The sequence below is a fragment of the Bombina bombina genome, chromosome 4, assembly GCF_027579735.1.
Source record: "Bombina bombina isolate aBomBom1 chromosome 4, aBomBom1.pri, whole genome shotgun sequence".
Classification (NCBI taxonomy): Eukaryota; Metazoa; Chordata; class Amphibia; order Anura; family Bombinatoridae; genus Bombina; species Bombina bombina.
Genome location: NC_069502.1, coordinates 100,682,467 through 100,754,555, shown reverse-complemented (window position 1 = coordinate 100,754,555; position 72,089 = coordinate 100,682,467).

The window sequence follows — 72,089 nt, the reverse complement described above, 5'->3', positions numbered from 1 at the left end:
TCACGAAATCATGAATCATCTTTTCGGACTTGACTGTCCCTTGAACTATAGCTATGGTGTATATCTTTAACATTTAAAAGATACACATGAGAAATACATATGACATTGATGTTTTAAGATATGTTTTGATTTTTTGGGAATAACAATAATTATACATGGATTGATTAAACGTGTCATTTATTCAAGTTTAAAAATGGTCAGCCTACCTATAGCCATATATGGGAGAAGTATTTTGTTAACAAATATTCATCATCTAAAATATGCGCATTACACAGAGATTGATTTGGTTACTTTTACAATAAGATAGAATTGAAAATGAAATACATGTGCTGTCAACATTACAATAAGATTGTTTATTAATAAGATTATATGTCCTTGTTCATGTAAAAAGGACAAAAACGCTTAAGAAATGGAAATACATTCATTAACAATTGTGTTCACCATCACTTAAAGGGACATGATTATTATTTTTAAAAAGAGGATACACATAGACAATACTTTTTAAATAAAATGAAAACTTTACAGGGATTATATCATTGTATCAATCCTCAGATCATTTGTTAAAGGTGCATCAATTCATGCAGAGTTTCGAAATACACACATGGATGTGAAAATTTAAATATACATATATACACAAATAACTATCTATATATACATATATAAAACAATTACTATGCTAATCATAATCATGCAATGATAAAGCTAATAGAAAAATACATAAAGACAAATAATAAGATTACATTGGAGATGTTAATCTTAAAGTCATTTACAATTGTCTTACATATATAATTTTTGATAAAAATTATTTTTGGTAGGTCCCTTTAAGGATCAACAAGATAAACTAGAGCTTTCAAAAAATAACAGGAAGAATGAGGACAAATAATCGTGCAATGACATGTCTTTTATTAATATGTAAGAAAACATCAACAACGTTTAGAAATAATATTGTAAAAATAAGGAATATTTGAGCCATATGACAAGGTAACAGAGTGCATCACAGTCCATGAAGAGAGTTGCCAAGGGCCAGCATAGCCCCATTTGAGCCATATGACAAGGTAACAGAGTGCATCACAGTCCATGAAGAGAGTTGCCAAGGGCCAGCATAGCCCCATTTGAGCCATATGACAAGGTAACAGAGTGCATCACAGTCCATGAAGAGAGTTGCCAAGGGCCAGCATAGCCCCATTTGAGCCATATGACAAGGTAACAGAGTGCATCACAGTCCATGAAGAGAGTTGCCAAGGGCCAGCATAGCCCCATTTGAGCCATATGACAAGGTAACAGAGTGCATCACAGTCCATGAAGAGAGTTGCCAAGGGCCAGCATAGCCCCATTTGAGCCATATGACAAGGTAACAGAGTGCATCACAGTCCATGAAGAGAGTTGCCAAGGGCCAGCATAGCCCCATTGGAGACATATGACAAGGTAACAGAGTGCATCACAGTCCATGAAGAGAGTTGCCAAGGGCCAGCATAGCCCCATTTGAGCCATATGACAAGGTAACAGAGTGCATCACAGTCCATGAAGAGAGTTGCCAAGGGCCAGCATAGCCCTATTTGAGCCATATGACAAGGTAACAGAGTGCATCACAGTCCATGAAGAGAGTAGCCAAGGGCCAGCATAGCCCCATTTGAGCCATATGACAAGGTAACAGAGTGCATCACAGTCCATGAAGAGAGTTGCCAAGGGCCAGCATAGCCCCATTTGAGCCATATGACAAGGTAACAGAGTGCGTCACAGTCCATGAAGAGAGTTGCCAAGGGCCAGCATAGCCCCATTTGAGCCATATGACAAGGTAACAGAGTGCATCACAGTCCATGAAGAGAGTTGCCAAGGGCCAGCATAGCCCCATTTGAGCCATATGACAAGGTAACAGAGTGCATCACAGTCCATGAAGAGAGTTGCCAAGGGCCAGCATAGCCCCATTTGAGCCATATGACAAGGTAACAGAGTGCATCACAGTCCATGAAGAGAGTTGCCAAGGGCCAGCATAGCCCCATTTGAGCCATATGACAAGGTAACAGAGTGCATCACAGTCCATGAAGAGGGTTGCCAAGGGCCAGCATAGCCCCATTTGAGCCATATGACAAGGTAACAGAGTGCATCACAGTCCATGAAGAGAGTTGCCAAGGGCCAGCATAGCCCCATTTGAGCCATATGACAAGGTAACAGAGTGCATCACAGTCCATGAAGAGAGTTGCCAAGGGCCAGCATAGCCCCATTTGAGCCATATGACAAGGTAACAGAGTGCATCACAGTCCATGAAGAGAGTTGCCAAGGGCCAGCATAGCCCCATTTGAGCCATATGACAAGGTAACAGAGTGCATCACAGTCCATGAAGAGAGTTGCCAAGGGCCAGCATAGCCCCATTTGAGCCATATGACAAGGTAACAGAGTGCATCACAGTCCATGAAGAGAGTTGCCAAGGGCCAGCATAGCCCCATTTGAGCCATATGACAAGGTAACAGAGTGCATCACAGTCCATGAAGAGAGTTGCCAAGGGCCAGCATAGCCCCATTGGAGACATATGACAAGGTAACAGAGTGCATCACAGTCCATGAAGAGAGTTGCCAAGGGCCAGCATAGCCCCATTTGAGCCATATGACAAGGTAACAGAGTGCATCACAGTCCATGAAGAGAGTTGCCAAGGGCCAGCATAGCCCTATTTGAGCCATATGACAAGGTAACAGAGTGCATCACAGTCCATGAAGAGAGTTGTCAAGGGCCAGCATAGCCCCATTTGAGCCATATGACAAGGTAACAGAGTGCATCACAGTCCATGAAGAGAGTTGCCAAGGGCCAGCATAGCCCCATTTGAGCCATATGACAAGGTAACAGAGTGCGTCACAGTCCATGAAGAGAGTTGCCAAGGGCCAGCATAGCCCCATTTGAGCCATATGACAAGGTAACAGAGTGCATCACAGTCCATGAAGAGAGTTGCCAAGGGCCAGCATAGCCCCATTTGAGCCATATGACAAGGTAACAGAGTGCATCACAGTCCATGAAGAGAGTTGCCAAGGGCCAGCATAGCCCCATTTGAGCCATATGACAAGGTAACAGAGTGCATCACAGTCCATGAAGAGAGTTGCCAAGGGCCAGCATAGCCCCATTTGAGCCATATGACAAGGTAACAGAGTGCATCACAGTCCATGAAGAGAGTTGCCAAGGGCCAGCATAGCCCCATTTGAGCCATATGACAAGGTAACAGAGTGCATCACAGTCCATGAAGAGAGTTGCCAAGGGCCAGCATAGCCCCATTTGAGCCATATGACAAGGTAACAGAGTGCATCACAGTCCATGAAGAGAGTTGCCAAGGGCCAGCATAGCCCCATTGGAGACATATGACAAGGTAACAGAGTGCATCACAGTCCATGAAGAGAGTTGCCAAGGGCCAGCATAGCCCCATTTGAGCCATATGACAAGGTAACAGAGTGCATCACAGTCCATGAAGAGAGTTGCCAAGGGCCAGCATAGCCCTATTTGAGCCATATGACAAGGTAACAGAGTGCATCACAGTCCATGAAGAGAGTTGTCAAGGGCCAGCATAGCCCCATTTGAGCCATATGACAAGGTAACAGAGTGCATCACAGTCCATGAAGAGAGTTGCCAAGGGCCAGCATAGCCCCATTTGAGCCATATGACAAGGTAACAGAGTGCGTCACAGTCCATGAAGAGAGTTGCCAAGGGCCAGCATAGCCCCATTTGAGCCATATGACAAGGTAACAGAGTGCATCACAGTCCATGAAGAGAGTTGCCAAGGGCCAGCATAGCCCCATTTGAGCCATATGACAAGGTAACAGAGTGCATCACAGTCCATGAAGAGAGTTGCCAAGGGCCAGCATAGCCCCATTTGAGCCATATGACAAGGTAACAGAGTGCATCACAGTCCATGAAGAGAGTTGCCAAGGGCCAGCATAGCCCCATTTGAGCCATATGACAAGGTAACAGAGTGCATCACAGTCCATGAAGAGAGTTGCCAAGGGCCAGCATAGCCCCATTTGAGCCATATGACAAGGTAACAGAGTGCATCACAGTCCATGAAGAGAGTTGCCAAGGGCCAGCATAGCCCCATTTGAGCCATATGACAAGGTAACAGAGTGCATCACAGTCCATGAAGAGAGTTGCCAAGGGCCAGCATAGCCCCATTTGAGCCATATGACAAGGTAACAGAGTGCATCACAGTCCATGAAGAGAGTTGCCAAGGGCCAGCATAGCCCCATTTGAGCCATATGACAAGGTAACAGAGTGCATCACAGTCCATGAAGAGAGTTGCCAAGGGCCAGCATAGCCCCATTTGAGCCATATGACAAGGTAACAGAGTGCATCACAGTCCATGAAGAGAGTTGCCAAGGGCCAGCATAGCCCCATTTGAGCCATATGACAAGGTAACAGAGTGCATCACAGTCCATGAAGAGAGTTGCCAAGGGCCAGCATAGCCCCATTGGAGACATATGACAAGGTAACAGAGTGCATCACAGTCCATGAAGAGAGTTGCCAAGGGCCAGCATAGCCCCATTTGAGCCATATGACAAGGTAACAGAGTGCATCACAGTCCATGAAGAGAGTTGCCAAGGGCCAGCATAGCCCCATTGGAGACATATGACAAGGTAACAGAGTGCATCACAGTCCATGAAGAGAGTTGCCAAGGGCCAGCATAGCCCCGTTTGAGCCATATGACAAGGTAACAGAGTGCATCACAGTCCATGAAGAGAGTTGCCAAGGGCCAGCATAGCCCCATTTGAGCCATATGACAAGGTAACAGAGTGCATCACAGTCCATGAAGAGAGTTGCCAAGGGCCAGCATAGCCCCATTTGAGCCATATGACAAGGTAACAGAGTGCATCACAGTCCATGAAGAGAGTTGCCAAGGGCCAGCATAGCCCCATTTGAGCCATATGACAAGGTAACAGAGTGCATCACAGTCCATGAAGAGAGTTGCCAAGGGCCAGCATAGCCCCATTTGAGCCATATGACAAGGTAAAAGAGTGCAACAGGCACAACAATAAACTTTGAAAAAGGCCAAATGGCAACAATAAAACAAAACATCAACATGTGGACAGAGGATTCTCATCTGCGACCTTGGAGCATCTCCAGATCCTCCACTTACTGGTCATCCTCTTCATTGTCCTGTGCATGTCCAGCTCCAGATTCAGGCCTTGACGTTAATCGCATTATTTCACGCAGAGTCAAGTCCTGAATCCGGAGCAGGGCCTGCATGGTGTCGTTCATCCCTCTCAGGCCAGCTGCGTTCCTCAGCACGGCCTGCTCTACTCGTGCTAGACCTTCTAGCATGAGCCATGCTGAGTCACAGCCTAAAATAAAGAATAAATTAAATATTAAGGATAATTACACAACAGACGAAAAAATAAGCAAAGATACATTGTCATCATAAAGACAAATCATTCTTTACATCAATTAGTTTTAATTGATTCTTTACACATGAAATATGTTATTCAGACAGACTGAAATCATTAAAGGGACAGTTTACTCAAACATGTTGTCCCCTTTAATTGGTTTTAGATGATCCACTTATACAGCTTGAGTGTATAAAATCTTGTTAAAGGATTTACATTGTACTTACATTAGCAATTTAAATATTTTAATTATACTGTGGTAGGCACACCTATCCTTAAACATTTTGGCGTTGAGGACAAGCTGTGTAAACATAGCAACCTGAAGAAATTACATTCCCACTGGGTTAGACAAGAGATAATGTATCAACATTTGTACATAAATTGTTGGATCCAAGTAGTGGTGATTGGTATATGTAGTGATATCAAATTAAAGGGACACTGAACATAAATATTTAATTGACTGATTCAGATAGAGCATGACATTACAAATATTTAAAAATTACACATATTCTTTAAATGTTAGAATTCTCGAGCTAGATTTTGAATGCAAGAATTTCGGTTTGTAGGGCAGGCCATATTTGTTTATCAACTTTGTTTGTCCCTGCTGGTTGATGGATACATTCATCCAACAATAAAGAAATGATGTCCACAATTATTTTCTATTTAAAAATAATTCTAGGCATTTCTTTGTTTCAATAAAGATAGCAAGAGAATGAAGAATAATTCATAAGAGTATTAAATTATAAATTTGATTAACATTGCATGCTCTATTTGAATCACAATATAAAATATTTACCTTCAGTGTACCTTTAAGTATCTTATAATGTTGATTTTGAATGATACTTACAGCTGTGCCTGGGAAGGACAATCCGACACCCAGGACAATGAAGGTTGAGACAGGGGGGAGGGATGGGATTGGCGTGGGGAGGGATGGGATTGGCGTGGGGAGGGATGGGATTGGCTTGGGGAGGGATGAGCTGCTGCTCCGGGGTAGGCCGTACAGCTGGGGAGTGTTGAGTTTGGGTCTGGGCAGCTGTACGGCCCATAATACGGGGAGAGCGGCGAAGGGGGGTGTAGGGGCGTGTTTTGGGAGGGACAGGAAATGACGAATGGGAAGGGCCGGCAGGGGTCTGGGCAGGGGCAGGGGTCTGGGCAGGGGCAGGGGTCTGGGCAGGGGCAGGGGTCTGGGCATGGTCAGGGGACTGGGCAGGGGCGGAAAACAGATGACCAGAAGTGGCGGATCCATCTTGAAAAAATAAAAAAATAGATTAACATCTCATACATCATGAAATCAAATCAACGCATTTCAAATTGATTATGTTTTCAATATACTTCGAAGTGTGTTTGAATTTGTAAACAATTATGAAATGAGGATATGGTATGCATATAGGCACTCAGATGAATATCAATTACTGTCTGTACAATTATAACATTATTATTGTGTTTTGGCCTGGAATATGCATGTGATATAATGATGGCATGAATTATAAATTTGTTAAAAAAAAAATAATTTTCATGCTGCCTGATATAGAAAGGGGGCAGTAGTGTATTTGAACAGACAAATAATATTCCTTTTTAAAGTGCAAAAGCTGTAGACTTTGAACGTCTTCAATAAAATGATTTCCAATAAAGCAACATGTTGGAAACATGATAGATATATTTCACATACCATCAGACTCCAAGGCAGCCTCTTCCTCCTCTGTCACACATGTTAAATCAATCTCTGTAAAACATAACATGTTGTGTACACGTTAAGATCAGATATTATAACATATGTTACTGTTGTTCAAAGACACACATCAATGTTGCATTAAAGATATACACACCCAAAGTTATGATTTACATCATTTTGATGGAGCATACAAATTACATTAGATTTGTTATTCTCAATGATTCAGATTTTCAATGTATTGTTTGTATTAATTTCTAAATCAGAAAAGCATAGTACATAGAACATTTAAGATTTCTCATGTGTGTATCACTTGATGACTGTTGTCAAAAATGAGCATGGAAACAAACATATGCTATACATATTCTGAATAACAAAGGTGTAGACTAATAAAGTTGTAATTATTAATCTTTCAATATTCAAAGAAAATTAATATATAATCAGAAGAGAAAATTATATGTTTGTTTCAAATGTTATGCTTCATCAGAATCATGCTCATAATATTGATTACCAATACACCTTCAATGACATATAAATGAGTCAATGGACTTACCAGGGGACCGCAAAGGCGGCTCTGTGTCACTGCTGGATTCCTGTGGGCTCCCCACACCAACTCTCTCTATGAATGATATAGATATATATTAATAAACACATTTGGGATATCACTAAAATCACATCTGTATCGAATTTTATGATTAATCAACTTTAAAATGTGAAGAATAGAGCAGTCATTAAACAAAAAAATGCTTGATTGAATCAAGGGGATTCTGTTAAAAATGATGTATTGAACATATGTTTAATTTCTGACTATATTAGACATCAAACTCATCTCATACGATGCTATTGCATATCTAAATATACCCATTGATCAATGTTCTTCAAAGAATACACACAAACCACATTTTGAATAACAGCTGTTGACAAATATAAACAAAGACATGTGGCACATCGAGCCATTTGTGCAATGTACAGTAATCTTGTTTAGGACACAACACATATTGATCACAATACAAAACCAAATTGATTAGTACAAATATGTAATCATGGTGCTGTTAGAGTATGCTGATATCTATAAAGTAACTCCAACAGTGAATATGTGAATTATATATCAATATTGTTTAATCCAAAGAATGTAAAGATGAATGAATCTATTGTTTATTAAAGGGACACTGACATGATTTATTTCAGTCATTGATTTTACAGTTCAAACTGTTCAAAATGATTTAACATTGACTCCTATTATAATTTTAATGTTGCTACATTTTAATATTAAAGGCAGATAAGCAATATTGGATTCCATAAATATTGTTTGTTGAAGGTATCCACCAATCATCAATAAAAACCACGGTTGGTCAACCAAAATTGAGCTGCAGATAAACGTACATTCTTGATTTTAAAATCCATTTAGCAATAGAATATTTCACATATGATGATAGTATTATATTTAAATGTTTATTAATATTGCATACTCTATCTGAATGACAACATTAATAATTTTAGCTCAGTATCCCTTTAATATAAAATTTTATTGATTTGACAATGTTGGTGTTAATGAATTCTCTACTCCATATGTTGATGTAATGAATGGGATTGAGCATGCAATTCAAATCTAATATGTTATTTAAGGATATCCGAAGAATTATTTAATTTTCATCTATTAAAGGGACATTACATATAAATATTGAACAATGTGGATTTAGTATGTAATGTTCTGTCCATGTTTCTAAGACAAATGTCAATTAAAATGAGACATACCATACTGTGACAAGCCCTGCCTTAAGGATCCAGCAGCAACATCCATATCTGTAATATATTAAATGAGGATTGCATATCATTAATACAAATCATGCCATGTTTAAAATCTTTACATTATTAGCAAATCAATTTAAAACTATTAATCCTTTGGTAGTCCCATGAGTTAATTGTTTCCTCAATTAAATTCATGATAAATATATCCTGTACTCTTATTTTCAATCACTTGTGTTGTTTACTGTAGCTTTAATTATTTTTTGTTGTTATTTCATTATCATCAATTGATGGGCATATGTTATAATTTATTTGTATTCTTCTTATTTTATTATGTATAATATTGAAAATAAGAATACTGTATTCTTCACATATATAATAATTCACATTTCATTTTGACCAACATGTATAAAGCAATGCCACTTACAGCAAAGCCATGTTAACGTGGATGCGCAATTCCATTTTCGCGATCATTGCGCAATGATTCCAAGCGGAATAACGCATCCGTCATTTGACCAACATGTATAAAGCAATGCCACTTACAGCAAAGCCATGTTAACGTGGATGCGCAATTCCATTTTCGCGATCATTGCGCAATGATTCCAAGCGGAATAACGCATCCGTCATTTGACCAACATGTATAAAGCAATGCCACTTACAGCTAACCCATGTTAACGTGGATGCGAAATTCCATTTTCGCTCTGTGACGCATATTCTGTAGAGCGCAAGACACATCATTCCTATTTCATGTATCACTAATCTAAAATCAGATATCTAAACATCATATGCAGTGTATGTTGTGAGATCTGTATAGGTTTAGTATCTGACTATATACACATTTTTTGATAAAAATAACAAATATTAAGATATTATATGAAGTTGGATAATTACCTGGTTCAGATTCTCCATCTCCTCCCAGGCCACCGGACGGAGAAGCAGCTGCCCTGGCCCCCGCGTCAGGACTTTCAGATCCCGCAGCTGGGAGGGAAGAAGAGGAGGCCGAGGATGGCGAGGATCTAAATCTTTTGGGGACCCGGAGATTGAGGAGCTCGCATAAAGTCACCTCATAAGGGAGTAGGTACAGTTTCCGCGGGGCCTCTCTTTTGCCACCTCTTTTACGGGCTTGTACCCAGTCCCTTATGAGGTTGACTTTTTTGGATAACCGCAACCTCATATCTCCGAATCTCCTCATGATCTGATCCTGGGTCCTCTGGACGTCACACACCAATCTAACCGCATTGGTGATAGACTCCCAGAGGGCCTTCTTAACATGCGCATCTGTCAACCTCCTCTTGTTCCCAAACAGCTGGGGATAAAAGTCCTTGACGGCGTGGACCAGTGCAGCGCTCTCCTCCTTGGTGAACCTGGGAACTGACATGCCTGCCGAGTTGCGTATATATAATATATATTTAATATATAAAAACAAATACACCAGCAGGCATTAGAGAACTGACAAAGATGGCAATGTGTAATGGACTTTTATATGGTGAAGTAAACATGAGATGCACCATGGGACAAGTTATCTGTACATCTGATTGGATAAAAGTTTGAAATATTGTTAGAATGTCTGTGAGACCATCCTGACTCAAGTTGTGTTTGTGTGATGAACTCGGATTGGCCGTTCATTAATGTTTCATATCTTAGTAACTTCCTTACACATACCTCATGGTGGTGCTGTTACTTCATTTTTCATGTAGACTTATTAGTAACTCATGGGCCTGTCATGCGGATATGTGTGACGCAGATTTAATATCCGTGATCCGTTAAATATTAATGATTAAATTCTCTTTAAAATCTAATACTGTCACATTATTAAATGTTGTAGACATTTCTCGGTTTAATAACGGTCTTTTTCTTTAATACAAATACACATTTAATATTGTATGGCTTTATTGTTCATAAAATCCATTTATTGACTTATTGTGAAGTATTGATATTGCTCTATTAAATGTATTTCATAATGCACATTGATTGTGTGCTATTGCGTGACATTAGACTCTAATGTTTAAAGATGCTAATCTTGTGTTTCAAGATGCGTTTCCCACGCAATATTTCTGAATGTTCAAATTCAGGTTATAAGGTCAGTAACTTGGATAATCTGTTTATAAATGTTAAACTACAGGTTTGTTTGTTATTAGCAAATAAACCTTGAGCTTGTATTTGTCTGAAGTGCTCATATATGTTATTGTGCAATGGCGTCTTTATTTTTAAATAGACATTACAAACAATTGTATCAAATGATCTGTAGAGATAGAAGATTGTTTAGACTTTAAAATGTAAATCAATTTATCTTAGTATTTATATATCCTCAACAGAAGAAATTTAAATGCACATGGTTGAGCCAATCACATAAGGCATCTCTGTGCATCCACCAATCTTCATCTACTGAGCCTATCTCGATATGCTTTTCAAGCAAAGTATGTCAAGATAGGAAGAGAAGTAAATACACTATTTAAATCTCTTAAAGGGACACTGTCCAAACAAATTTAGCGTTGGTGATTCAGATTGAGCATGAAATGTTAATCAACTTTATAATTTAATCCGATTCTCAAATGTTAACAGTTATCTTGTTATCTTTCTTTGCAAATCAATAATTATATTTTAGATTACGGACAATTGTTTCCAAAAAACCTGGGTTGTCCTTGATGATTGTTGGATAAATTAATCCAACCAAAAAAAGCAAGTTCTGTCCAGAGTACTGAAGCAAATAAATTATCTATTTAATGCCTTTTTTTTAAAGTAATGATAGCAACATCACAAGGAGCATTCATAATACGAGACAATGTTTAAAGTTGCTTAAAATAGAATACTCATTCATAATGTATAAATCATTAATTTTTTAACTGTCTCCCTTTAAGTATATTTTTATTTCATGTCCCTTTAAAGAAACATTTCACAATAATGCTTAAAATATCAGAAACATAGGCACCTTCCTTTTGCTAAATTAGTATAACATATGAGTAAAGCAAATTTAGATTAACTTCTGGATTGTTTTACACACTGACTGAAATATATTTTGTAAAGGAGGTATTTTGGAGCCTTCAGCTTAGAGGGACATTAAGCTATATCTTATGTATGCATTTTGTATAAGATTATAATATTTGAACAACTTAATATGTTTTGTTATTCAATCATTAGATTGTAATTATATATTCTTGGATTAAATACATATCTACATAGGCTATTTTGATGCTGATTGTTGGTTGCACATAGATGCCTTATGTAATTGACTAAGATATGTGCATTGATGTATTTTTTTAAAAGTATATTTAAAGACTGAATGTAATTCTATATTACTTTCTAAATATGTTTAAAATCTTTTATTATTTTTAAAAAAAATCTATACACAATATACTTTGTGAATGTCCCTTTAAGGACCAAAACATTTGTAATGTTGATTTAACATTGTCAAAATAAACTAAAGGGGAATTCAAATTATATATAGATATTTGATGTCTAACCCAAGAGGTAAGATTTTAAAAACTACATAATATTAATAACTATAGTTAAATGACTCCAGTAGAAAATTACATTGATTAACCTGGCATCCAATAACTAGCTTGTGAAAAATATGAAGTTAAATGACCTACCATTTATAAAAGTAACAATTAAAATAATTTCGAAAATAATGTTTTGAGATACCTAAGGAAGATACAAGATCTGATAAAATTAATTTTACATTCAACAACACTGTCACTTTAATGTAATTGAACCACTTCCCCTTCTTAAAAGTGAAATTAAATAATTTTTGAGAAATTTTGACTACATATCCGAAATTAATTTAACATCTAAGAATTTCAAAAGAAAAGCATCGATGGATCTCACTCCCCAATTAATGTTAAAAAAGATAGTTTAATGTAATATTCTCGGAATCAGTTGATTTTCTAAAATTAATGCATTATTTGATCTTATGCATGTGCTTGTCAAATAGCCAACTACCAGTCATGGGAGTCAAACTTTTTTTTATTGACAGATTATATGGATATTTATTATAATCTGTTCAAAATAATGTATTTAATAATAAAATGTTTATTATTAACATTTAAAATAAAAAAAAAGTTTATGAAAAAAATAAAATATTCCTGGAAGTCATCAGATGCCAATCTGAAATAAAAAAAAAAATTGAACTAAGTTAATACACACGTTGTCAAATATTCATAAAATACATTTCCAATCATCTTGTGTCTATGCTCTAACTTTGTTCAACATTTATTAAAGATATTTATTAAATTGTTTTTTTTAAAAAAAAAAAAACATACACCATTATATTGTGGATTAAAAATTCAATTTAAATATCCAAATTTCTAATTATACATAATAATGTATATCACATTTCAACAATATATGTATGCTGAACATAAATGTAATATTTAATGTCCATTCAAATACCTCTATATCAACTATAATATGTATTCCTTTTTCTGATTGTGATCCCTAAATATCTAATGATGAAATAAGTATGACTAATGTATGTAAGCTAACAATAATCAACATTCTTCATGTGATTCTTAACTAGCATGCACCAACCTGGATAATGCATGGTCTTTGAAAGTCAATTCAGGGGTAAACAGTTGATCTTCAATAGGTGTCTTATTCATCAGTTCATTAAATAGAGGACTGGGAAATACCATCTAAAAAAGTACAATCATCTAAGTGTCTGATTGTGATCCATAAATATCTAATTAACAACTAAATATGACTAATGTATGTAAGCTACTAATATTCTACAGTCTTCACTAGCATGCATTGGTACACCAACCTGGACAATGCATGGTCTTTGAAAGTCAATTCAGGGGTAAACAGTTGATCTTCAATAGGTGTCTTATTCATCAGTTCATTAAATAGAGGACTGGGAAATACCATCTAAAAAAGTACAATCATCTAAGTGTCTGATTGTGATCCATAAATATCTAATTAACAACTAAATATGACTAATGTATGTAAGCTACTAATATTCTACAGTCTTCACTAGCATGCATTGGTACACCAACCTGGACAATGCATGGTCTTTGAAAGTCAATTCAGGGGTAAACAGTTGATCTTCAATAGGTGTCTTATTCATCAGTTCATTAAATAGAGGACTGGGAAATACCATCTAAAAAAGTACAATCATCTAAGTGTCTGATTGTGATCCATAAATATCTAATTAACAACTAAATATGACTAATGTATGTAAGCTACTAATATTCTACAGTCTTCACTAGCATGCATTGGTACACCAACCTGGACAATGCATGGTCTTTGAAAGTCAATTCAGGGGTAAACAGTTGATCTTCAATAGGTGTCTTATTCATCAGTTCATTAAATAGAGGACTGGGAAATACCATCTACAAAATAGAAAATCATCTAAGTGTCTCCAATAGGATGTCTCCACAGCCTTATTCTATCAAATAGTTTGCACTTACCATGTGAACATGTCTTTGTATGGTTTTCAAGGTCAGCAGAATTGAAAGATAATGCCAGACATGATCCCATTGGTATACTTCAATTTCAATCTTGGCTTTTTCCCCACTGTCAGTCTGGGCAATCTTCACTGTCAGGCTTCAAATTGTTCCCTTTCAGTCTTTAGATTAAGTCATCTCCCTAATGTAAGAAATTATATCAAAAAAATTCATACAAGTGTGTGAATCAGTTCTGTACCCCTCTCCCACCCCCCATTTCATAATAAATATCTGTCACTAGCTTACTAAGCCTGTGTATGAACCTGTGTTATTTTCTATCAAGTGTGAAGATGAGTCATATTGAGCAGAACAAACCTCTGTGTGACATTGAACCATAGTCATTCTAGAGTATCCCTTTCTGATTATGTACATTTTAAGTAATGTGTAAACAAAATTCTATTTATGAAAATGTATGCCATATTATGTATTTGTGTACAAATCATGCCAGCAACAGTCCATACATTTCTACTTACCATCTGATGTCCTCTTTAAAAACCAGGTGGCAAAGACTCGCTATAGGACCCAATGCCCAGAGCATCACCTATATTATGAAAATTAAAGATTATTCTAACATTTGATCAATACTAACATGTTTGCACAATTCTCTACTTGTCATTTCCATAGAGTTCACATCTATTGAAAATACTCCAGTGTAACTTCTATTCTTTACCGTCTAAAGTGGCGGTTGATGACGTCTGCTCTGTCCCTCGTCCTGGAATTCCCCCTCTAGAACAGGATCATCCTCCTCATCTCTGAGGAGGTCTCTGTCCACCGGGACGGCCTGCAGCATCCCAGCCCGCTGTGCAATATTATGCAGGACGCTACAGGCTACAACGATCTTAGCCACCTTCTTTGGGTTGTACTGGAGTGCTCCTCCAGAACGGTCCAGGCACCTGAATCTCATCTTCAGGAGCCCGAACATCCTTTCAACCACCGCCCTGGTTCTCTTATGAGCCCTATTGTAGCGCTCCTCAGACACATCAGTCGGGCTACGCAAGGGGGTAATGAGCCAAGGCCGGCTCATGTACCCAGAATCACCTATAAATTTTGAACAGAACATAATTCAAACAGAATACTTAAACTAGTATATTGTTGTATAAATTTGTATTTTTAAAAACCATAATCCATATTAAAAGTTGTCAGAAACATCCAAAAAATAAATTTCTATATTATTCTGTATCTTCCCATTTCAGCTAAGACATGCTACATATGCATATTGTTCTGAAACCAAACCTTGTGTAAAATGCTAACTACATGGTTACATTGCATTCTCTATCTGAACACTTAAGGTAAGACATGCTACATATCTGCATTTAAATAAAACTAGACATTAGCAGAAAGAGACAATGACAGGGTTAAATTGCATGAGATAATATCTTCCCATTTCAGCTAAGACATGCTACATATGCGTATTGTTCTGAAACCAAACCTTGTGTAAAATGCTAACTACATGGTTACATTGCATTCTCTATCTGAACACTTAAGGTAAGACATGCTACATATCTGCATTTAAATAAAACTAGACATTAGCAGAAAGAGACAATGACAGGGTTAAATTGCATGAGATAATATCTTCCCATTTCAACTAAGACATGCTACATATGCGTATTGTTCTGAAACCAAACCTTGTGTAAAATGCTAACTACATGGTTACATTGCATTCTCTATCTGAACACTTAAGGTAAGACATGCTACATATCTGCATTTAAATAAAACTAGACATTAGCAGAAAGAGACAATGACAGGGTTAAATTGCATGAGATAATATCTTCCCATTTCAGCTAAGACATGCTACATATGCGTATTGTTCTGAAACCAAACCTTGTGTAAAATGCTAACTACATGGTTACATTGCATTCTCTATCTGAACACTTAAGGTAAGACATGCTACATATCTGCATTTAAATAAAACTAGACATTAGCAGAGAGAGACAATGACAGGGTTAAATTGCATGAGATAATATCTTCCCATTTCAGCTAAGACATGCTACATATGCGTATTGTTCTGAAACCAAACCTTGTGTAAAATGCTAACTACATGGTTACATTGCATTCTCTATCTGAACACTTAAGGTAAGACATGCTACATATCTGCATTTAAATAAAACTAGACATTAGCGTCGGTAAATAACAAATGGTTAAATTTAATCCTATAGCTGAACATGACGCTAACAGTTAAAAAATACAGGGGCAATTGTAAAAATAATTAACCATGTTGAGCACAAATACTCACCAACGAGATAACCAGGGGGCATTTGTCTTTCCTCAAACTGTCTCCACAGGGACGACAAAGAGAGGATGCGGGCATCATGACAAGCCCCTCCAAAATTCGCATACACATGCATAATCCTCATCCGTGCGTCACAAACATACTGCACGTTGAGGCTATGAAAAAGTTTGCGATTTCTGAAGGGCAAGTCATCAATTGGAGCACGCAGCGCAATGTGGGTACAATCTATGGCTCCCAAGACATTGGGCAATTGAGCAATATCAAAGAATTCCCGCTTCAGGCGCCTCCAATCACCATCATTCTGTGGGAATCCTATGTATTGCTTACTGATACGTACCATGGCGTCCAGAAAGTTATCAAACACCACAGAGAATGTACCTTGAGCCAGGCCATGCATGTACAGTTCTCCTGATTGAAAACTCCCGGAGGCCAGGACGTATAGACAGCTTAGCATCTTACTCATGGGGGGAACAGCAGTCCTTATTTGTATACGTGGCTCCAAATGAGGTTTAAGAAGCTCGTAAAGGCCAATGAGCTGTTCGCGATCGAGCCGATACTTATCAAAAACCTCAAAGTCGCTCATGTTTTCCAAGGTGGGTCTCACCCTGTAGACACGAGGACCTCGAACCAGACGACCCCTTCGTCTCGGTCTGAGCCGCCGAGGCTGCCTGATTCGACCAACAGCTAGTTCGCCAATAGCAGCACCAGCAGCGTCTACCATGTCATCGTCATCCATCTTTCAAAACAGCGTAACAAGGTAAGCACTTGATCTGATGTGGATCACAAGTGATGCTTTGGCCATGTTGTTTGTGGGATTTATAGTACAATTAGTCCAATGGTAGTGAGTTTGTAATGATTGCTGATTGTATTCACTTGTTTGTATGTGAGCGGCGCGAATGCTTTCACAGTGGGCGTTTTTTAGTTGTTTGCTGAAATATTGTTTCCCCCCAATGAATCTCAATGTGAAAGTGTCAAGTATCACACATACAGTGCATGTTTGTAATGTTTGATCATATGCGTTATCAATATTTGTTAAACGCGATCTTATAGTAACAAGCACACGTCCAGGCTAACATGAATGAAAGTGCATAGTTGTGTATAATGTGCATCGAATGTGATCGATCAATGTTGCTGCAATATTGTTTGTAAACGATAAAGTAACATCTGCCATCTGTAGTATTGTATATATAAGTGATTGCCGAGCTGTCAATATTGTATGCGTCCCTTTAAAATCGCAATAATAATTCCGAACTTCCCGTCTGCCATCTGTAGTATTGTATATATAAGTGATTGCCGAGCTGTCAATATTGTATGCGTCCCTTTAAAATCGCAATAATAATTCCGAACTTCCCGTCTGCCATCTGTAGTATTGTATATATAAGTGATTGCCGAGCAGTCAATATTGTATGCGTCCCTTTAAAATCGCAATAATAATTCCGAACTTCCCGTCTGCCATCTGTAGTATTGTATATATAAGTGATTGCCGAGCTGTCAATATTGTATGCGTCCCTTTAAAATCGCAATAATAATTCCGAACTTCCCGTCTGTCATCTGTAGTATTGTATATATAAGTGATTGCCGAGCTGTCAATATTGTATGCGTCCCATTCAAATGGCACTAATACTGAATAACTTCCGGCTGTCATCTGTAGTATTGTGTATATAAGTGATTGCCGAGATGTCAATATTGTATGCGTCCCTTTAAAATCGCAATAATTATTCATAACTTCCCGTCTGCCATCTGTAGTATTGTATATATAAGTGATTTGCGATCTGACAATATTTCTTAATTGTCCCATTGAAATCTCCCTAATAATGCTGTTCCAAAGTGTTGTTTACGTATATGTTGTATTGTAGTATTGAGTGTTAAAGTTCCGAAAGGGGCGGTACAGTGGGTGAATCTGTAATGTGTATGGTTGAATCTTCTAATGACGTCATGATATTATTAACCTGCCTATGTAGTTGTGAAATCCTGATTGTGTTGTTGTATTGTGCTACATTGTTATTGTGTGCTGAATAAAATCTAAATGTGTGCTTTGTGGTTGCGTGATGGGTGATGCGTGTACATGTACGTATATATTGTGATTGTGTCCCACATATGCTGACTTCTATATAGCGGTGTGGCATTGTTGTTCCTTCCCATAAAGTGACATGTGTAATCTGGTGTAATGATGTTCTTGTTGTACGTAATTCCTAATGGTTTCTGGTGATGGAATCATGATGTTAAAATTACAGTAAAATCCATATGTTGTGTTTTGTGATTCCTCTAGAGAATGTAATGTGTTTTTCCCCCATCATTTGAATGCACATGTATGAGTGAATGTTAAAAGTAATGTATGTGCATCCATGAGTGATCATGTGTTAAGCCTATGTAGATATGCAGTTGCTGCAAGAATATGAGTTGAATAACTGAAATGCAATAATAAATGTAAATGAGAGGTGTTTCCCATTGTGTACTGTTTGTGAATCCAGAAAAGTTTAAATAATTTATTTGTCCGTTTAAATGTAATTTTATTTTAATAAAATGTTGTTACTAGTGATGTTGATTTGTAGTTGATGTAATCTAAAAGTGTGAAACAATTTAATGGTGTTGTGAATATTCAAACTGTAAAATCCATAAATCCACCATAGGGAAATAGTAATTTCTTGATCTATTTATCATCGCTAGGTCTAACGCATAAAATCATGTATTTTCTAGCGCTGGTATTTGGAGTTTTTCTGTCTACGCTATTTGCGTGCGTTAGGGAAATGTGGGTTTCGCGTGCACGAGCACGTCTTCCCAATAGAAGTCAATGGAGGCTCAAAAAATTTGTCATTTTTTTTTTCTAAGACTGGTTTTCCTCGTAAAGTGAGTGACGTCATGAGCTTGTGTGAAAAAGTAACTAAATCGTGTTCTTTATGTAATAAATAAATATTTTGTGTATGTCATGTGGTGTATATTTTTTGTATGCATCGATGAGTGTATATTTGTGATAATGTTATTAGTTAGATGTAGGTATATGAGGGTCTTTTCCCGTGTGTCAATGTAAGTCAATGGGAAAATGGATTTGTGTTGTTTTTTTTCTAACACCCGAGATCTCGCAACTTTAATCCTTTGTATTTTGCTTAAAAATTATTAAATATGAAAAATAAACATAGTGTAGTGTTTGTATGAGTGTAAGTGTACTTTGTGTAATATTTTTAATTTGATTCGTCGATGTTTATTTTGTCGGTATATGTTTACTACTGGGTCTGAGGTGTCGGTAGAAATTTGAGCGTTAGGTGATTTTGGAGTGGCGGTAAATAAACTCTAAATACCGGAGTCCGTAAGAAACCCGCGTTAGGGGCCTCTAACGCTGGTTTTCACGGCTAACGCCAAACTCCAAATCTAGGCCTTAGGTTTTATTTTTATTTTACAGGCAAGTTTGTATTTATTTTAGCTAGGTAGACTAGTTATTAAATAGTTATTAACTATTTACTAACTACCTAGATAAAATAAATACAAATTTACCTGTAAAATAAAACCTAACCTGTCTTGCACTAATACCTAACCTTACACTACAATTGAATAAATTACATTAATTTAATCCAATTAACTAAATTACAAAAAACAAACACTAAATTACACTAAATAAAAAATAAATTATCAGATATTTAAACTAATTACACCTAATCTAGTCCCTTTACATTGGGACCTAATTTAGCACACAGGACAGCGACAAATTGACATTACAAGTAAAAGAGGAAGAACGGAAAAACTTTAAACCTGTCACTGTCCTTCATGGTCTGCATTAATAGTTTCAGGAGTGTGTCTTCTAGATTTCCTCGCAGATATTTTCTGCCAATCGGACTTTTGGGGAAGAGCCGTAGGCCTGTTCCATCTTCAACTGTGGATGCTTCAGCTTCTCGTGGAGGAGATGGAGGTACTATCTCCAGCTCTATGCATATCTTTCCTATATCATCTGGGAAGTTGCATGATTTGGAGCAACTTGGTAGCAAGAGATCAAAGATCCCTTCTTTTTGGCAAGTTTTTGGGAGTTAAATCCATAAAGAGTTGAATAGAGCCAGAGCGGAATTTTACCAGGTGCTTTTGTCTTGCTTTTTTCATTATTTCTTCTTTAATTGAGTAGCTGGAGACTTTGAAAATTATGTCTCTCAGTGGTTGGTCTCCCAGAGGCTTGGCTCGCAGTGCTCTGTGAAATCTATCTAGAGCTATAGTTGCCGCTTCATCTGTGTCTAATAGATATATGAATAGCCCTTGCAGATGTTCTAAGTCAGCAGCCGTGATTCTTTCTGGGATTCCCCAGATACTAATATTACTGTGACATTCTATAGTCTCCAAATCATCTATTTTATTCTACATTTGTGCTATAGTTTCATTTTGCTGAGATACTTGCGTACGGAGAAAAGTTAAGTTAGTGCTGACAAGATCTGAGTTTCCTTCTAGTTTCTCTGATCTTTGGCCCACATCTGAGATTTCTCTTTTAATTTCCGAGATCTCGTCCCTAATACATTGTCTGACTTGACAAATAATTGTTTAAAAGTCTTTTTTAGATGGCAAAAAATCAAAAAGGGCACTAGGGACAGAAATAGCTGTATCCAGTTGTTCTTCCTCAGATTCTGACGATGGCGATGAGGCCCTAGATCGAGTGTCAGAAGGGCGAGTCATTACTTTAGAGGGGGTCTCCAGATTTTTAAAAAAGTTGTTTGCGGAGGGGGTTGAGGGGGTTTGTTTCTTTAATAATTTGTCCACTTTGCCTTCTTTTTTAGGTGACATGACGGTAGTGGTCAGTTAGGAGAGCGAGAGTAATAACTCCAGCAAAGTGTCTCTTGCTGTCCCTATACAGAGCGCCAAAGAAAGTCTGCGAGTTGTTCTCTTCCTGAGCAGGCTAGGTTGATTTATAGGTGTTTGAGGCCTTGTATAAATATGTTGTCAGGGTTAGTTTGCACCCGAAATGGTTAATGTACCACCCCAGTTAGATTTTTGGGCCTGAGATTGATGATATCCTGCTTAGTCAAGCAAATTTGGTGCATTCAGAAAAAAGCATCTCATTTAGTATCAATAATGGGTACAGGTGGCCCTGTATGCAAACACAGTAAGTTTAGAAAAGTATTGACTTTTAAATGTTTAAGACTGATAAGCCTCTTAGGCTACCCAGCTTGTGAAATTTTTTTTTTAATTTATGTGATTATCATAGTCGCTGTTATGCATATAGTCCTCATAAACTCCTTGTTCATATTAATGTATTGATACAGGTTTTAAATATGAAAACGTTAGCTTATATTATTTCTCTATGAGGGTTTTATAGAGCCTCTATTATATAGCACCGAGGTTAGTCTCAGCGTATAAAGGATAAGGAAGCTCCATGTAATAAAGCGTTATCCTAGTATGTTCATAGTTCTAATATGTTTTAAGAACTGATTGTCCAGATTTTGTAATACCTGTATGCATGGAGGACTAGTGTCTTGCAGTCTGCCGTTTTCTAGCTGAAATGGGAGCTACTTTATAGCTGCGGCTCTTCTGTCCGTGTTGCTGCAGTATGTTTTGGTATCGCAATCTCCTGCGGCCTACGCATGTGGCTTGATTCGCTTTCATATAGCTCTCTCCGGATATAAGATACTATCCCTTTGGCCAGGATATCCCAAATCATTTACAACATCATCCCTGTTGCAGTTACTGGTTGATTCCGGTGTGCTATTGAATTTAGGCTTAATTTCTTTGTAGAATGCCCTGTAGGGAGTCTGGAGCTCACAGAAGTGCAGCCATCTCCCTCAAGCGCTGGCTCTGCCCCCCTGTTGTATACTGTATATATGTATACACATATATACATACACACTCATTTAACACCATTCAAACACTTTATCATTATTATTATATATTTTTAACCCTTTTAAAACATTTTTATCAATATAAAAGTTACTTTTTTTTTAAATAAAAATGTGTATAAATGAGTGTAACTCTTTATTTTACTTGTGTTTTTGAATTAATTTTTAACCCTAACACGTTACTTCACATCACAGGTCGTTCAATTCTTCTAGCACGATTTAGGTTTTTGCTCAAGTGCAACCTATGCCTTTCAATTTGTAATATCAGAACTATTAAACATGGTCCCGATATACATTAAAAGTAATGGATGCGCTAGCTCGGGCCAGTAATACTGCTTATCGTGCCCTTGCTAGCATTATTGTGCCACTGTAAGCTGGACCTATGTCTTTAGTGCTGATGAACATCATGTGATGTCATCTTGGAGGGGAACCACTTTCTGAGCCCGACACACACTCACTTACCCCCATATACGAGATGGCCAAGTGGCTTGGCATCACCGGTGACAACACATCACATGGGCATGTCCAATGCTGGAGACCTGGAAGTGCTGGGCTGCATTTAGAAGCTTAAGGAAGCTGGATGGATGGGTTAATTTCATACCCCTCAATCTTAGCTTATTTAAACTCTAGAAACACCCAAAACTCATCATTTGTGTTTTGGGCACATAAAGTTTAAAGATTCTTTTAAAAATAATGTGCTTTTATTTGAGTAGAGGCTCATGGGAACCCCTACATGTACATCAAAGAAAATATTCACAGAGGCTCTAATTTACATGAGGATAACCCCTTCTTGCTTTGCATTAGAGTTTATAAAAAAAAACATGCACATACTTATGATAGACCATCAAAAAGGACTAGAGACCCTCAAGACTACTTTTTTTAAAGCACAGAAGTCACTCTCTAAAATAAGGCTCCTACTAAGAATTTAATAGCCAGATGATCAGTGTTGTAATAGTGATCACCTGGTGTTAATAAATGTGCATTTATTTGAGTAGAGGCTCATGGGTGCCCCTATGGGCACATCAAGGTTAAATAACTATACCAAAAGGCCCTAATTTATATAAGGATAATCTCTTTTTTCACCTGTTAACTATAAAAAAAATAAAAAAAATTGCACAGAATTTTTCACATCCTTGTATTTTAAAATTGAATGAAAATAAACATGTTTATGTAGCCACCAATCCTAAAGCGCTACCCGGGTGCTAAACCAAAAATGGGCTAGCTCCTAAGCTTTCATTCCTGCTTTTTCAAAAAAAGATACCAAGAGAAAGAAGAAAAATCGATAACAGGAGTAAATTAGAAAGTTGCTTAAAATTGCATGCTGAATCTGAATCATGAAAGAAAAAAATGTGGGTTTAGTATCCTTTTAAATGTAAGCAGCATCTAAAAACTCTAAAACACAGGGGTGGAAATGGCTCAGCAGTTAAAGGGTTAATAAAGATTATTTTTTTTTTCCTGTTAAAGCATTTGATAACATTGTAAAAAAAAAAAACAACTTTAATCTGAGAACATTTCTAAATTAAATATTTGATAAATTTAAAGAATGTATTGAGCAAGTATAATCATGTAGCAATATTTGTTATGACCTAAAGCTTGAACGTCAGAACTTTTCTGTCAAGAGTATAAACCTGCTTTGGAATATGTTTGTCTATTTGCCCCAGGCTCAAAATGTTTTGCTATAATACTTGAGCAGGGATTAGCTGAATCTTTAAAAATATATTGTCACTTGCTTCAGCATTTAATGGATTATGACCAAACAGCCAAACATATTGTGTTGATTATTTGACCATGGAGAGTTTTGTTTTTAATGCTTTTTTTACAGTCTTCTTTGTGCATTTTATTTGTTTTTTATGACTTTATTTTTAAATTCATTCAACATAAATTTGATTGCAGAATTCCAATCATATCTTATATAACAGAAATGACAAAAAAATGTAGATAATAAATAAAAAAGTCATCATTAAGTTCATGGCAAATCTTCTCAAATGGAAAATTTAAAAAGCAGTAGACTGTCTCTTGAAAGAAATATCCTATATCATAACAATACGTGTTTATTAACCTAACTGCATGCAAAAATGAGCAAAGTAACACGATGGTTCCCAGCCTCAGAATCACGGTTGCTAGAGGATAGCTGTGAGTTTTAGATTAAACATTAACATCAGGTGTGCTACTCTGGTTTACAAATAAATAGGTCAAGCAAACAGACTCATTATAAGTTATAGTAAATAAATAAATTACAGATCCAGTAAGTGCTCCCAGCTATTGTCTTTTGCCCAAAGCATTCTTTCGTAATGAGTACCGGAAACTCCTAATACATATGCCAGCGTGGGTGCTGGTGAAATAGTGTTTCCGTTGGAACATTAAATATACAAACAAATACCCAAATTACCAAGTGGTTCTGCACAAATGGAGCAATAATGTCTTGGAAAAATATAGCATCATAAGTATATATGTATATATTAGGCTAGTGTGGAAAAAAAATGCTTTTTAAAGTAAAAATGCTTTCAAACATAGAAATGTTAATAGTTTGTTTTTATCAATTTAACAAAGTGAGTGAAGAGATGAAAAATCTAAATCAAATCAATAAATGGTGTGACCACCAGTTGCCTTTGAAAGAGCATCACTTCTTCTAGGTACACATGCACACAGTTTTTTAAGGAACTCAGCAGATAGATTGTTCGAAACATCTTTGAAAACAAACTACATTTTTTTAATTTGCTTCTGTCTCTTCATGTATGTATGTATATATATATATATATATATATATATATATATATATATATATAAATAAAGTAATCCAAAAAGGGAAAGCACAATCATACAATTTTCCCAAATGCCAAGGTGCATTTCAAATTCAAATACAAATCCAAGTCCAGGAAAGGCACTCATTGGTCTTGTTATAATAAAATATAACATTTATTATGCAAACATTAAAAAAGACATAACGTTTTGGTGCCCATTTGCGCCTTTGTCAAATGACTCGCATCAGGTTCATCTAAGTTTTTTTTTTTTTAACAATCTTCTTTATTGGTTTTTCAGGGAGAAGTACACAACATACACAAATAAACAAAAGCGACTGTAACAGGTTTACCTTAAAAATTACCGTACAGAGTAAACAGACATCTACATATTTATCGTTCAACTCTTCCATTTATATTTCGCTTTAATGGTAATTCAACCTAAACTTAAATATTATAACATAACACAAATTGTCATTGCTAATGTGTCTCATCTACTTTTAAGAATTGTACAAATCCTTGATTTCCTTGTAGTAACTTATAATAACTTCACATATGACAAACCTTTCTATGGCTTCTAGTCCCTTTATACTCCTGTCAGTCAACAAAAAAACAAAACAAAAAAAAAAAAAAAACACGAGTTCTCTTTTAGAAGAGGTGTTGTCTCCAAAAGCTTGGGTAGTTCTTTACTAGAATTAATTGAAGAAAGAAAGGGGAGGAACGGAAATAATCTATCAATTGTAATTGAATATCACTGTGTTGGTCGAGGATGACCCTGTCCCATTTAGACATAAATAATTTTAATTTATTTTCTTGAAAGATCAGAGGGTCATGTTGATCTACCACCATTTGATACATTATGTTATGTATAAATGATGCTATACTTGGGGCATTTTTTTTCTTTCCAAGTTCTTAATATCATCTGTCTAGTTACTAGAATTGCAATGCTGATCAGTGACTTATTTAGTGTGTCCTTTTCCAGGTAAAGGAAGAATATATGGGTAACTTCTAGGCGGATCCTGTTTTGAAAGATATTTATTTAACCAGAACTCTATCTGTCTCCAGAGCCTTTGTATTTTTGGACAACTGTAGAAAACATGTATCAGATCAGCATTTTGAAGGTTACATCTATAACATGAATTAATGCCATGTCTATTCCATTTTGCTATTACCTTAGGAGTAAGATATGCTCTGTTCATGAGTTTATAATGTGCCTCTCTTATTGCTATATCATATGAATATTTCTCAACTCTTGAAAAACTTTTTAGAAAGAAATTCATACTGATATCTGGAAACTCAGCCCTCCAAGAATTGAATAGTTTCTCGATTTTAAGTTCTGTTCCTTTCCGAGCCAGTGAAATGTATATATCTGTTAGGGATTGGGAATAATTACCCGCACAATATCTATTAATTATAGTCTTCAGTATACCCATCTTCCAGGGAAATGGATCAGTATCTTCAACAGGGATCTGACTGAATATAAAGTGCCTAATTTGTAGATACACAAAAAAATATCTCTTATCTATCTTAAATTCTCTTGAAAGAGCATCAAAGGTTTTAATACGCATTGTAAGTGGTTCTAACAGTTGAATCACATTTATCAGGTTTTTGGTTGCCCAGTTTTTAAATGTAGAGGACATACAGCCACTAATAAAATCTATATTTCCCCGGATGGGTAGATATTTAGAGCAAGTGCGCTTAATCCCTAATTTGGAGCAAATTTTGCTCCATGCTAATACTACGTTATGCATAGTATATTTTAGGGAAAAAAAATTCATAGCGCTAAATTGGTTAGAATGAATATATGCTTTAAGCGAATACGGGGCAATTATCGCTTCTTCTATTTTGTAATTTGTAATATAGTCAGCTTCTGTAAGACAATCCAATGCTATTTTACATAGACATTCAAGATTGTAATTGTGGATATTAGGGAGGGCAATCCTCCCATCTCTTTAGGATCTGTTAGCCTTGCTATTGAAATGTGTGGTTTCTTAGAAGCCCATAAGAAATGGGAGCATTTAGAGTCAAAGTTTTGGATATCTGATTTTCTTAGAAATATTGGAATATTCTGTAGCAGAAATAAGATCTTGAGGAATAGACACATTTTAATTAGTGTGATTTTTGCTGATAACGTAAGTGGTAGCCTACTCCAATGCTTAAAATTATTAAAACATTTTTTCCACAGTGGTCCATAATTTAAATCATACCATTCTTCTGGATTCTTTGATAGGTTTATTCCTAGATATTTTATACTTCTCTCTACCAGCTTAAAGGGACAGTCTAGTCCTAAAAAAACTTTCATGATTCAGATAGGGCATGTAATTTTAAACAATTTTCCAATTTACTTTTATCAACAATTTTTCTTTGTTCTCTTGGTATTCTTAGTTGAAAGCTTAACCTAGGAGGTTCATATGCTAATTTCTTAGACCTTGAAGGCCGCCTCTTAAGAATGCATTTTAACAGGTTTTTCACCACTAGGGGGTGTTAGTTCATGTTTTTCATATAGATAACACTGTGCTCATGCACGTGAAGTTACCTGGGAGCCATCACTGATTGGCTAAACTGCAAGTCTGTCAAAAGAACTGAAATAAAGGGCAGTTTGCAGAGGATTAGATACAAGATAATCACAGAGGTAAAAAATATATAAATATAACTGTGTTGGTTATGCAAAACTGGGGAATGGGTAAAAAAGGGATTATCTATCTTTTAAAACAATAACAATTCTAGTGTAGACTGTCCCTTTAAATGGATTTATCAATAGACTATTTTTTTTTGATCACCCAAAGAATCTCTGATTTAGATAGATTAATCTTATATCCTGAGAATTTACTGAACTCTGCAATAATATTCAAAAGAATCGGTATGTTTTTTTTTAGTTCCTTATGTAGAATAGGATGTCATCCGCGTAAAGTGATAAAATAGTATTTTGTTGACCTGTAATCATACCCTCTAACCTATTTCTAGTTGTTATTGCTAGTGGCTCTAATGCTATATCAAATAACAGTGGGGATAATGGGCATCCTTGCCTTGCACCTTTATCTAAGATGATATCAGTAGAGAGCAGACTATTTATACTAAGGTAGGAAATGGGGTTTTTATAGAGAAAACCTATATATTTAAAAAAGTGACCTTCGAATCCAAATTTCTCCATGGTAGTAAATATGTGATCCCACAGAACAGAGTCAAATGCCTTCTCCACATCGTTATTAAGGCAAAATCTTGTTGTATCTTTGACTCTGCCCTGTGGGATGCCAGAGCATGTTCAATAAATATCATTGCTTTTCTTATATTCCTTTGCGCTGTCTTACCTGGAATAAAACCAGTCTGATCGGTGTTTATTATTTCTCCGATTACCCCTTTAAGTCGACCTGCCAAAATGCCAGCCAAAATTTTATAATCGCTATTAAGCAATGATATTGGTCTATAAGAATCCATTGAAGTTGGGTCCTTATCTTTTTTAAGTATTAATGTAATGTTTGATGCTGTAAAACGTTTAGAGGGTTCTTTATGCTGTATAAAGTATCGATTGAATAAATTTGTTAATATAGGAGCTATTGTCTCCGCTAGTATTTTATAAAATTCGGCTGGCAATTGGTCAGGTCCTGGGGCTTTTCCCAAAGCTAGGTCATTAATTGCTTTTAATATTTCTTCTGGTGTAATTTCTTTATTCAATATTAATAGTTGCTCACTTCAAATTTTTGGTGCTTTAAGTTCATGCCAAAAACTCTCTTTAGTTCCTGTATCAATTTCTACTGGTGAAAAAAAATTTTGGAAATATTTATGAAATTGTGTTAAAATATCTTTTGGGTTATTATCTTTGGATTCCTCTAGTACTATTGTCCCAATATAATTATTCCTTTTCCTACTTTTAGATAAATTGGCGAGCATCTTGGCTGATTTAGGGGAAAATCTCCCAAATAGTGCTTTATGCTTTATCTCTTCCCGTACCCTTTTTTGATCTAGAAATGTTTCTCTTTCCAGTTTACTCTTTTGATAGGCCTTCCAGTTGTCATTATTTGGATTTTCTATGTACCTAGTATATTTATTTTTAAGTTGATTAGATAATTGGATATCCCTATTTCTATATTTTTCTTTCTAACTATCATATATGCTTTTATCTCTCCTCTAAGGAATGCTTTAGCAGCCTCCCAATATATTTCTTCCTTTGATCGGTATTCACCGTTGTACATATCATACTCTCTCCATTTCTGTATCAGCCAATTTCTAAAATTGACATCTGAATTTTCCACATTAACTCTTTCGTCCTTTCCCCACCTGTATAGACATCGAAATGATTGCATGATCTGAGATAATTATATTTTGGGTATCTGTAGTAATTTCTGTACTCAAAAGAGCTTCACTTATTAAAAACATATCAATTCTTGAAAAGGTATGATGAACCTTGGATTCACAGGTGAATTGTCTATCATCTGGGTGTTGAATTCTCCAGATATCCTTTATCTTAAAGGGACATTAAACACTTTGAGATGGTAATATAAAATGATAAATTGTATATAATAAAACAACTCTGCAATATACTTTCATTATTTATTTTGTCCTCTTTGACTGCAATTCCATTCGGAAATTGTGAGCTTTTCAGTTCCTGTTAGAAATGGAAGTGCAGAACACTGTTAAATCCAGCACAACCATTGGCTGCACACTCTAGTGAACTATGTATAACTGTCCCTAATTGGCCACAGCAGAGAAGGTAACACAAGTTACAACATGGCAGCTCCCAGTGTTTTATAGACACTAAAAACTTTACACTTATTTACACTTTTTAAACAACTAATGAAACTTTAAAAAATACATCTACATGTTAGGCATGCACTAATCTTTTCTTTGAATGCATCATTCTATCTAGCATGTATTTAGTGTTTAATGTCCCTTTAAGGCCCTTAGAGAAATTAGTTAATATCTCAGTTTCTTTTCTAGCTCTATGGGAATTCCTATTTCTTAGTCTTTCCAGATGGGGGATAAAGACACTATTGAAATCACCTCCAATTATAATCTGTGTATCTATCATATTAATTAATTTGGCAAGTAATTTGTCCCAGAATTCTGGTTGACATTCATTTGGTGCATATAAACGACATAATGTAAACAAAACATTGTTAATTTTAATTTCTAAGATCACATATCTCCCTTCTTCATCTTTATCTTGGGATAATATTTGAAAGTCTAGATTTTTGTTAAAAACACATGCCACCCCTCTCTTCTTTTTTTTGCCGCAGCTGAATATATTCAGGTTCATCTAAGTAAACCTAAAAATAATTGGCAAGCAATGTTTTGAAAGGACTTCGAATACCTTAGCGCACGCCATCTATCGCTAAGGTATTTAATGTTTGCATAATAAATGTTATATTTTACTATAACAAGACCAATGAGTGCCTTTCCTGGACTTGGAATTGTATTTGCATTTGAAGTGAACCTTGGCATTTGGGAAAATTGTATGATTGTGCTTTGCCTTTTTGGATTACTTTATATATATATGTGTGTCTGGTGTGTCTGTGAGTCTGTGTGTTTGTCTGTGTATCTGTATGTGTTTCATTTTGCACTCCTTAAAAAAATAGAATATAGACACATCTTTGGGAGAACAGTTAAACAACATAGTTACACAAAGCAGTGGGTATTGACACACATTTACTTGTAAACAAAACATTTTTGAATGCTGCAACAATTGCCTTCAAATATCACCTATGATTTTATATTAAAATTGAGATCTTAGTCACACAATATAGCCATGTTCTTCTTAGCCATTCTTTGCGAAAGCAAGAGTGCAAACTTTTTTCTTTCAACTCGTAGTATAAGCGCAAATCTGCGATTGCAAAAAATTTACTTTGATCGGTTTTAACGCTCAAGCACAAACTACCACTACACTCGTAATCTGGCACTACGGTAGCTTTCTCTTTTTTGCCAAATAAAACATACTAAAAAAAAACCTTTACGATTTGCAGCTGGTTTTAAAACCAAAAAAAAAAATGAGATGAGCAAATGAAAATATATAAATATTTTATCCATAAGATAGAAACTAATGTCTTCTGAAAAAAAAAAAAAAGAAGATCTTTAAAGATCTTTAAAGGGAAAGTAAAGGGAAAGTAACCTTGATGCTTGACTGACTTTGAAACAACAGCTTCTTTTTTTTTTAATTAAACGTTGGCAGAGCTCAGCAAATAAGATGTGATATTTCATAAACCAGCTTACTGTGCTCTGCATTGGTTCTGGGGCCAATTAAAGTGAAATAAATTAAACATAATATGCAGAGTACACGCCTTAATAATTTTATTGAACTGTGAATAAATCTTGAGCTGCAAGACTTATAGAAAAAAATAACTTTTAAAGCTCTCTTATTAGTTTCCTCTAGCTGTCCCAGGATGGTACAGCCAATCAGAAGCCACCACCATGTCATTATCTCCCAATCACGTATGCTCCAGTGTTACGCTATCTGTATGGTTCCCCCCAAACAGGTATTCCAATCATGTGCAGTTGCATTTCTCAACTGTCTGGAACATTATCATTGAGAAAGCACGTGTTGGAGAAAAAAGGGTCCCTAACTTCAAATTCAGACCTCTTCCACCTCTGCGGTGTACCAAACTTTCCAGCACCACCCGTCTGGTAGTGTTAAGTGTACCCGAGAGAACCACAGCAAGGAAGGTTAAATGCCTCAAATTCCCCCCTCAAATATCAGCCACACATTGGATAAAGTGGGGAACAGACTATTACACCTTTATTGAGAACTCACAGGACATAAATACAGTACACTGTTTACATAAGAGTGAGGGGGGAAATAAGACAGGGATTTAATCACATGCTGCTAACATCCCACTAGAACAAAGGGTTAACAGCATCAGATTAACTTAACAATGCTATAATCAAACAGGAGGAAACAGCAAACCCCAACAAAAGTTCTAACATTAACTGCATTACTAAAGTTAAAAAAAATTAAAATAAAAAAAAATAGTCTCTTGACTCAGAAGCTACCTGAGTTATCCCCTGCTATACTAGTGGATAGTTTGTATCATTACAATGCATTCTAAAACAGAGGTGTTAATGGGCCAAATGGGCCTGGGAAAGGAGCATTCCCTCACAAGTAAAATAGTACCATGCAGTAAACTGATACTGAATATTGTTGTAGTGGCATTGCCATTACAGATAGGCTCAACCCTCTAAGCAAGAAGCTGATGTTTCCCAGCCTCTGAGTGCACTTGTTATCTTAACTGCTATAGTGTGTGGAGGATTCTACACTGTACCCCCTTCCCCCCTGTGAGAAGGGACTACATGGAATTATCTACATTGACCTTGACAAACTATCTAGGGATACATTTTCTGCACTCACTCAAATTTACAGGTAACAATGTTCAAAGTCAATGCAGGGACTGTACAAGGTTCTGCAATTTTATTTGGGAGGAGGATACCCTAAAGAATGTGGGACTGTGTTGCTACTTAAAAACGTTAAAAGGATAGTCTAGTCAAAATTAAACTTTCATGATTCAGATAGAACATGCAATTTTAAGCTACTTTTTAAATTACCCCTACTATCAATTTTACTTCGCTCCCTTGAAAAAGCAAGAATGTAAGCTTAGGAGCCAACTCAATTTTGGTTCAGCACCTGGGTGCTGATTGGTGTCTCAATGTAGCCCTTTTAAAAAATGAGTTTATAATTGATACAAAGAGATCCACTCACCAGTCATGTGTATATGGATTAATCTTTTTGTAATTCCTATCACATTACTCCATTCAAGGTTGCTTCCTGTAAGAGTGGTTATGTAATAGTTTACTCCAGCCCCGTAACTAACTATTTCCAATCTCTCACTAGCAGCATTTTACCTAAATACCATGGAACTTAAGTAATACTTATGTACAAACATTAAGCTCTAAATTTGTATATCAGATTCAATTAAAATGTGTTAAAATATTAAAACTATATTTGTGATCAAAAGCATAAGACACCTGTTTGTTTCAATGAAGTGATGATAAAGGGGGATAAAGGGTTTTGGATTGCTGATGTTTCTTACATACATTAATTGTTATTTTTATAAATGAAAAATGGTGTGTTTTGATGATTTAAAACTGTGACTGAAACTTTTAAATAAATTTGTAATGATTTTTTGAACTAAGAATGGAACTCCTTAATAAGTGCTAATATTGCGATGTATTTTCTGTTTGTTGCAAAAAGATGAAATCATAAATGTGGATCATTTTATGGACTTTTAAAAAAAGTTTTTTTCCCCCTCAAAGAATACCACTATCTGATGCGGCTGAGAGGTACTGTATTCCACCAATAGGATCAACTGTGGGTGTTGAAATAGAAGGGAAGACCCCCAGTAAGCCATCACTATCTTCACCCATTTGAAAAAGTCTGCACGTTAGTGGACGAAACGCGTAGAGGTAACTGAGAGGCCTTCTGAACTATTTGAGTACCCATAGTCCCAGAGGCGGGGTCTTTGTTTCCGGCAAAAAAAAGACTGGTTGACATTACCAAAGAGGAGCATTGGATACAAATGACGGCGACAGGCTGGATTATGAGACGGGGGAAGCGGGATATGAAAATTCAGTATACTATGTTTGGAAAATAAATGTTTTTATATGCTTTTATCTGCTTATATTAAAGTAAGCCATTGTAAGTACATTTCTACAGCGCGTGTTTGTGTGATCTGTGATTACGTCACTTGAGTGTTTTGCGCTTTTTCTTTTTTTAGAGTTTCTGCCCTACTTTATTTGGTGTGAAGGATACATTTGGTGAAGCAGCAGCATTGAACTTTGTGCATTGATTTCTTTTTCCTTTCAACATTAGGATACTGCATTGTGGTAATATTTTGACCCAAAATAGTCGAAAGACATTATTTATATAATTTCAGCATCTTTTATTTTATTTAAAAGTGAACCTTAGTTTGATATTGTTTTTTGAATATCTGGTGAATTTTATTTCTCCCTTTTTTGCTTTACATACTTATTTTAAGTTCATTTAAAGTAATTGTATTATTTTTTTTAAATTGTTATATTTAGGCTGATCCACCCAAGCAAGGACAGCTTGCGCTAATTAGTTTTTGTGTGTGACCTCTTTATTTAGCAGGCATCTTATTTAATTTCCACTCCTAGTCAGTTTTGATACAAAGTATGTGTCCATAAATTCGAAGGCCTTTTTATTTTTATTGTGTTGATGAAAATAAAAAGCTACTGGGATTTTAGGGGAAATCTGATCAATTGAATTGAAGTGTTATTGTATTCTGTCTTCTTTAAGTCTTTAAGTCATCTCATGGTGCAACCAATGTATTGCTGAGAACAAACCTTACAATTGATGAAATAAACCAGACACTTAATATTACCTCCTTTTCTGTATCTCATCTTATATTTTTTCTCTATCACTCTTGACTGAAACATGTCTGTTACTTTAACACATTTACAGCCAATACAGTTAAAATGGCCCTTCATACTAATATTTCATAGATCTTTTCTGTGTATTTTCAATACAAAGGCCTATATTACAAGTAGAGAGCAAAAATATTAGCTCTCTTGAGCGCTAACATCGTTCAAGTTAAATGGGCATTTTACACTAGATTTTTCTTTGTATAAATGTTTTTTTTTAGATGATCCCTTTATATAGCCCACCTGGGAGTGTTTTTGTAACAATGTATATTGTTGCTTATTTTTTAAAAACATTGTGTGGATGTTCAGACTCATAACCAAGCCCCAAAGTATCAGATGTGGACTCAAGTATTCCTGCTTGCTCCTGTTTGTGTAATGGATCTTTTCATATGCAGGGGAGGAGGGAGTGGGGAGTGTCTGATCTTCTTGCTTTCTCATGCACTTTCAATGGGCGTCCCAGCCTAACCTCGTCAACAATGCTAGACTGGGAGCTTCTAAGTCAGTTTTTAAAAGGTTTCAGATCTATATCTCTGGATATTCTTCTTTATAGTAGTGTCTATTACACGCATTTATATGAACATTGATGTATACTGTCCCTTTAAATCAATCGCACTCATATTACAAAATTAAAGTAATATGGAAGCACTCAAGCAAAAGCCTCAGGAGTGCTAATATCTGACTTTGATTCGAGTGCAAACCCAAAGGTGCTCTAAACTGAAGGTGCGTTAATAAATAGAAATATTTTTATTAAAAAAATAAATAAAAGTATACTATAAGTATTGGATTGGTAAGGGCTCAAAGGTGTATATATGTTTGTATATATTTGTATATATGTGTGTATACACATGCATATGGACGGAAACATACATACACATACATATGTAACACACACAGACACACACACACATATATATAAATATATATAAATATATATATATATAAAATTATTCACGCCAGGTAATCACTATTACTACAGTGATTGCCTGGCTATTAAAACTTATATAAAAGCTTTATTTTAGAGGGGCTTCTGGTCTTTAAAACAAGGGGTCATTTTGATGACCTAATACAAATGTGTAGAGGCCCTTTCATTAAAGGGACAGTCAAGTAAAAAAAAAATCTTTCATGATTTAAATAGGGCATGCAATTTTAAACAACTTTCCAATTTACTTTTTTTTTACCAATTTTGCTTTGTTCACTTACGGCTAGATTTGGAGTTTGGCGGTAGATGGCCTGCTAACGCTACGCGTGGTTTATGTCTAACGCACGGCATTGTTTGACTCCGGTATTTAGAGTTCAAAAAAGACCATCTAACGATGCTCCTAACGCGTGTATGTCACATGCGGAATACTGCCCGCGTTAGACAGTCTCCCATAGAGATCAATAGAAAAGCAAAAAAATAGCTTTTTTCACCTAACACTCGATCTCGCGAGAAATACGCACAGCTCGGTCATATGACGCATACCACATCATGCACAACAATAACACGCCGCAAATGTCACAACAACAATCAATCAACAAAGCACACAAGCATTACACATTCACAAGCGGGGGGATTTGAAATAAAATTTAATACGGGGAATACGCATATACTTTAAGATGCGGAAATACGCTAAATAACAACAAGGAAAAAAAAATATACATACACTAGCAAAATACTCGCATTCAATATCACTATATATTAGGACAAACATACATATACAACACTTCACTAATACCACACCATCGCAAATTCACATTTAAACAGAATACTATTGGTCAATGTTATAGAAAACGAACACTATGACATCATCGCATTCTACACATTCCACAAATACTAACTCAAAATGAGCATGCGCAAATTCACACACCTAATACACATTGCACAAATACTAATTGCTAATAAAGCACACATGAACACAATTTACAACGCAAATAGGTACATCATTAAACATTTACACAGGGTATATAAGCACCACACAAGCATGGCTTCTTTCACTGTGTTGCTGGTGGGTCTTTGGAGATTGGAGGTTTAAGATTAGAGAGTTTGTGCATTATTGTGAGTGAGTTAGTGTTAGTGTGAGAGAGTCAGTTGTTAGTGTTATCGTGAGTGAGTGAGTGAGTGGAAGTTAGTGGTAGTGGGAGAGAGTCAGTTAGTGGTAGTGGGAGTTAGTGAGAGTTAGTGGTAGTGTGATAGAGTCAGTTAGTGGGAGTTAGTGAGAGTTAGTGGTAGTGTGAGTTAGTGAGAATTAGTAGTAGTGTGAGTTAGTGAGAATTAGTAGTAGTGTGAGTTAGCGAGCGAGTGATTTTTCTGTACACTTAACACATTTACACGCAAACACATTCAATACATACATACACTTATCAATAACACTACATACACTCCATACCCCATACCCCCTCATACTACACTCCATACCCCATTCCCTGTAGTCCCATTCCCTTTCATCCCATTTACTCTTATCCCATACCCCATACCCATCCCATACCCATCCCCTAGTTACATTTAGTTTACATATCCTCCTTTTAGTCTTCTTCTTTTTGTTTATTTAAATACTCCTTACCCTCTTTGTTTTTTTAGATCCCTCTCACACTTTCAGCACTTATTTTGTCTTTTTAGTTCTTTATTTTGAACCCCTTTCATTTCATCACACTCACTTTTTGTTGGATTATTTGGGGTTTATTTTAGGGAACAGATGGAGGGCAGGCAGGGGAGAGGTAGAGGGGGGAGGAGAGGGAGGGGGAGAGGAACAGGGCAGGAAGGGGGGCAGGAAGGGGGGCAGGAAGCGGGGGTGGAAGCGGTGGGTGGACCCAGCCACTTGGTTCAAGATGAACAAGTGGCTGGGCCCAGTGGCGGAAAGAGTAGGGCTTCACAGTCCGGGAAACAGAGGGCATCGTCACAGGGGAAGGCCAAGGCGACTAGGGAGGCAAGGTTTTCGATGGAGGAGAAGGAGGCCCTCGTCGAGGCCTATATGGCCAGGTATAGGAGGCTGCAGCACCAGAAGACCACCCCGACTGAGAAGAGGAAGCTCTGGCATGAGATAAGGAATGCAGTCAATGCAGTGGGTGGCCGGAACAGAGATATGGACTCTATAAAACATCGATACCGGGACTGCAAAATGGATCTCAAGAAAAAGTTAAGCCTGGAGGCCCGACATTCCGCAGGAACCGGTGGCGGCCCTGCCCTGGAAATCGAGTACTGCCGATGGGAGGAAATGTTGCGGCCCAGCATCTCCGAGGTGGATGTAGTCGGTATCGGAGGAATTGATACCGGGAACCTGCCACTCTCATCTGACGGTAAGCTCATTTAAGAATAAATTCACATACGAATGTATTTCAAGGGACACTATACGCAAACCTTTACTTTCATGATTAAGGTAGTGAATACAATTTGACAAAACATTCAAATGTACTTATATTACCTAATTTGAATCATTCTTGAGATATATTTTAATGAAGAAATAGCCATACACACGGTGAACCAATCACAGGAGGCAGCTATATTCAGCTAACAATCAGCATCTTCTAAGCATATTTAGATATGCTTTTCAGCAAAGAATATCCAGAGAATGAAGCTAATTAGATAAGAAAAGGACATTAGAAAGTTGATTATAAATGTATGCTTCTAAATCATGAAAGATAAAACATTGGGTATAATGTCCCTTTAAGGATCAGATTAATGCTATAACGTTATTTACACGCATTCACAATTACTTTGCGGTTACATCAGTATCTAGGCTATAGGTTAGGTGTGCATTTAAACAGACTGAAAACAAACGCTAAAACATTCAGATTTAACAGAGATATCACAAACACGGTTTTTAAAATGCGGAAATCGTATTGATTGTTAGATTTCAAAGTGGATTAATGATTCTGCTTTTGTAATTGTATCGTAAGCTAAGTCATTTAAAGCTTGATTTGGAAATATGCTAATATATACATTTTTTATTTGTTCAAATATACAGAGTCTGGGGAGGAGGCAGCACAACAAATACAGCCTCCTCCATCTCCCCGGGATGAGAGTGGTGGGGAGGAATTTCCACTTCGGAGGGAAGAGGCCCCCCATGACGAAGAGGGCACGGAAGCTGATGAAGAGGCCCCGGAAGCAGAGGAGGAGCCCGCGGAACTAGAGGCCCCTCAAGGACCCGCACCCCGCCATGCATGGGCACCCCGCCGTGCACGGGTACCCCGCCAAGCACAACAAGAGGAAATAGCGGAGGTGCGGGTTCTACTAGACTACATAGACCAGATGCGTAACTCCCGGATACAAAATATAGAAGGCCAAACTCGAATTCTTGAAGGACAAAACCAAATAATTGAAGGACAAAACCAAATAATTGAAGGCCAAAACCAAATAATTGAAGGCCAAAACCAAATAATAAACATACTTAATAGAATAGAAGAAGGGCAAAACAGAATCATTAATCTACACCAAGAGATGTTTAATTTTTTCCAGGAGGCGCATGCTGGTCTGCCTCCTGGTCCGCCTCCTGCTGCTGGGCCTCCTGCTGCTGGGCCTCCTGCTGCTGGGCCTCCTGCTGCTGGGCCATCTTCTCCTGCCGGGCCATCTTCTCCTGCCGGGCCATCTTCTCCTGCCGAGCCATCTTCTCCTCCTCAGCCATCTTCTCCTCCTCAGCCATCTTCTCCTCCTCAGCCATCTTCTCCTCCTCAGCCATCTTCTCCTCCTCACCTTGGTCATCCCAGTACTCTTCCTTCCACTCTTCCCACAACATCTCCAAGGAGAACTCGTCAGAGTCGGCAGTTGCCCCTCCCAGAGCCTCAGCCCCGTGGGAAGAGGGGAAGAAAGAGGAAGTAAGTATTTGTTTTCATGTTTAATGTTTTTTTTTTATTTAATGTGTAATGGATAGGTATGTGATGATGTGGTTTTCATACACTCGTGGACCACACTCTGTATATAATCTACTTCTATGGGACCGGGTCCATGGAGGCAGATTGTTTGCAGAGTGTGGGTTATAAGTGTGTGAAAACCACATCATCACATACCTATCCTTGTTCATGATATTGATTGGTTTCTGTGATGTGATGTCCAAACTGTTTCCCGAATCGCAAACAAAATTACCATTACAATTATCCATGATGGCATATTACTGTTTGAATGCCAATAACACAGCTTAAAGGGACAGTCAGAAAATTATTGATTACAAAGAAAACACTGTATTACGCATTATCAAGTTGGAAACAGCAAAACATGGAGAAATACGTGTGACTTATGTGCTTACCCTTGTATCTATGACTATGAAAAATGACCACTTATTTGTTGTTCTGACATAACAACATTTTAGATATCAATGATCAATACATGGTAAATAATATGCTGTATGAGCACAAGGTTTAACATATACAAATGCTATCCAATGCCCTCTAGTGGTCAAATTGTATAATGATTACATGCACTCTTCAAGCTCTAAGAAATGAGCACACGAACCTCATAGGTTTAGCTAGCAAATTAAAATAAACACAGACAAATGATTAATTGGTGAGAAAACTTTGAAATCATTGATATTCCAAAATTGACTTTTAGAATAATGCAAAACATTATTTGTTTTCTAAACTGTCCCTTTAACAAAATTACATATGCTAACATATATTTGAAGATTGTTGGTATATCTACATGTACTTGTTCAAACAATAAATATTGAAATCAGATTTATATTGACATGTTAAATAAAGTCTATTTTCTTAAAGAGACATTATTGTGTTCATTTATTTTCAGAAAGACATTTGTTTTAACAATGAATATGGTTTAAAGTCCTTTTAGGAGTGGGGGGTGAAAATATGCTAACAATAATATATTTGGAGATTAACCAATGTGGAACTCATACATGATACAAAAATAAACATTTGCATTAAAGGGACAGTATACTATCTTTTTAACAGAACTGTATGTAATAGACACTACTAGAAACAACAAGATTAACATATACTGATATCAATATTACAAAGCTTTAAACACTTTCAAAGAAAATAGGGTTATCTCTATTGAAAATATAGATGAACCCCCATTACAACCGTAAAACAAGACAATACCCCATCATTAACATATGAAAAGACCCTTTACACAAACAGGAGAAAGCTGGAGATGGTACTCACATGAAACTCAGAGGCTTGGCGAGGAGTCTGAAAATTACTTACATTTTCTTAGAACAGAAGCAAAATGAAACGTGTATTTGTTAAACAATGGACTATCTAACTAGAGACAAAATAAAAAGTTTTGATTTATAATGTGAGTGTCTAATGAACCTTTAATAGAATATACGACGAAATTACATTTAGAAGAAGTCGGCATCATATATTTAGCATATGATAAAGATAAATGCATATTGGTTACTTGATTCTAACACAATAGCGCATATTTATGAATTAGATATCTTTAACATTAAACACAACAGTCATTTTACATAAAAAGGAACATATTGTTGACAAACATATTAAACAACATGGACTATAGAGATTTGCACTTGCCTCGAAATATCTTATGCATGAAAACATTTTGCTTTCGTTCGTTTACTCAACCAGACATCCAGCACAAGAGAATGTGGTGGTCTTTATCAGCTATGGGTCAACAATGTAACATGATGCAAACAATCCATATTCGCAATGTTTTTAAACTTGGCTTCATTCACAAACGTGTTTAACGTGCACAAACAAATTTTGCGGGACTACGTAATACAATCAGACGTTTTTTACCTTTGCATGTGACGTCTTAATTAACATGGCGCTTCCTTGATCACGTAAGAACGCAATCCAATAAAAGGCACATTCCTGATCACATAAGAACGCAAACAAAAAAAAAGGCGCATCCTTGATCGCGTAAAAACGCCATCCAATAAAAGGTGCATCCTTGATCGCGTAAAAACGTCAGTCAATACAAGGAATCATTGGACAGCCTGGCAGGTGACGTCTTAAGCAACATGGCGCATCCGCAAAAAAAAACGCAGCCAATACAAGGACTCAGTTGACAGCTTGGCATATCACTAAGAAACGTATTTATATTTTTGAAACTAGTATGTGTCTAGATTGATATCTAGGGATGTCACGAAATCATGATTCATCTTTTCGGACTTGACTGTCCCTTTAACTATAGCTATGGTGTATATCTTTAACATTTAAAAGATACACATGAGAAATACATATGCCATTGATGTTTTAAGATATGTTTAGATTGTTTGGGAATAACAATAATGACACATGTATTGATCAAACGGGTCATTTATTCAAGTTGAAATATGGTCAGACTACCTATAGCCATATATGGGAGGAGAAATATTTTATAACAATATTTTGAAAAGCATATTCCTCATATAAAATATGCGCATTACACACAGAGATTGATTTGGTTACACTTTTACAATAAAATAGAATAGAAAATGAAATACATGTGCTGTCAACATTACAATAAGATTGTTTATTATTAGGATTATATGTCCTTGTTCATGTAAAAAGGACAAAAACGCTTTAGAAATGGAAATACATTCATTAACAATTGTGCTCACCATCACTTAAAGGGACATGATTTTTATTTATAAAAAGAGGATACACAGAGACAATACTATTTCAATAAAATGAACACTTTACAGGGATTATATCATTGTATCAATCCTCAGATCATTTGTTAAAGGTGCATCAATTCATGCAGAGTTTATAAATACACACATGGATGTGAAATTTGAAATATACATATATAACAATCTTTATATACATATATAAAACAATTACTATGCTAATCATAATCATGCAATGATAAAGATTTTAGATAACAATATAAAGACAAAAATAAAAATTACATTGGAGATGTTAATCTTAAAGTCATTTAGAATTGTATTACATATATGATTCAGGAAACAACATTATTTTGGTTATGTTGCCAAGGGCCACCATAGCCCCATTGTAGATATATGACAAGGTAACAGAGTGCATCACAGTCCATGAAGAGAGTTGCCAAGGGCCACCATAGCCCCATTGTAGATATATGACAAGGTAACAGAGTGCATCACAGTCCATGAAGAGAGTTGCCAAGGGACACCATAGCCCCATTGTAGATATATGACAAGGTAACAGAGTGCATCACAGTCCATGAAGAGAGTTGCCAAGGGACACCATAGCCCCATTGTAGATATATGACAAGGTAACAGAGTGCATCACAGTCCATGAAGAGAGTTGCCAAGGGACACCATAGCCCCATTGTAGATATATGACAAGGTAACACAGTGCATCACAGTCCATGAAGAGAGTTGCCAAGGGCCACCATAGCCCCATTGTAGATATATGACAAGGTAACAGAGTGCATCACAGTCCATGAAGAGAGTTGCCAAGGGACACCATAGCCCCATTGTAGATATATGACAAGGTAACACAGTGCATCACAGTCCATGAAGAGAGTTGCCAAGGGACACCATAGCCCCATTTGAGCCATATGATAAGGTAACAGAGTGCATCACAGTCCATGAAGAGAGTTGCCAAGGGCCAGCATAGCCCCATTTGAGCCATATGATAAGGTAACAGAGTGCATCACAGTCCATGAAGAGAGTTGCCAAGGGCCAGCATAGCCCCATTTGAGCCATATGACAAGGTAAAAGAGTGCAACAGGCACAACAATAAACTTAAAAAAAGGCCAAATGGCAACAATAACAAAAACATCAACATGTGGACGGAGGATTCTTATCTGCAACCTTGGAGCATCTCCAGATCCTCCACTTACTGGTCATCCTCTTCATCGTCCTGTGCATGTCCAGCTCCAGATTCAGGCCTTGAATTTAAGAGCATGATTTGACGCAGAGACAAATCCTGAACCCGGAGCTGGGCCTGCATGGTGTCGTTCATCCCTCTCAGGACAGCTGCGTTCCTCAACACGGCCTGCTCTACTCATGCTATACCTTCTAGCATGAGCCATGCTGAGTCACAGCCTAAAATAAAGAATAAAACAAATATTAAGGATAATTACACAACAGAAGAAAAAATAAGCAAAGATACATTGTCATCATAAAGACAAATCATTCTTTACATCAATTTGTTAAAATTGATTCTTTACACATTAAATATGTTATTCAGACAGACCGAAATCATTAAAGGGACAGTTTACTCAAACATGTTGTCCCCTTTAATTGGTTTTCGATGATCCACTTATACAGCTTGAGTGTATAAAATCTTGTTAAAGGATTTACATTGTACTTACATTAGCAATTTTAAATCTTTTAATTATACTGTGGTAGGCACACCTATCCTTAAACATTTTGGCGTTGAGGACAAGCTGTGTAAACATATCAACCTGAAGAAATTACATTCCCACTGGGTTAGACAAGAGATAATGTATCAACATTTGTACATAAATTGTTGGATCCAAGTATTGGTGATTGGTATATGTAGTGATATCAAATTAAAGGGACACTGAACCTAAATATTTAATTGACTGATTCATATAGAGCATGACATTACAAATATTAAAAAATTACACATATTCTTTAAATGTTTGAATTCTCTAGCTAGATTTGGAATGCAAGAATGTAGGTTTATAGGGCAGGCCATATTTGTTTATCAACGTTGGTTGTCCCTGCTGGTTGATGGATACATTCATCCAACAATAAAGAAATGATGTCCACAATTATTTTCTATTTAAAATTAATTCTAGGCATTTCTTTGTTTCAATAAAGATAGCAAGAGAATGAAGAATAATTGATAAGAGTAGTAAATTATAAATTTGATTAACATTGCATGCTCTATTTGAATCACAATAGAAACAATTTGCCTTCAGTGTACCTTTAAGTATCTTATAATGTGGATTTTGAATGATACTTACAGCTGAGCCTGGGAAGGACAATCCGACACCCAGGACAATGAAGGTTGAGACAGGGGGGAGGGATGGGATTGGATTGGGGAGGGATGGGATTGGGTTGGGGAGGGATGAGCTGCTGCTCCGGGGTAGGCCGTACAGCTGGGGAGTGGTGAGTTGGGGTCTGGGCAGCTGTACGGCCCATAATACGGGGAGAGCGGCGAAGGGGGGTGAAGGGGTGTGTTTTGGGAGGGACAGGGAAGGGGCGTTTTTTGGGATGGACAGGAAATGACAAATGGGAAGGGCCGGCAGGGGTCTGGGCCTGGGCAGGAGTCTGTGCCTGGGCAGGGGTCTGGGCCTGGGCAGTGGTCTGGGCATGGGCAGGGGTCTGGGCCTGGGCAGTGGTCTGGGCATGGGCAGGGGTCTGGGCATGGGCAGGGGTCTGTGACTGGTCAGGGGACTGGGCAGGGGTGGAAACCAGATGACCAGAAGTGGAGGATCCATCTGAAAAAAATAATCCAAATATATTAACATCTCATACATCATGAAATCAAATCAACGCATTTCAAATTGATTATGTTTTCAATATACTTCGAAGTGTGTTTGAATTTCTAAACAATTATGACATGAGGATATGGTATGCATATAGGCACTCAGATGAATATCAATGACTGTCTGTACAATTATAACATTATTATTGTGTTTTGGCCTGGAATATGCATGTGACATAATGATGGCATGAATTATAAATTTAAAAAAAAAAAAAAGATTTTCATGCTGCCTGATATAGAAAGGGGGCAGTAGTGTATTTGAACAGACAAATAATATTCCTTTTTAAAGTGCAAAAGCTGTAGACTTTGAATGTCTTCAATAAAATGATTTCCAATAAAGCAACATGTTGGAAACATGATAGATATATTTCACATACCATCAGACTTCAAGGCCGCCTCTTCCTCCTCCGTCACACATGTTAAATCAATCTCTGTAAAACATAACATGTTGTGTACACGTTAAGATCAGATATTATAACATATGTTACTGTTGATCAAAGACACACATCAATGTTGCATTAAAGATATACACACCCAAAGTTATGATTTACATCATTTTGATGGAGCATACAAATGACATTAGATTTGTTATTCTCAATGATTCATATTTTCGATGTATTGTTTGTATTAATTTTAAAATCATAAAAGCATAGTACATAGAACATTTAAGATTTCTCATGTGTGTATCACTTGATGACTGTTGTGAAAAATGAACATGGAAACAAAACATTATGCTATACATTCTTCCTGATAACAAAGGTGTAGACTAAGAAAGTTTTAATTATTAATCTTTCAATATTCCAAGAAAATTAATATATAATCAGAGGAGTAAATTATATGTTTGTTTCAAATGTTATGCTTCATCAGAATCATGCTCATAATATTGATTACCAATACACCTTCAATGACATATAAATGAGTCAATGGACCTTACCAGGAGACCGCAAAGGCGGCTCTGTGTCAGTGCTGGATTCCTCTGGGCTCCCACCCACAACTCTCTCTATGAATGATATAGATAATATATTAGTGAACACATTTGGGATAGCACTAATCACATCTGTAGCGAATTTTAAGAATAATCACTCAAAAATGTGAAGAATAGAGCAGTCATTAACAAAAAAATGCTTGATTGAATCAAGGGGATTCTGTTAAAAAATGATGTATTGAACATATGTTTAATTTCTGACTATATTAGACTTCAAACTCATCTCATACGATGCTATTGCATATCTAAATATACCCATTGATCAATGTTCTTAAAAGAATACACACAAACCACATTTTGAATAACAGCTGTTGACAAATATAAACAAAGACACGTGTCACATCGAGCCATTTGTGCAATGTACAGTAATCTTGTTTAGGACACAACACATATTTATCACAATACAAAACCAAATTGATTAGTACAAATATGTAATCATGGTGCTATTAGAGTATGCTGATATCTATAAAGTAACTCCAACAGTGAATATGTGAATTATATATCAATATTGTCTAATCCAAAGAATGTAAAGATGAATGAATCTATTGTTTATTAAAGGGACACTGACATGATTTATTTCAATCATTGATTTCACTGTTCAAACTGTTCAAAATGATATAACATTGACTCCTATTATAATTTGAATGTTGCTACATTTTAATCTTAAAAGCAGATAACCAATATTGGATTCAATAAATATTGTTTGTTGAAGGTATCCACCAATCATCAATCAAAACCCAGGTTGGTCAACCAAAATTGAGCTGCAGATAAACGTACATTCTTGATTTTAAAATACATTTAGCAATAGAATATTTCACATATGATTATAGTATTATATTTAAATGTTGATTAAATATTGCATGCTCTATCTGAATGACAACATTAAAATTTTAGCTCAGTATCCCTTTAATATAAAACTTATATTGATTTGACAATGTTGGTGTTAATGAATTCTCTACTCCATATGTAGATGTAATGAATGGGATTGAGCATGCAAATTCCAATCTAATATGTTATTTAAGGATATCCTAAGAATTATTTAATTTTCATCTATTAAAGGGACATGAAGCTCTAAATGTGTAATTGTATACCTTTTTAAACTATGTACTACTGTTATTCTGAACACATGATTTTAACTTTTGGAAATATGCCAATATATGCATAGAAAAAACAGCCGGAATAATACCAGTAATGCATTGTTTAAACCTAAACCAAATCCATTAATTTTTTTATGAACTAAAACAATAGACTGAACCAATGGTAGCTCATAAAATGTTTAAACAAAACAATAAAATCACGTTTAAAAATAATTCTATGTAAAATTAGTTGCATGTCCCTTAAATGACGTGATCAATTACAAAAATTGAATCTATATTTTTAACATCTAAACATATGCAAAATTGTGTGTATTATTTAAAAATGTATACAAATAAGATTAAGCAATACACAAGGGAAGATATAAATTGGACATTCAAAGAATCTTACATTAAAATTAAGACATCCAGAATAGATGGGATATCTTAAATTCAAAAAAAAACAATCAGAGTAGTCTTACAATGTAAATCCTATTTTTTTTGTTTTATTTATTCTTATTTGCAAAAAGTTTTAAAATCCCATTTGCAGATACATATAAATATTGAACAATGTGGATTTAGTATGTAATGTTCTGTCCATGTTTCTAAGACAAATGTCAATAAAAATGAGACATTACCATACTGTGACAAGCCCTCGCCTTGAGGATCCAGCACCAACATCCAGATCTGTAATATATTAAATGAGGATTGGATATCATTAATACAAATCATGCCATGTTTTAAATCTTTACATTATTAGCAAATCAATTAAAAAATATTAATCCTTTGGTAGTCCCATGAGTTAATTGTTTCCCCTCAATTCAATTCATGATAAATATATCCTGTACTCTTATTTTAATCAGTTGTGTTGTTTACTGTAGCTTAAATAATTTTTTGGTGTTATTTTCATTCTCATCAATTGATGGCATATGTTATAATTTATTTGGATTCTTCTTTTTTATTATGTATAATATTGAAAATAAGAATACTGTATTCTTCACATATATAATAATTCACATTTTAATTTTGACCAACATGTGTAAAGCAATGCCACTTACAGCAAACCCATGTTAACGTATATGCCGCAATTCCATATTTCCGCGATCATTGCGCAATGATTCAAGCGGAATTACGCATCCGTCATTTGACCAACATCGTATAAAGCAATGCCACTTACAGCAAACCCATGTTAACGGTGTATGCGCAATTCCATTTTCGCGATCATTGCGCAATGATTCCAAGCGGAATTACGCATCCGTCATTTGACCAACATGTATAAAAGCAATGCCACTTACAGCAAACCCATGTATAAACGTGTATGCGAAATTCCATTTTCGCGATCATTGCGCAATGATTCCAAGCGGAATTATGCATCCGTCATTTGACCAACATGTATAAAGCAATGACACTTACAGCAAACCCATGTTAACGTGTATGCGAAATTCCAATTTTCGCGATCATTGCGCAATGATTCCAAGCGGAATTACGCATCCCGTCATTTGACCAACATGTATAAAGCAATGCCACTTACAGCAAACCCATGTTAACGTGTACGCGAAATTCCATTTTCACGGATCATTGCGCAATGATTCCAAGCGGAATTACGCATCCGTCATTTGACCAACATGTATAAAGCAATGCCACTTACAGCTAACCCATGTTAACGTGTATGCGAAATTCCGATTTTCGCGATCATTGCGCAATGATTCAAGCGGAATTACGCATCCGTATTTGACCAACATGTATACAGCAATGCACCCTTACAGCTAACCCATGTTAAAGTGTATGCGCTATTCCATTTTCGCTGTGACGCATATTCTGTAGAGCGCAAGAAACATCATTCCTATTTCATGTGTCACTAATATAAATCAGATATCTAAACCATCATATGTAGTGTATGTTGTGAGATCTGTATAGGCTTTAGTATCTGACTATATACACATTTTTTATAAAAAAATCAAATATTAAGATATTATATGAAGTTGGATAATTACCTGGTTCAGATTCTCCATCATCTCCTCCCAGGCCACCGGATGGAGAAGCAGCTGCCCTGGCCCCCGCGTCAGGACTTTCAGATCCCGCAGCTGGGAGGGAAGAAGAGGAGGCCGAGGATGGCGAGGATCTAAATCTTTTGGGGACCCGGAGATTGAGGAGCTCGCATAAAGTCACCTCATAAAGGATTAGGTACAGTTTCCGCGGGGCCCTCTCTTTTTGCCCCCTCTTTTACGGGCTTGTACCCAGTCCCCTTATGAGGTTGACTTTTTTTGTTAAGCACAACCTCATATCTCCGAATCTCCTAATGATTTGATCCCTGGCTCCCTCTGGACGTCACACACCAATCCTAACCGCATTGGTGATAGACTCCCAGAGGCCTTCTTAACATGCGCATCTGTCAACCCTCCTCTTGTTCCCTAAACAGCTGGGGATAAAAGTCCTTGACGGCGTGGACCAGTGCAGCGCTCTCCCTCCTTGGTGAACCTGGGAGCTGACATGCCTGCTCAGTTGGCTACTAAATATATTATAATAATATTAATATATAACACTGCCTGCAGGCATTAGAGAACTGACAAAGATGGCAACGTGTAATGGACTTTTATATGGTGAAGTAAACATGAGATGCCCACCATGGGACAAGTTATCTGTACATCTGATTGGATAAAAGTTTGAAATATTGTTAGAATGTCTGTGATGAGACCATCCTGACTCAAGTTGTGTTTGTGTGATGAACTCTGATTGGCCGTTCCTTAATGTTTTCATATCTTAGTAACTTCCTACACATACCTCCTGGTGGTGCTGTAACTTCATTTTTCATGTAGACTTATTTGTAACCATGGGCCTGTCATGCCGGATATGTGTGACGCAGATTTAAATATCCGTGATCCGTTAAATATTAATGATTAATTCTCTTCTTTAAAATCTAATACTGTTACATTATTAAATGTTGTAGACATTTCTCGGTTTAATAACGTCTGTTTCTTTAATACCAATATACACATTTAATATTGTATGTCTTTATTGTTCATAAAATCCATTTCTGACTTATTGTGAAGTATTGATATTGCTCTATTAAATGTATTTCATAATGCACATTGATTGTGTGCTATTGCGTGACATTAGACTCTAATGTTTTAAAGATGCTAATCTGGTGTTTCAACATGCGTTTCCCACGCAATATTTCTGAATGTTCAAATTCAGGTTATAATGTCAGTAACCTTGGATAATCTGTTATTAAAATGTTAAACTACAGGTTTGTTTGTTATTAGTAAATAAACCTCAAGCTTGTATTTGTCTGAAGTGCTCATATATGGTTATTGTGCAATGGCGTCCTTTATTTTTAAATAGACATTACAACCAAACAATTGTATCAAATGATCTGTAGAGATAGAAAATTGTTTAGACTTTAAAATGTAACTCAATTTATCTTAGTATTTAGATAACTCACAGAAGAAATTAAAATGCACATGGTTGAGCCAATCACATAAGCCATCTCTGTGCATCCACCAATCTTCATCTAATGAGCCTATCTCGATATGCTTTTCAAGCAAAGTATTGTCAAGATAAGAAGAGAAGTAAAATACACTCTTTAAATCTCTTAAAGGGACACTGTCCAAACAAATTTAGCGTTCGTGATTCAGATTGAGCATGAAATGTTTAAACAACTTTATAATTTAATCCGATTCTCAAATGTTAAGAATTATCTTGTTATCTTTCTTTGCAAATCAATAATGATATTTAGATTATGGACAATTGTTTCAAAAAACCTGGGTTGATCCCTTGATGATTGTTGGATAAATTAATCCAACCAAAAAAAACAAGTTCTGTCCAGAGTACTGAAGCAAATAAATGATCTATTTAAATGCCTTATTTTTAAAAGTAATGATAGCAACATCACAAGGAGCATTCATAATATGAGACAATTTTTAAAGTTGCTTAAAATAGAATACTCATCAGAATGTATAAATCATTAATTTTTTAACTGTCTCCCTTAAGTATATTTTGAGTTCATGTCCCCTTTAAATAAACATTTCACAATAATGCTTGAAATATCAGAAACCTAGGCACCTTCCTTTGCTAAATTAGTATAACATATGAGTAAAGCAAATTTAGATTAACTTCTGGATTGTTTTACACACTCACGAAAGTATATATTGTAAAGGAGGTATTTCGGAGTCTTCAGCTTAGAGGGACATTAAGCTATATGTTATGTATGCATTTTGGATAAGATTATAATATTTGAACAACTTAATATGCTTTGGTATTCAATCATTAGATTGTAATATATATATTCTTGGATTAAATACATATCTACATAGGCTATTTGATGCTGATTGTTGGTTTGCACATAGATGCCTTATGTAATTGACTAAGACATGTGCATTGATTTATTTTTTCAAAGTATATTTAAAGACTGAATGTAATTCTATAGTACTTTCTAAATATGTTTAAATTCTTTTATGAATTATTTAAAAATCAATACACAATATACTTTGTGAATGTCCCTTTAAGGACCAAAACATTTGGAATGTTGATTTAACATTGTCAAAATAAACTAAAGGGGAATGAAAATTATATATAGATGTGATGTCTAACCCAAGAGGTAAGATTTTAAAAACTACTAGACATGTGCGGTTCGTTTCGGATTTATTCGGAAATTCGGAAAATTCGGTAAATTCGGAGATTCGGATCGATTCGGATTTCCGAATTAAAATACTTCCGAATCTACCGAAAGAATCCGAAATAGCTGCCGTATCTCCGAATAAATCCGAATTAGCTCGGTAAAATTCGGCATTTCCCCATAGGAAACAATGGGAGTTTCGGCTGAAAAAAAAACTAACACCGCAGCTCGATTGTTTCCTATGGGGAAACACTAAGTCTGCATCTAACACCCTAACATGTACCCCGAGTCTCTAAACACCCCTAATCTGACACTTATTAACCACTAATCTGCCGCCCCCGCTATCGCTGACACCTGCATTATTTTATTAACCCCTAATCTGCCGACCGAATATCGCTGCCACCTACATTATAGCTATTAACCCCTAATCTGCTGTCCCTAACATTGCCGACCCCTACATTATAGTTATTAACCCCTAATCTGCCCCCCCCCAACGTCGCCGCAATCTAACTACAAGTATTAACCCCTAATCTGCCGACCCGATATCGCCGCCGCCTACATTATAGCTATTAACCCCTAATCTGCTGTCCCTAACACCGCCGACCCCTACATTATAGTTATTAACCCCTAATCTGCCCCCCCCAACGTCGCCGCAATCTAACTACAAGTATTAACCCCTAATCTGCCGACAAGATATCGCCGCCGCCTACATTATAGCTATTAACCCCTAATCTGCTGTCCCTAACACCGCCGACCCCTACATTATAGTTATTAACCCCTAATCTGCCCCCCCCAACGTCGCCGCAATCTAACTACAAGTATTAACCCCTAATCTGCCGACCGCAAATCGCCGCCACTATAATAAATGTATTAACCCCTAAACCGCCGCACTCCCGCCTCGCAAACACTATAATACATTTTATTAACCCCTAATCTGCCCTCCCTAACATCGCCGCCACCTACCTACAATTATTAACCCCTAATCTCCTGCCCACAACGTCGCCGCTACTATAATAAGGTTATTAACCCCTAAACCTAAGTCTAACCCTAACACTAACACCCCCTAACTTAAATATAATTTAAATAAAACGAAATAAATTTACTATAGTTAAATAAATGAATTCTATTTAAAACTAAATACTTACCTGTAAAATAAACCCTAATATAGCTACAATATAACTAATAGTTACATTGTAGCTATTTTAGCATTTATATTTATTTTACAGGCAACTTTGTATTTATTTTAACTAGGTACAATAGCTATTAAATAGTTATTGACTATTTAATAGCTACCTAGTTAAAATAATTACAAAATTACCTGTAAAATAAATCCTAACCTAAGTTACAATTAAACCTAACACTACACTATCATTAAATAAATTAACTACAAGTACCTACAATTATCTACAATTAAATAAACTAAAGTGCAAAAAAAACAACACTAAATTACAAAAAAAAACAAACACTAAATTACAAAAAATAAAAAAATATTACAAGAATTTTAAACTAATTACACCTAATCTAAGCCCCCTAATAAAATAACAAAGCCCCCCAAAATAAAAAAAAAATGCCATACCCTATACTAAATTACAAATGTTAACAGCTCTATTACCTTACCAACCCTTAAAAGGGCCTTTTGCGGGGCATGCCCCAAAGAAAACAGCTCTTTTGCCTGTAAAAAAACCCACAATACCCCCCCCCACATTACAACCCACCACCCACATACCCCTACTCTAACCCAAACCCCCCTTAAATAAACCTAACACTACCCCCCTGAAGATCTCCCTACCTTGAGTCGTGTTCACCCAGCCGGGCCGAAGTCTTCATCCGATGGGGCAGAAGAGTACATCCAGACCAGCAGAAGTCTTCATCCAAGCGGGGCAAGAAGAGGTCTTCCATCCATCATACAAGTACCAAAATACAAACAAACACTAAATTACCAAAACTAATAAAATATTACAATAATTTTAAACTAATTACACCTAATCTAAGCCCCCTACTAGCTATTAATATAGCTACAATATAACTAATAGTTACATTGTAGCTATTTTAGGATTTATATTTATTTTACAGGCAACTTTGTATTTATTTTAACTAGGTACAATAGTTATTAAATAGTTAATAACTATTTAATATCTACCTAGCTAAAATAAGTACAAATTTACCTGTAAAATAAATCCTAAACTAAGTTACAATTACACCTAACACTACACTATCATTAAATTAATTAAATAAATGAATCCTATTTAAAACTAAATACTTACCTGTAAAATAAACCCTAATATAGCTGGAATATAACTAATAGTTTTATTGTAGCTATTTTAGCATTTATATTTATTTTACTGGCAACTTTGTATTTATTTTAACTAGGTTCAATAGCTATTAAATAGTTATTGACTAATTAATAGCTACCTAGTTAAAATAATTACAAAATTGCCTGTAAAATAAATTCTAACCTAAGTTACAATTAAACCTAACACTACACTATCAATAAATAAATTAACTACAAGTACCTACAATTAAATACAATTAAATAAACTAAACTAAAGTAAAAAAAAACCCCACTAAATTACAAAAAATAAAAAAATATTACAAGAATTTTAAACTAATTACACCTAATCTAAGCCCCCTAATAAAATAACAAAGCCCCCCAAAATAAAAAAATGCCCTACCCTATACTAAATTACAAAAGTTAACAGCTCTATTACCTTACCAGCCCTTAAAAGGGCCTTTTGCGGGGCATGCCCCAAAGAAAACAGGTCTTTTGCCTGTAAAAAAAAACACAATACCCCCCCACATTACAACCCACCACCCACATACCCCTACTCTAACCCAAACCCCCCTTAAATAAACCTAACACTACCCCCCTGAAGATCTCCCTACCTTGAGTTGTGTTCACCCAGCCGGGCCGAAGTCTTCATCCGATGGGGCAGAAGAGGACATCCAGACCGGCAGAAGTCTTCATCCAAGCGGGGCAAGAAGATGTCTTCCATCCATCAGAAAAGTACCAAAAAAAAAAAAAAAACACTAAATTACCAAAAATAATAAAATATTACAATAATTTTAAACTAATTACACCTAATCTAAGCCCCCTACTAGCTATTAATATAGCTACAACTAATAGTTACATTGTAGCTATTTTAGGATTTATATTTATTTTACAGGCAACTTTGTATTTATTTTAACTAGGTACAATAGTTATTAAATAGTTAATAACTATTTAATAACTACCTAGCTAAAATAAATACAAATTTACCTGTAAAATAAATCCTAACCTAAGTTACAATTACACCTAACACTACACTATCATTAAATTAATTAAATAAATGAATCCTATTTAAAACTAAATACTTACCTGTAAAATAAACCCTAATATAGCTACAATATAACTAATAGTTACATTGTAGCTATTTTAGGATTTATATTTATTTTACAGGCAACTTTGTATTTATTTTAACTAGGTACAATAGCTATTAAATAGATATTTACTTTTTAATAGCTACCTAGTTAAAATAATTACAAAATTACCTGTAAAATAAATCCTAACCTAAGTTACAATTAAACCTAACACTACACTATAATGAAATAAATTAAATAAATTAACTACAAGTACCTACAATTAAATACAATGAAATAAACTAAACTAAAGTACAAAAAAACAAACACTAAATTACAAAAAATAAAAAAAATTACAAGAATTTTAAACTAATTACACCTAATCTAAGCCTCCTAATAAAATAACAAAGCCCCCCAAAATAAAAAAATGTCCTACCCTATACTAAATTACAAAAGTTAACAGCTCTATTACCTTACCAGCCCTTAAAAGGGCCTTTTGCGGGGGCATGCCCCAAAGAAAACAGCTCTTTTGCCTGTAAAAAAAAACACAATACCCCCCCCCACATTGCAACCCACCACCCACATACCCCTACTCTAACCCAAACCCCCTTAAATAAACCTAACACTACCCCCCTGAAGATCTCCCTACCTTGAGTTGTGTTCACCCAGCCGGGCCGAAGTCTTCATCCGATGGGGCAGAAGAGGACATCCAGACCGGCAGAAGTCTTCATCCAAGCGGGGCAAGAAGAGGTCTTCCATCCATCAGAAGTCTTGATCCAGGCGGCATCTTCTCTGTTCATCCATCCGGAGCGGAGCGGCAGCATCCTGAAGACATCTGACGCGGAGCATCCTCTTCTTTCTTGATCCGATGACTAAATGACTGTACCTTTAAGTGACGTCATCCAAGATGGCGTCCCTTGAATTCCAATAGGATTCTATCAGCCAATCGGAATTAAGGTAGGAATATTCTGATTGGCTGATGGAATCAGCCAATCAGATTCAAGTTCAATCCGATTGGCTGATCCAATCAGCCAATCAGATTGACCTCACATTCTATTGGCTGTTCCGATCAGCCAATAGAATGCGAGGTCAATCTGATTGGCTGATTGGATCAGCCAATCGGATTGAACTTGAATCTGATTGGCTGATTGAATCAGCCAATCAGATTTTTCCTACCTTAATTCCGATTGGCTGATAGAATCCTATCAGCCAATCGGAATTCAAGGGACGCCATCTTGGATGACGTCACTTAAAGGTACAGTCGTTTAGTCGTCGGATCAAGAAAGAAGAGGATGCTCTGCGTCAGATGTCTTCAGGATGCTGCCGCTCCGCTCCGGATAGATGAACAGAGAAGATGCCGCCTCGATCAAGACTTCTGATGGATGGAAGACCTCTTCTTGTCCCGCTTGGATGAAGACTTCTGCCGGTCTGGATGTCCTCTTCTGCCCCATCGGATGAAGACTTCGGCCCGGCTGGGTGAACACAACTCAAGGTAGGGAGATCTTCAGGGGGGTAGTGTTAGGTTTATTTAAGGGGGGTTTGGGTTAGAGTAGGGGTATGTGGGTGGTGGGTTGTAATGTGGGGGGGGTATTGTGTTTTTTTTTACAGGCAAAAGAGCTGTTTTCTTTGGGGCATGCCACCGCAAAAGGCCCTTTTAAGGGCTGGTAAGGTAATAGAGCTGTTAACTTTTGTAATCTAGTATAGGGTAGGGCATTTTTTTTATTTTGGGGGGCTTTGTTATTTTATTAGGGGGCTTAGATTAGGTGTAATTAGTTTAAAATTCTTGTAATATTTTTTTATTTTTTGTAATTTAGTGTTTGTTTTTTGTACTTTAGTTTAGTTTATTTCATTGTATTTAATTGTAGGTACTTGTAGTTAATTTATTTAATTTATTTCATGATAGTGTAGTGTTAGGTTTAATTGTAACTTAGGTTAGGATTTATTTTACAGGTAATTTTGTAATTATTTTAACTAGGTAGCTATTAAACAGTAAATATCTATTTAATAGCTATTTTACCTAGTTAAAATAAATACAAAGTTGCCTGTAAAATAAATATAAATGCTAAAATAGCTACAATGTAACTATTAGTTATATTGTAGCTATATTAGGGTTTATTTTACAGGTAAGTATTTTGTTTTAAAAAGGATTCATTTATTTAATTAATTTAATGATAGTGTAGTGTTAGGTGTAATTGTAACTTAGGTTAGGATTTATTTTACAGGTAAATTTGTATTTATTTTAGCTAGGTAGTTATTAAATAGTTATTAAATATTTAATAACTATTGTACCTAGTTAAAATAAATACAAAGTTGCCTGTAAAATAAATATAAATCCTAAAATAGCTACAATGTAACTATTAGTTATATTGTAGCTATATTAATAGCTAGTAGGGGGCTTAGAATAGGTGTAATTAGTTTAAAATTATTGTAATATTTTATTATTTTTGGTAATTTAGTGTTTGTTTGTTTTTTGGTACTTTTCTGATGGATGGAAGACCTCTTCTTGCCCCGCTTGGATGAAGACTTCTGCCGGTCTGGATGTCCTCTTCTGCCCCATCGGATGAAGACTTCGGCCCGGCTGGGTGAACACGACTCAAGGTAGGGAGATCTTCAGGGGGGTAGTGTTAGGTTTATTTAAGGGGGGTTTGGGTTAGAGAAGGGGTATGTGGGTGGTGGGTTGTAATGTGGGGGGGTATTGTGTTTTTTTTTTACAGGCAAAAGAGCTGTTTTCTTTGGGGCATGCCCCCGCAAAAGGCCCTTTTATGGGCTGGTAAGGTAATAGAGCTGTTAACTTTTGTAATTTAGTATAGGGTAGGGCATTTTTTATTTTGGGGGGCTTTGTTATTTTATTAGGGGGCTTAGATTAGGTGTAATTAGTTTAAAATTCTTGTATTATTTTTTTATTTTTTGTAATTCAGTGGGGGTTTTTTTGTACTTTAGTTTAGTTTATTTAATTGTATTTAATTGTAGGTACTTGTAGTTAATTTATTTAATGATAGTGTAGTGTTAGGTTTAATTGTAACTTAGGTTAGGATTTATTTTACAGGTAATTTTGTAATTATTTTAACTAGGTAGCTATTAAATAGTCAATATCTATTTAATAGCTATTGAACCTAGTTAAAATAAATACAAAGTTGCCTGTAAAATAAATATAAATGCTAAAATAGCTACAATGTAACTATTAGTTATATTGCAGCTATATTAGGGTTTATTTTACAGGTAAGTCTTTAGTTTTATATAGGATTCATTTATTTAATTAATTTAATGATAGTGTAGTGTTAGGTGTAATTGTAACTTAGGTTATGATTTATTTTACAGGTAAATTTGTATTTATTTTAGCTAGGTAGTTATTAATTAGTTATTAACTATTTAATAACTATTGTACCTAGTTAAAATAAATACAAAGTTGTCTGTAAAATAAATATAAATCCTAAAATAGCTACAATGTAACTATTAGTTATATTGTAGCTATATTAATAGCTAGTAGGGGGCTTAGATTAGGTGTAATTAGTTTAAAATTATTGTAATATTTTATTAGTTTTGGTAATTTAGTGTTTGTTTGTATTTTGGTACTTGTATGATGGATGGAAGACCTCTTCTTGCCCCGCTTGGATGAAGACTTCTGCCGGTCTGGATGTACTCTTCTGCCCCATCGGATGAAGACTTCGGCCCGGCTGGGTGAACACGACTCAAGGTAGGGAGATCTTCAGGGGGGTAGTGTTAGGTTTATTTAAGGGGGGTTTGGGTTAGAGTAGGGGTATGTGGGTGGTGGGTTGTAATGTGGGGGGGGGTATTGTGTTTTTTTTACAGGCAAAAGAGCTGTTTTCTTTGGGGCATGCCCCGCAAAAGGCCCTTTTAAGGGTTGGTAAAGTAATAGAGCTGTTAACTTTTGTAATTTAGTATAGGGTAGGGCATTTTTTTTTATTTTGGGGGGCTTTGTTATTTTATTAGGGGGCTTAGATTAGGTGTAATTAGTTTAAAATTCTTGTAATATTTTTTTATTTTTTGTAATTTAGTGTTTGTTTTTTTTTGTAATTTAGTGGGGTTTTTTTGTACTTTAGTTTATTTAATTGTAGATAATTGTAGGTACTTGTAGTTAATTTATTTAATGATAGTGTAGTGTTAGGTTTAATTGTAACTTAGGTTAGGATTTATTTTACAGGTAATTTTGTAATTATTTTAACTAGGTAGCTATTAATTAGTCAATAACTATTTAATAGCTATTGTACCTAGTTAAAATAAATACAAAGTTGCCTGTAAAATAAATATAAATGCTAAAATAGCTACAATGTAACTATTAGTTATATTGCAGCTATATTAGGGTTTATTTTACAGGTAAGTATTTAGTTTTAAATAGGATTCATTTATTTAATTAATTTAATGATAGTGTAGTGTTAGGTGTAATTGTAACTTAGGTTAGGATTTATTTTACAGGTAAATTTGTATTTATTTTAGCTAGGTAGTTATTAAATAGTTATTAACTATTTAATAACTATTGTACCTAGTTAAAATAAATACAAAGTTGCCTGTAAAATAAATATAAATGCTAAAATAGCTACAATGTAACTATTAGTTATATTGCAGCTATATTAGGGTTTATTTTACAGGTAAGTATTTAGTTTTAAATAGGATTAATTTATTTAACTATAGTAAATTTATTTAAATTATATTTAAGTTAGGGGGTGTTAGTGTTAGGGTTAGACTTAGGTTTAGGGGTTAATAACCTTATTATAGTAGCGGTGACGGTGCGGGCGTGAGGTTAGGGGTTAATAATTGTAGGTAGGTGGCGGCGATGTTAGGGAGGTCAGATTAGGGGTTAATAAAATGTATTATAGTGTTTGCGATGCGGGAGTGCGGCGGTTTAGGGATTAATACATTTATTACAGTGGCGGCGATTTGCGGTCGGCAGATTAGGGGTTAATACTTGTAGTTAGATTGCGGCGACGTTGGGGGGGGCAGATTAGGGGTTAATAACTATAATGTAGGGACCGGCGGTGTTAGGGACAGCAGATTAGGGGTTAATAGCTATAATGTAGGCGGCGGCGATATCGGGTCGGCAGATTAGGGGTTAATACTTGTAGTTAGATTGCGGCGACGTTGGGGGGGCAGATTAGGGGTTAATAACTATAATGTAGGGGTCGGCGGTGTTAGGGACAGCAGATTAGGGGTTAATAGCTATAATGTAGTTGGCGGCGATATCGGGTCGGCAGATTAGGGGTTAATACTTGTAGTTAGATTGCGGCAACGTTGGGGGGGGCAGATTAGGGGTTAATATCTATAATGTAGGGGTCGGCGGTGTTAGGGACAGCAGATTTGGGGTTAATAGCTATAATGTAGGCGGCAGCGATATCGGGTCGGCAGATTAGGGGTTAATACTTGTAGTTAGATTGCGGCGACGTTGGGGGGGGCAGATTAGGGGTTAATAACTATAATGTAGGGGTCGGCTATGTTAGGGACAGCAGATTAGGGGTTAATAGTTATAATGTAGGTTGCGGCGATATCCGATCGGCAGATTAGGGGTTATATAATGTTATTATAGGGTTTGCAATGTGGGGGGCCTCGGTTTAGTGGTTCATAGGTAGTTTATGGGTGTTAGTGACTTAGTGTACTAAATGGGTGTTAGTGTACTAAAACATACCGAATTTCGGAACCGAATAGAACCGAATTCAGCCGAATCCGAATAAATCCGAAACGAATTTATTCGGATCCGGATAAATCCGAAACAAATTTATTCAAATTTTGCCGAATCCGATTCGATCCGAACCGAAATTCGAAAAGTCCGAATCGATCCGAACCGAAAACGAACCAAATTTTTTAGCCGTGCACATGTCTAAAACTACATAATATTAATAACTATAGTTAAATGACTCCACTAGAAAATTAAATCGATTAACCTGGCATCCAATAACTAGCTTGTGAAAAATATCAAGTTAAATGACCTAACATTTATAAATGTAAAAATTAAAAGAATTTAGAAAATAATGTTTTGAGATACCTAAGGAAGATACAAGATTTTATAAAATTAATTTTACATTCAACAACACTGTCACTTTAATGTAATTGAACCACTTCCCCTTCTTAAAAGTGAAAACAAATAATTTATGTCAAATTTTGACTACATATCCGAAATTATTTTAACATCTAAGAATTTCAAAAGAAAAGCATTGATGGATTTCACTCCCCAATTAATTTAAAAAAAAGATAGTTTAATGAAATATTCTCTGAATCAGTGGATTTTCTAAAATGAATGCATTATTTGATCTTATGCATGTGCTTGTCAAATAGCAAACTACCAGTAATGGGAGTCAAATTGTTTTTTATTGACAGATTATCTGGATATTTATTATAATCTGTTCAAAAGAGTGTATTTAATAATAAAATGTTGATTATTACCATTTAAAAAATTAAACGTTTTTGAAACAAAAACAAAAAAATATTCCTGGAAGTCATCAGATGACAATCTGAAATTAAAAAACAAAAATTTTACAAAGTTAATACACACGTTGCCAAATATTCATAAAATACATTCACAATCATCTTGTGTCTATGCTCTAACTTTGTTCAACATTTTATAAAGATATTTATGATTTAAATGTTAAAATAAATAAAATAAACATACACCATTATATTGTGTAATAAAAATTAAATTTAAATATCAGAATTTCGAATTATACATAATAATGTATATCACATTCCAATAATAAATATATATGTATGCTGAACATAAATGTAATATTTCATGTCCATTCAAATACCTCTATATCAACTATAATATGTATTCCTTTTTCTGATTGTGATCCCTAAATATCTAATTATGAACTAAATATGACTAATGTATGTAAGCTACTAATATTCAACAGTCTTCACTAGCATGCATTGGTACACCAACCTGGATAATGCATGGTCTTTGAAAGTCAATTCAGGGGTAAACAGTTGATCTTCAATAGGTGTCTTATTCATCATCAGTTCATAAAATAGAGGACTGTGAAATACCATCTAAAAAAGTAAAATCATCTAAGTGTCTGATTGTGATCCCTAAATATCTAATTAGGAACTAAATATGACTAATGTATGTAAGCTACTAATATTCAACATTCTTCCTGTGATTCTTAACTAGCATGCATTGGTACACCAACCTGGATAATGCATGGTCTTTGAAAGTCAATTCAGGGGTAAACAGTTGATCTTCAATAGGTGTCTTATTCATCAGTTCATAAAATAGAGGACTGAAATACCATCTAAAAAAGTAAAATCATCTAAGTGTCTGATTGTGATCCCTAAATATCTAATTAGGAACTAAATATGACTAATGTATGTAAGCTACTAATATTCAACAGTCTTCACTAGCATGCATTGGTACACCAACCTGGATAATGCATGGTCTTTGAAAGTCAATACAGGGGTAAACAGTTGATCTTCAATAGGTGTCTTATTCATCATCAGTTCATAAAATAGAGGACTGTGAAATACCATCTAAAAAAGTAAAATCATCTAAGTGTCTGATTGTGATCCCTAAATATCTAATTAGGAACTAAATATGACTAATGTATGTAAGCTACTAATATTCAACATTCTTCCTGTGATTCTTAACTAGCATGCATTGGTACACCAACCTGGATAATGCATGGTCTTTGAAAGTCAATTCAGGGGTAAACACTTGATCTTCAATAGGTGTCTTATTCATCATCAGTTCATAAAATATAGGACTGTGAAATACCATCTACAAAAGTAAAATCATCTAAGTGTCTGATTGTGATCCCTAAATATCTAATTAGGAACTAAATATGACTAATGTATGTAAGCTACTAATATTCAACATTCTTCCTGTGATTCTTAACTAGCATGCATTGGTACACCAACCTGGATAATGCATGGTCTTTGAAAGTCAATTCAGGGGTAAACAGTTGATCTTCAATAGGTGTCTTATTCATCATCAGTTCATAAAATAGAGGACTGTGAAATACCATCTAAAAAAGTAAAATCATCTAAGTGTCTGATTGTGATCCCTAAATATCTAATTAGGAACTAAATATGACTAATGTATGTAAGCTACTAATATTCAACAGTCTTCACTAGCATGCATTGGTACACCAACCTGGATAATGCATGGTCTTTGAAAGTCAATTCAGGGGTAAACAGTTGATCTTCAATAGGTGTCATATTCATCATCAGTTCATAAAATAGAGGACTGTGAAATACCATCTAAAAAAGTAAAATCATCTAAGTGTCTGATTGTGATCCCTAAATATCTAATTAGGAACTAAATATGACTAATGTATGTAAGCTACTAATATTCAACATTCTTCCTGTGATTCTTAACTAGCATGCATTGGTACACCAACCTGGATAATGCATGGTCTTTGAAAGTCAATTCAGGGGTAAACAGTTGATCTTCAATAGGTGTCTTATTCATCAGTTCATAAAATAGAGGACTGAAATACCATCTAAAAAAGTAAAATCATCTAAGTGTCTGATTGTGATCCCTAAATATCTAATTAGGAACTAAATATGACTAATGTATGTAAGCTACTAATATTCAACAGTCTTCACTAGCATGCATTGGTACACCAACCTGGATAATGCATGGTCTTTGAAAGTCAATACAGGGGTAAACAGTTGATCTTCAATAGGTGTCTTATTCATCATCAGTTCATAAAATAGAGGACTGTGAAATACCATCTAAAAAAGTAAAATCATCTAAGTGTCTGATTGTGATCCCTAAATATCTAATTAGGAACTAAATATGACTAATGTATGTAAGCTACTAATATTCAACATTCTTCCTGTGATTCTTAACTAGCATGCATTGGTACACCAACCTGGATAATGCATGGTCTTTGAAAGTCAATTCAGGGGTAAACACTTGATCTTCAATAGGTGTCTTATTCATCATCAGTTCATAAAATATAGGACTGTGAAATACCATCTACAAAAGTAAAATCATCTAAGTGTCTGATTGTGATCCCTAAATATCTAATTAGGAACTAAATATGACTAATGTATGTAAGCTACTAATATTCAACATTCTTCCTGTGATTCTTAACTAGCATGCATTGGTACACCAACCTGGATAATGCATGGTCTTTGAAAGTCAATTCAGGGGTAAACAGTTGATCTTCAATAGGTGTCTTATTCATCATCAGTTCATAAAATAGAGGACTGTGAAATACCATCTAAAAAAGTAAAATCATCTAAGTGTCTGATTGTGATCCCTAAATATCTAATTAGGAACTAAATATGACTAATGTATGTAAGCTACTAATATTCAACATTCTTCCTGTGATTCTTAACTAGCATGCATTGGTACACCAACCTGGATAATGCATGGTCTTTGAAAGTCAATTCAAGGGTAAACAGTTGATCTTCAATAGGTGTCTTATTCATCATCAGTTCATAAAATAGAGGACTGTGAAATACCATCTAAAAAAGTAAAATCATCTAAGTGTCTGATTGTGATCCCTAAATATCTAATTAGGAACTAAATATGACTAATGTATGTAAGCTACTAATATTCAACATTCTTCCTGTGATTCTTAACTAGCATGCATTGGTACACCAACCTGGATAATGCATGGTCCTTGAAAGTCAATTCAGGGGTAAACAGTTGATCTTCAATAGGTGCCTTATTCATCATTTCAAAAATAGAGGACTGTGAAATACCATCTAAAAATGAGAAAATAATATAAGTGTCTCCAATAGGATGCCTCCACAGCCTTATTCTATCAAATAGTTGGCACTTACCATGTGAACATGTCTTTGTATGTTTTTCAAGGTCAGCAGATTGGAAAGATAATGCCAGACATGATCCCATTGGTAGACTTCAATTTCAATCTTGGCTTTTTCCACTGTCAGTCTGGGCAATCTTCACTGTCAGGCTTCTAATTCTTCCCTTTCAGTCTTTAGATTAAGTCAGCTCCCTAATGGCAGAAAAATTGTATTAAAAATTACTACAAGTGTGTGAATCAGTTCTGTACCCCTCTCCCACCCCCCATTTCAGAATAAATTTCTGTCACTAGCTTACTAAGCGTGTGTAGCATCTTGTGTTATGTTCTATCAAGTGTGAAGATGAGTCATATTGAGCAGGACGAACCTCTAATGTGTGACATTGAACCATAGTCATGCTAGAGGATAGTTATGCTAGAGGATCCCTTTCTGAGTATTTACATTTTAAGTAATGTGTAAACTAAATACTAGTTTAGAAAATGTATGCCATATGATGTATTTGTGTACAATTCATGCCAGCAACAGTCCATACATTTATACTTACCATCTGATGTCCTCTTTAAAAGCCATGTGGCAAAGACTCGCTACTGGACCCAATGCCCAGAGCATCACCTATATTAATAAATGAAACACATTTTTAGCATTTGATGAACAATCCTAACATGTTTGCACAATTCTCTACTTGTCATTTCCCTAGAGTTCACATCTATTGACAATACTCCAGTCTAACTTCTATTATTTACCGTCTAAAGTGGCGGTTGATGATGTCTGCTCTGACATTGAGCCCCTCGTCCCGGAATGGCCCCTCTAGAACAGGATCATCCTCCTCATCTCTGAGGAGGTTTCGGTGCGCCGGGACGCCCTGCAGCATCCCAGCCCGCTGTGCAATATTATGCAGGACGCTACAGGCTACAACGATCTTAGCCACCTTCTTTGGGTTGTACTGGAGGGCTCCTCCTGACCTGTCCAGGCACCTGAACCTCATCTTCAGGAGCCTGAACATCCATTCAACCACCGCCCTGGTTCTCTTATGAGCCCTATTGTAGCGCTCCTCAGACACATCAGTCGGGCTACGCAAGGGGGTAATGAGCCAAGGCCGGCTCATGTACCCAGAATCACCTATAAATTATGAACAGAACATAATTCAAACAGAATCCTCAAAATAGTATTTGGAGTCCAATAAAAAGTTTTGTACACAATAATCCACTAACAAATGTTTATTTAAAAAAAAAAAAATCTAGTTCAATCTTATTCTCTATCTTCCCATTTCATCTAAGACATGCTACATATGCGTATTTCTCCTAAATCAAACCTTGTGTAAAATGCAAAATACATGGTTACATTGCATTCTCTATCTGAGCATTTAAGGTAAGACATGCTACATATCTGCATTGAACTAAAAGTAGACATTAGCGGAAAGAGACAATGACATGGTTAAATTGCATTAGCTAATATCTTGCCATTTCAGCTAAGACATGCTACATATGCGTATTTCTCCTAAACCAAACCTTGTGTAAAATGCAAACTACATGGTTACATTGCATTCCCTATCTGAGCATTTAAGGTAAGACATGCTACATATCTGCATTGAACTAAAAGTAGACATTAGCGGGGGGGGGAAAAAATGGTTAAATTGCATCCTATAGCTGAACATTACGCTAACATTTTAAAACTACAGTGGCAATTGTCAAACTAATTAACCATGTTGTGCACAAATACTCACCAACGAGATAACAAGGGGGCATTTGTCTTTCCTCAAACGGTCTCCACAGGGACGACAGAGAGAGGATGCGGGCATCATGACTAGCCCCTCCAAAATTCGCACACACATGCATAATCCTCATCCGTGCGTCACAAACATACTGCACGTTGAGGCTATGAAAATGTTTGCGATTTCTGAAGGGCAAGTCATCAATTGGAGCACGCAGCGCAATGTGGGTACAATCTATGGCTCCCAAGACATTGGGCAATTCAGCAATATCAAAGAATTCCCGCTTCAGGCGCCTCCAATCACCATCATTTTGTGGGAATCCTATGTATTGCTTACTGATACGTACCATGGCGTCCAGAAAGTTATCAAACACCACAGAGAATGTACCTTGAGCCAGGCCATGCATGTACAGTTCTCCGGATTGAAAACTCCCGGAGGCCAGGACGTATAGACAGCTTAGCATCTTACTCATGGCGGGAACAGCAGTCCTTCTTCTTATACGTGGCTCCAAATGAGGTTTAAGAAGATCGTAAAGGCCAATGAGCTGTTCGCGATTGAGCCGATACTTATCATAAACCTCAAAGTCGCTCATGTTTTCCAAGGTGGGTCTCACCCTGTAGACAGGAGGACCTCGAACCAGACGACCCCTTCGTCTCAGTCTGAGCCGCCGAGGCTGCCTGATTCGATCAACAGCTAGTTCGCCAATAGCAGCACCAGCAGTGTCTACCATGTCATCGTCATCCATCTTTCAAAACAGCGTAACAAGGTATGCACTTGATCTGATGTGGATCACAAGTGATGCTTTGGCCATGTTGTTTGGGGGATTTATAGTACAATTAGTCCAATGGTAGTGAGTTTGTAATGATTGCTAATTGTATTCACTTGTTTGTATGTGAGCGGCGCGAATGCTTTCATAGAGTGGGCGTTTTTTGGTTGTTTGCTGAAATGTTGTTTTCCAACAATGAATCTCAATGTGAAAGTGTCAAATATCACACATACAGTGCATGTTTGTAATGTTTGATCATATGCGTAATCAATATTTCTTAAACGCGATCTTATAGTAACAAGCACACGTCCAGGCTAACATGAATGAAAGTGCATAGTTGTGTATAATGTGCATCGAATGTGATCGATCAATGTTGCTGCAACATTGTTTGTAAACGATAAAGTAACATCTGCCATCTGTAGTATTGTATATATAAGTGATTGCCGAGCTGTCAATATTGTATGCGTCCCTTTAAAATCGCAATAATAATTCCGAACTTCCCGTCTGCCATCTGTAGTATTGTATATATAAGTGATTGCCGAGCTGTCAATATTGTATGCGTCCCTTTAAAATCGCACTAATGCTGAATAACTTCCGTCTGCCATCTGTAGTATTGTATATATAAGTGATTGCCGAGATGTCAATATTGTATGCGTCCCATTAAAATGGCACTAATACTGAAGAACTTCCGGCTGCCATCTGTAGTATTGTATATATAAGTGATTGCCGAGCTGTCAATATTGTATGCGTCCCTTTCAAATTGCAATAATAATTCCGAACTTCCCGTCTGCCATCTGTAGTATTGTATATATAAGTGATTGCCGAGCTGTCAATATTGCATGCGTCCCTTTCAAATCGCAATAATAATTCCGAACTTCCCGTCTGCCATCTGTAGTATTGTATATATAAGTGATTGCCGAGCTGTCAATATTGTATGCGTCCCTTTAAAATCGCAATAATAATTCCGAACTTCCCGTCTGCCATCTGTAGTATTGTATATATAAGTGATTGCCGAGATGTCAATATTGTATGCGTCCCATTCAAATCGCACTAATGCTGAATAACTTCCGGCTGTCATCTGTAGTATTATATATATAAGTGATTTGCGATCTGACAATATTTATTAATTGTCCCATTCAAATCTCCCTAATAATGCTGTTCCAAACTGTTCTTTACGTATATGTTGTATTGTAGTATTGAGTGTTAAAGTTCAGAAAGGGGCGGTACAGTCGTGAATCTGTGATGTGTATGGTTGAATCTTCTAATGACGTCATTATATTATTAACCTGCCTATGTAGTTCTGAAATCCTCATTGTGTTGTTGTATTGTGCTACATTGTTATTGTGTACTGAATAAAATCTAAATGTGTGCTTTGTGGTTGCGTGATGGGTGATGCGTGTTATGTACATCTACGTATATATTGTGATTGTGTCCCACATATGCTGACTTCTATATAGCGGTCTGGCATTGTTGTTCCTTCCCATAAAGTGACATCTGTAATCTGGTGTAATGATGTTCTTGTTGTACGTAATTCCTAATGGTTTATTGTGATGGAATCATGATGTTAAAAGTACATTAAAATCCATATGTTGTGTTTTGTGATTCCTAGAGAGAATGTAATGTGTTTTTCCCCTATCATTTGAATGCACATGTATGAGTGAATGTTAAAAGTAATGTATGTGCATCCATGACTGATCATGTGTTAAGCCTATGTAGATATGCTGTTGCTGCAAGCATATGAGTTGAATAACTGAAATGCAATAATAAAGGTAAATGAGAATTGTTTCCCATTGTGTAGTGTTTGTGAATCCTGAAAAGTTTACATTATTTTTGTGTCCGTTTAAATGTAATATTTTGATAACAAAAAGTTTTGTTACTAGTGATGTTGATTTGTAGTTGATGTAATATAAAAGTCTGAAACAATTTAATGGTGTTGCGAATATTCAATAATTAAAATCCATAAATCCACCATAGGGAAATAGTCATTTCTTGATCTATTTATCATAGCTGGGTCTAACGCATAAAAGTATGTATTTTCTAGCGCTGGTATTTGGAGTTTTTCGGCCTACGCTATTTGCGTGCGTTAGGGAAATGTGGGTTTTGCGTGCACGAGCACGTCTTCCCAATAGAAGTCAATGGAGGCTCTAAAATTTGGTCAATTTTTTTTTCTAAGACTGGTTTTCCTCGTAAAGTGAGTGACGTCATGAGCTTGTGTGAAAAAGTAGCTAAATCGTGTTCTTTTTGTAATAAATAAATATTTTTTGTATGTCATGTGGTGTATATTGTTTGTATGCATCGATGAGTGTATATTTGTGATAATGTTATTAGTTAGATGTAGGTATATGAGGGTCTTTTCCCGTGTGTCAATGTAAGTCAATGGGAAAATGGATTTGTGTAGTTTTTTTTCTAACACCCGAGATCTCGCAACTTTGATCATTTGTATTTTGATGAAAAATTATTAAATCTTAAAAATAAACATAGTGTAGTGTTTGTATGAGTGTAAGTGTAGTTTGTGTAATATTTGTTTTGTGATTCGTGAATGTTTATTTTGTCGGTATATGTTTACTACTGGGTCTGAGGTGTCGGTAGAAATTTGAGCGTTGAGTTATTTTTGAGTGTCGGTAAATGAACTCTAAATACCAGAGTCCGTAAGAAACCCGCGTTAGGGGCCTCTAACGCTAGTTTTCACGGCTAACGCCAAACTCCAAATCTAGGCCTCTGTATTCTTAGTTGAAAGCTAAATCTAAGAGGTATATATGCTAATTTCTTAGACCTTGAAGGCCACCTCTAATCTGAAAGCATTTTGACAGTTTTTCACCACTAGAGGGCGTTAGTCATGTTTTTCATATAGATAACATTGAGCTCAGGCACGTGAAGCTCTTAAGAGCAAGCACTGATTGGCTAAAAATGCAAGTCTGAAAAATGAACTGAAATAAGGGGGCAGTTTGCAGAGCCATAGATGCAAGGTAATCAAAGAGGTAAAAAGTATATTATTATAACTGTGTTGGTTATGCAAAATTGTGGAATGGGTTAAACAAAATGTATTCAAATTTGAATCAACAAGGTGGTAAAAAAAAATTAATTTTTTTTCTAAACTCTATGGGGTAGATTTATCATGCAGCTGTAATCTACCCTCATAGTTTCCAGTTCACTGGAAACATAAGTTAAGAAGCAGTGGTCTAAGCACTTCGGGGTAGATTTATTAAAGGTCAAGGGGCATTTATCATTGCTCGTGCAATACCGCCCCCTGCAGATTTGTGGCCAATCTGTCGCTATCAGGGGGTGTCAATCAACCAAATCATATTCGATCGGATTGATTTCTGGCCGCTGCCTTAGAGCAGGTGGACAAGTTATGGAGAAGCGGTTTTTAGAACAGGAAACAAGGGGCATCAAGCTCCATTCGGAGCTTGATAATTCAGCCCCTAAGGGAGAATACGTTAACGCAGTCGCGATATTCGAAGTTCAACGTTTTACACAGTCAGGTTTTTGCTCACGTGCAAACTTTTTACTTTCAATGTGTAATACGAGCGCAACCCAACATGCGCAAAAAGTCTCCATCTAGCGAAGTTAACAAGCAAGTGGGAGCGCAAAATAGCACTCCACTCGTAATCTAGCCCTAAATATGGAAATAATATTTGGTTATTTTTTTATTTTTTTTTTAAATATTTTTTATTGAGGTTATACAATATACAGGAACAACAAGGTTATATTGTTTACAAATCCAATGTTGGCAATATTATACAGGTCTCTCTGATATATTAGAATTGCAATATATATTAAAAGTAAGACCTCAATTGGAAAATTAGTATAAGATTTCAGCAAGATATAACAGCTAATAACACTTGTAAGTAATTAACGTACCATTTTAAAAGCAAACCACTTGTTTATCCATTTTTCAGATATGATCATATTTCCCCTTTAACTAATAATAAAGCCGCTCACAAACCTTTACCCTCTTATAATAAGCTAGGGTCACCCGTGGGCCCTTAAAATAGTGCCTTTGTCATGAGAGAGATTTAAGGGTGATATAGAGACAATAAAATAGAATTTCTATAAGATGCATTTTCTTATGCTTAACTAATAAGCCGATGGGAGTATGGGGGGGGGGGGAGAGCACCATTTATGTTAGGAAATTGGTACGCTCTGAGTGATGAGAATAATAAGGGATGCTACCAACTGGCATACCTACGGGGTACCACAAAGCTGACAATTTGGGCTTACTTATCACTTTAAGACTCAAGGCATATGGTACTATGTAACTCAAGTGCAATAGACCTTGCATACCTTGTCATAATTTAACCCGTCTCTATAACAATAAAATGTGGTAAGACTTACTTTGTCCCAGAACAAGTCAGAAACGTGGCTATATTAACATAAAGTAACCTCATCACCTGGGCATGGGCCCTATGCCCAGCGACGGGTAGGTGCAATAAAGAAACCCACGCTTATGACCAGGAGGAGAGATAATATAATACGCTCAATGGGCCTAACACTCAGGTATAGGTATATAAGTACATAATGTGTATGGGACTCAATTGTTTAAAGAGCGTGGCTGAATATCTGCTGTCCACCGTTAAATTATTAAGGAAAATATTAAAATGTTGTTATAGAACATAATATAAATATACATGTAGCATACATGTAAATGTAAATAGCTGTTGTCATCTTGATAGTTCTAATTTCCAAAATATTGTAAGTTAGAAATATAAAATTACATATATGTCACTGAGTCATGCAGTGAGTGGGATGTGATACAGGGCATTCATAGGCTATCTGGGAGCCTTCAGACCGACAACATTCAAAATACAGTATTAATCAGCAGTGAACATATCATAACAAGACATATCTCACACTTTAGCTAGTCAAAGAGTATGAACTTCAGTTTATAGAGAATAAACTAAAGGTTAGCCTTATGAATTGTAATTCTTTTATAACAGGTATAGGGAGCAAACTGCAACCAAATAACTGGCCCATGGGTAGAACAAAATAGACATATATGCAGTATAAATGGAAATGCAAGTAGCTGCTATCATCTAGATAACTCAAATCTCCAAGGTAGTATAAGTTAGGCATAGAAAAATGTATACATGTCACTGAGCTATGTAGTGAGTAGTATGCAATACAGGACATTCATAGGCTATCTGAAAACTCTCAGTCTGATAAGATTCAAAGTATAGCATTAATCAGCAGTGGACATATTATCATAACAAGACATATC